The 52,389-nt window shown below is 63.8% G+C and overlaps 6 protein-coding genes across 11 annotated transcripts; 3 read left to right on the top strand and 3 right to left on the bottom strand.

The window, feature by feature from the left end:
- Positions 1 to 6: 6 nt before the first annotated feature.
- Positions 7 to 8,108, bottom strand: PNP (purine nucleoside phosphorylase; the record flags this gene model as incomplete). The annotated part of the gene is given in 10 exon segments (XM_052779305.1): positions 7 to 147; positions 149 to 240; positions 1,705 to 1,738; positions 1,740 to 1,810; positions 1,813 to 1,886; positions 2,026 to 2,202; positions 3,217 to 3,334; positions 3,977 to 4,139; positions 7,488 to 7,921; positions 8,063 to 8,108. Coding segments are annotated over 10 exon segments (1,350 nt in total), but the record flags the coding sequence as incomplete, so codon positions are not given.
- Positions 8,107 to 12,142, top strand: PIP4P1 (phosphatidylinositol-4,5-bisphosphate 4-phosphatase 1). Its single transcript, XM_052779309.1, is given in 10 exon segments — positions 8,107 to 8,154; positions 8,541 to 8,556; positions 8,724 to 8,802; positions 8,804 to 8,909; positions 9,148 to 9,254; positions 10,430 to 10,481; positions 10,483 to 10,536; positions 11,235 to 11,287; positions 11,375 to 11,465; positions 11,957 to 12,142. Coding segments are annotated over 10 exon segments (750 nt in total). The 3' UTR covers positions 12,101 to 12,142.
- Positions 12,143 to 16,445: 4,303 nt separating this feature from the next.
- Positions 16,446 to 27,190, bottom strand: APEX1 (apurinic/apyrimidinic endodeoxyribonuclease 1). Its single transcript, XM_052779307.1, is given in 5 exon segments — positions 16,446 to 17,050; positions 20,710 to 20,851; positions 20,854 to 20,904; positions 22,083 to 22,243; positions 27,039 to 27,190. Coding segments are annotated over 5 exon segments (924 nt in total). The 5' UTR covers positions 27,094 to 27,190; the 3' UTR covers positions 16,446 to 16,535.
- An 838-nt stretch (positions 27,191 to 28,028) lies between these two features.
- OSGEP (O-sialoglycoprotein endopeptidase) lies at positions 28,029 to 35,132 on the top strand. The gene is given in 14 exon segments (XM_052779308.1): positions 28,029 to 28,196; positions 28,741 to 28,857; positions 29,151 to 29,218; positions 29,221 to 29,272; positions 29,275 to 29,333; positions 30,469 to 30,495; positions 30,497 to 30,565; positions 30,671 to 30,720; positions 31,925 to 32,003; positions 32,115 to 32,180; positions 33,384 to 33,474; positions 34,041 to 34,116; positions 34,516 to 34,614; positions 35,034 to 35,132. Coding segments are annotated over 14 exon segments (1,008 nt in total). The 5' UTR covers positions 28,029 to 28,081; the 3' UTR covers positions 35,074 to 35,132.
- Positions 35,133 to 38,700: 3,568 nt separating this feature from the next.
- TTC5 (tetratricopeptide repeat domain 5) lies at positions 38,701 to 46,050 on the top strand. Its single transcript, XM_052779306.1, is given in 13 exon segments — positions 38,701 to 38,811; positions 39,368 to 39,427; positions 39,464 to 39,581; positions 39,655 to 39,818; positions 39,820 to 39,867; positions 41,125 to 41,257; positions 42,082 to 42,173; positions 42,419 to 42,475; positions 43,204 to 43,350; positions 44,027 to 44,208; positions 44,873 to 45,017; positions 45,835 to 45,858; positions 45,860 to 46,050. Coding segments are annotated over 13 exon segments (1,383 nt in total). The 5' UTR covers positions 38,701 to 38,718; the 3' UTR covers positions 45,980 to 46,050.
- A 955-nt stretch (positions 46,051 to 47,005) lies between these two features.
- LOC128138034 (heterogeneous nuclear ribonucleoproteins C1/C2) lies at positions 47,006 to 51,703 on the bottom strand. 6 transcript variants are annotated; one of them, XM_052779312.1, is made up of 7 exons: positions 51,416 to 51,703; positions 49,021 to 49,096; positions 48,809 to 48,856; positions 48,559 to 48,723; positions 48,341 to 48,442; positions 48,048 to 48,200; positions 47,006 to 47,215 (listed from the first exon to the last, which is right to left on the bottom strand). In XM_052779312.1, exons 1-7 carry the CDS (start codon positions 51,654 to 51,656, stop codon positions 47,032 to 47,034), a joined length of 969 nt encoding a protein of 322 aa, XP_052635272.1. In that variant the 5' UTR covers positions 51,657 to 51,703; the 3' UTR covers positions 47,006 to 47,031. The 6 variants fall into 6 exon arrangements, with proteins under 6 accessions (XP_052635272.1, XP_052635270.1, XP_052635274.1 ...); XM_052779310.1 differs by having other exon boundaries at positions 48,982 to 49,096; positions 51,416 to 51,702; XM_052779314.1 differs by having other exon boundaries at positions 48,048 to 48,205; positions 48,563 to 48,723; positions 51,416 to 51,698.
- Positions 51,704 to 52,389: the final 686 nt, after the last annotated feature.

Below are 52,389 nucleotides of genomic sequence, written 5' to 3'. Positions count from 1 at the left end.
AGGGGCCAAAGCCACCAGGAGGGTGCGGAGGTGCCGAGCTCCGGCTTGGGCGGCGGCCAGCACTTCCTCGTGACCGGGGGGCGGGGCCGGGGGGGGCTGCCCCTCCCCCACCCGCCCCTCCCCCCCCTTCTCTTCATCCTCCTCCCTCCTCCTCCACCGCCACGTTGGTGATCAGCGACAGCCCCAGCACACGCAGGCCGCAGTGCCGCGCCGCCACCGCCTCCATCACCGTGCTCATGCCTGCGAAGGGGGGGGGGAGACACGGACACGCTAAGGACACGCTAAGGGCAGGGGGAAGGCGGGGATGAGGGGAGGGGTGGGGCGTCGGGGGGTGGGGTTTGGGGGGGGTTGGGGGGGGGTTTGGGGGGTGGGGGGAGAGGATTGTGAGGGCGTGGCGTGGTGTTGGCGGGGTGTTGGCGTGGCGCTGGCGTGGCGTTGGCGGGGTGTTGGCGTGGCGCTGGCGTGGCGCTGGCGTGGCGTTGGCACGGTCTTGGCGCTCTGTTAGCGTGGGCTCGGTGTTTTCTCCGTGGGATCTTGGCAGGCCCTTAGCGGTGTGCCGGGATGGCCTCGGCGTGTTCTTAATGTGTTCTCAGCATGTTCTTAGCGTGTTTAAGGCATGTTCTTGGTGTGTTGATGCTCTCATAGCCTGTCCTTAGCGCGTCCTTAGCGTGTTCAGCCTTTCGTACCCTGACCTGAGCGTGTCCTTAGCGTGTTCAGCCTTTCATGCTCTGTTCTTAGCATGCCCTTAGTGTGTCCTTAGCATGTTTAGTCTCATACTCTGCCCTTAACACGCCTGTAGCCTGTTGACCCTTTCATACCCTCTCCTTAGCGTGTCTTAGTGTGTCCTTTGCACGTTTAGCCTTTCATAGCCTGTTCTCAGCATGTCCTTAGTGTGCCCTTGGTGTGTTCTTAGCATGTTCAGCCTTTCATACCCTGTCCTTGGCATGTTCAACCTTTCATGCCCTGTTCTTAGCATGTGCTTGACATGTTCTTAGTATGTTGAACCTCCTACCTTGTTGTTAACATGCCCTTAGCCCCTTGACCCTCTCATACCCTGTCCTTAGCGTGCCCTTAGCGTGTCCAGCCTCTGATACACTGTTCTTAGTGTGTCCTTAGCATGTCCTTAGCATGTTTAGCCTCATACCTTGTCCTTAACACACTTTTAGCTCCTTGACTCTCTCATACCCTGTCCTTAGCATGTCCTTAGTATGTTTAGCTTCATGCCTTGTCCTTAATACGCTCTTAGCCCCTTGACCCTCTCATAACCTGTCCTTAGCATGTCCTTAGTGTGTCCAGCCTCTCAGACCCTGTCCTTAGCGTGGTCCTTAGCGTGTTTAGCCTCATACCTTGTCCTTAACACACTCTTAGCCCCTTGACCCTCTCATACCCTGTCCTTACCGTGTCCTTACCGTGTCCTTAGCGTGTCCAACCTCTCATACCCTGTCCTTAGCATGTCCTTAGCATGTTTAGCCTCATACCTTGCTCTTAACACGCTCTTAGCCCCTTGACCTGCTCATACCCTGTCCTTAGCGTGTCCTTAGCGTGTCCTTAGCGTGTCCGCCCCCTTTTGGAGCCATTTTAGGTCCCTTTGGGGCCGTGGGCGTGTCGGGGAGGGGTGTGGGCGTGTCGGGGAGGGGCGTGGGCGTGCCGGGGAGGGGCGTGGCTGTGTCGGGGAGGGGGTCAGGGTTCGGGGCGGCGACTCACCGACGGCGTCCCCCCCCACGCGCTGGAGGAAGCGGGCACTCGGCCCAGGTCTCGTAGCTGGGCCCCCCCACCCCGCAATACACGCCGGGGCGTGCCCGCAGCTGGGCGGGGCCAAGGCCAGGGCCAATCGCCGCAGCCCGGCGTCGTAGGCGCCCACCATGAGCGGGAAGCGGGGGCCGAACCTGGCGGGGCGGGAGGGGAGGAAAAGGAGAGGAAAAAACCCCCCCCAAAAAAAAGAAAAAAGAAGAGGAGGGGGTTAGAACCGGGCGCGTGGGCGTCTCCCCGTTCCCCCCCGCCCCAAAACCCCGCCCGCTGACGAACCTCTCGTCGTTAGGGCCGGCCAATGGGCTGCGCCCGGCCAAGCCGGGCAGGTTGATGTGGTCGGTGAGGACGAGGAGGTGGCCGGGGCGGAGGAAGGGCCGGAGGCTGCCGGCGGCGTTGGTCAGCACCACCGTGTGCGCCCCCAGCAGCGCCAGCACCCGCACCGGCAAGCGCCACCTAAGCCCCGCCCCCCGTTAATGAAGGGTTAATTGGGGCGGTACTTAATGGGGCGGTTAGTGGGGCGGGGAGGGGGGCGGGGAGGGGGAAGGGAGGGCTTGGGGGTGGGGCTTGGGGAAGGGGAGGGGCTTGGGGAGGGGCTTGGGGAAAGGAGAGGGGCTTGGGGAAAGGGGAGGGGCTTGGGGAAAGGGGAGGGGCTTGGGGAGGGGCTTGGGGGTGGGGCTGGGGGAAAGGGGAAGGGCTTGGAGGGGTGGGGAAGGAGGAGGGGAGGGGGAAAAGAGAGGAGGAGGAGGGGGTTGCAGAGAGGGGAGGGCTTAGAGGTGGGAGGGCTTAGGGGAGGGGTTTAGGGGAGGGGTGGGGCTTGGAGGAAGGGGAGGGGCTTAGAGGGAGGGGGAAGGAGGAGGGGAGGGGGAAGAGGAGGGGGAAGGGGAGGGGTTTGGGGAGGGGGGAGGGGCTTGGAGAGAGGAGGAGGAGGGGCTTAGGGGGTTTAGGGGAAGGGGTGGGGCTTGCAGAAGGGGAGGGGCTTAGAGGGGGAAGGAGAAGGAGGGGAGGGGTTTGGGGAGGGTCTTGGGGAGGGGCTTAGAGGGAGTGGGGGAAGGAGGAGGGGAGGGGAAGAGGGAGGAGGGATTTGGGGAGGGGCTTGGAGGGAGGGGAGGGGCTTGGAGAAAATGGGAGGGGCTTGGGGAGAGGGGGGAGGGGCTTGGGGAGAGGGGGGAGGGGGAACCCAGGAGGTTGGGGGGGGGAAGGAGGGGGAACCCAGGCATCCGGGGAGTGGGACCCACATCTCTGGGGCCAGGGCCCACATCTATGGGGCTGGGACCCACATCTATGGGGCGGGACCCACACCTAGGGGGCCGGGGGCCCACATCTCTGGGGCCGGGGCCCACATCTATGGGGCAGGGCCCACACCTACGGGGCCAGGACCACACCCATGGGGCGGGACCCACATCTATGGGGCCGGGACCCACATCTATGGGGTGGGACCCACACCTATGGGGCCGGGACCACACCTACGGGGCGGGACCCACCTGGGCGGGGCTGTAGCCCTCGTAGAGGTGGAAGCGGCCCTGCAGGACGGCGCAGGGGGCGGAGCCCAAGCGCCCCACAACCAGCCGCCCCACATGGCCCTGCACTGGGGGGGGGGGGGGGGGCGGGGAGGAGAAGATGGGGGTCAGCCCCATAAGTCACCCCCCATCCAGCCCCCCCCCAAGTGCCCTCCCAGCCCCCCAAGTGAAGCCCCCAGCCCCCCAAGTGGCCCCTCTGCCCTCCAAGTGAAGGCTGCAGCCCCCCAAATGAAGACCTTAGCCCCCCAAGTGCCCTCCCTAGCCCCCCAAACGAAGCCCTTAGCCCCCCAAGGAGCCCCCCCAGCCCCACTCCAGCCCCCCAAGTGCCCTTCTTAGCCTCCCCAAGTACCCCCTCAGCCCCCCAAGTGGCCTGTCTGCCCCCCAAGTGCCCTCTGTAGCCCCCCAAATGAAGCCCTTAGCCCCCCAAGTGCCCCTCCCCAGTCCCCTAAGTAGCCCTTCTGCCCCCCAAGTGAAGGCCCCAGCCCCCCAAGTGCCCTCCCTAGCCCCCCAAATGAAGCCCTTAGCCCCCCAAGTGCCCCCCAAGTGGCCCCTCTGCCCCCCAAGTGCCCTCCCTAGCCCCCCAGATGAAGCCCTTAGCCCCTCAAGGAGCCCCTCCAGCCCCCCAAGTGCCCCCTCCAGCCCCCCAAGTCCGCCCCCCCGGCCCCCCAAGCGCCCCCCTCCAGCCCCCCAAGCGACGCCGTGGGGCTGACCGGTGCTGCGGGGGAAGTGGGGGATGTCGGCGTAGTCGAAGCTCTGGGCGTCCTCCAGGTCCTGGGCCAGGGCCCCCAACCCCGACCCACAGACCAGGGCCACCCGCGGGGGGGTGGGCACCCGCGCCCGCAGCCACGCGCCGCCTCCGCGCACTCCTCGTAGCTGGGGGGGAAGGGGGGCGAGAGGGGACGCCCGCGTCACCCCACGGCACCTGGCACCCATAGGGTGACCCTCAGGGTCAACCGGGACCCATAGGGGCACCCAGGACCCATAGGGTGACATCCAACATCACCCAGGACCCATAGGGTGACCCTCAGGGTCAACCGGGACCCATAGGGTGACCCCCAACGTCAACCGGGACCCACAGGGTGATGGCCGATGTCAACCAGGACCCATAGGGTGACCCTCAGGGTCAACTGGGACCCCTAGGGGCACCCAGGACCCATAGGGTGACATCCGATGTCGACCAGGACCCATAGAATGACCCATGGAGGCACCCAGGACCCATAGGGTGACCCTCAGGGTCAACTGGGACCCATAAGGTGACGTCCAATGTCAACCGGGACCCATAGGGTGACCCTCAGGGTCAACTGGGACCCATAGGGGCACCCAGGACCCATAGGGTGACATCCGATGTCGACCAGGACCCATAGAATGACCCATGGAGGCACCCAGGACCCATAGGGTGACCCTCAGGGTCAACTGGGACCCATAAGGTGATGTCCAATGTCAACTGGGACCCATAGGGTGACCCATGGGGGCACCCAGGACCCATAGGGTGACATCCAACATCACCCAGGACCCATAAGGTGACCCTCAGGGTCAACCGGGACCCACAGGGTGACCCCTGACGTCAACCGGGACCCATAGGGTGACCCTCAGGGTCAACCAAGACCCATAGGGTGACCCCCAACATCAACCAGGACCCATAGGGTGATGTCCGATGTCAACCGGGACCCATAGAGTGACCCATGAGGGCACCCAGGACCCATAGAGTGACATCCAGCATCAACCAGGACCCATAGGGTGACCCACAGGGTCAACCGGGACCCATAGGGTGACATCCAACATCAGCCAGGACGCATAGAATGACCCATGGGGGCACCCAGGACCCATAGAGTGACGCCCAACGTCAACCGGGACCCATAGGGTGACCCACGGGGGCACCCAGGGCCCACAGGGTGACCCTCAGGGTCAACTGGGACCCACAGGGTGACCCATGGGGACACCCAGGACCCATAGGGTGACCCTCAGGGTCAACTGGGACCCATAGGGTGATGTCCGACGTCAACCAGGACCCATAGGGTGACCCCCAACGTCCACCGGGACCCATAGGGTGACATCGAACATCACCCAGGACCCATAGGGTGACCCATGGGGGCACCCAGGACCCATAGGGTGACGTCCAATGTCAACCAAGACCCACAGGGTGACCCACAGGGTCAACCAGGACCCACAGCGTGACCCACAGGGTGACCCACAGGGTCAACCGGGACCCATAGGGTGACCTATGGGGGCACCCAAGACCCATAGGGTGACCTCCAACATCAGCCAGGACCCATAGGGTGACCCCCAACGTCAACCGGGACCCATAGGGTGACCCATGGGGGCACCCAGGACCCCTAGAGTGACCCCCAACGTCAACCGGGACCCACAGGGTGACCCATGGGGGCACCCAAACCCCACGGCGGGACCCATAGCAGCACCCAAGCCCCATACGATGACCCACGGAGACAGCCCCGCCCCATAACCTGACCCACGGCAGCACCCAAGCCTCCACGGTGGGACCCACGGCGGGACCCAAGCCCCATAGGGAGACTCTAGACCCACGGCGGGGCCCACAGCAGCTCCTGTGCCCCATAGCGTGACCCACGGCAGGACTTGGATGCCCGCCCGCGTCTCGCCGTGGGGCCCAGCTGAGCCCGCCCCCGGGGGCCGGGAGCCAAATGGACTTGGGACGGGGGAGGGGCGGCCCCGCCCCCCCCACTTTGGGGGGGGGTCACAGGGGAGGGGGAGGGGCAGGGCTTCCGGGGGACCCACAGATGGGGGGTGGGACCCACAGGTGGGGGGCTGGGAGGACCCAGGCATCCGGGAGGGGACCCATATATGTGGGGCAGGACCCAGATCTGTGGGGCAGGACCCACATATAGGGCCAGGACCCACATAGAGGGGGCAGGGGGGACCCCAGGCACCCGAAAGAGACCACATATGTGGGGCAGGACCCACATATAGGACTAGGAGCCACATATGTGGGGCAGGGACGACCCAGGCGTCCAGAAAGGGACCCATATATGTAGGGCACGACCCATATATGTGGGGCAGGACCCACATACGTGGGGCAGGGAGGACCCAGACATCTGGAAAGGGCCCACATATGCAGGGCAGGACCCATATAGAGGGGCCAGGCCCAACATCTATGGGGCAGGCCCCACACAGAGGGGGCAGGAAGGACCCAGGCGTCCAGGAAGGGACCCACATCTGTGGGGCAGGACCCCTATATAGGGCCAGGACCCACATAGAGAGGGCAAGACCCACATATGTGGGGCTGGGAGGGCCCAGGCATCTGGGAGGGGACCCCTCTATGTGGGGCAGGACCCAGATCTGTGGGGCAGGACCCAGATAGAGGGGGCAGGAAGGACCCAGGCATCCAGGAAGGGACCCATAGATGTGGGGCAGGACCCCTATATAGGGCCAGGACCCACATATGTGGGGCTGGGAGGGCCTAGGGACCCCTCTATGTGGGGCAGGACCCATATCTGTGGGGCAGGACCCACACAGAGGGGGCAGGGAGGACTCAGGCATCTTGGAGGGGACGCATATATGTGGGGCAGGACCTATATATGCAGGGCAGGACCCATACAGAGGGGCCAGGCCCCACATCTGTGGGGCAGGCCCCACATAGAGGGGGCAGGGAGGGCTCAGGCATCCGGAAAGGACCCACATTTGTGGGGCAGGACCTATATAGAGTGGCCAGGCCCCACATCTATGGGGCAGGACCCACGTATGTGGGGCTGGGAGGACCCAGGCATCCAGGAAGGGACCCACATGTGTGGGGCAGGACCCATATATGCAGGGCAGGACCCATATAGAGGGGGCCAGGCCCCACATCTATGGGGCAGGCCCCACACAGAGGGGGCAGGGAGGACCCAGGCATCCCGGAAGGGACCCACAGATGTGGGGCAGGACCCACATATAGGGCCAGGACCCACATAGAGGGGCCAGGACCCACATATGTGGGGCTGGGAGGGCCCAGGGACCCCTCGATGTGGGGCAGGACCCACACAGAGCGGCCAGGCCCCACATCTATGGGGCTGGGCCCCACATCCGTGGGGCAGGAAGGGCCCACCCGGATACACCCACCCCCCTCCTCCTCTGATTGGCCGCCCGGGGGGGGTGTGAGCCCCGCCGCTGCCCTCCCATTGGCTGAGGTAAAAAAAAAAAAAAAAAAAAAAGGGGGGGGGTCTGAGGCCCACCCCCCGGCTCGCGCCCCCGCGCATGCGCCCCGCCCACCTGCCCTCCATGGCGCCGCCGGCCTCTGCCGCCGCCCCGCCCCGCCCCGCCGCTTATAAAGGGGGCCCCGCGCCGTGACGTCACGCCCAGCCCCGCCCCCTCACGCCGCCCTTTCGGCCAATCCCCGGCCGAGGAGAAGCTGGCCCCCCGGGGGGGGGGGGAGGAAGAGGCGGGTCGCCATGGCAACGGGGCGGGGGGGAAGGGGAAGCGGGTGGTCACGTGAGGCGGGCGGGCCAATGGGAGAGCGCGGCGGGTCGCCCGGCAACGGCGGGGAGGGGAGGGAGGGGTCACGTGAGGCGGGCGGGCCAATGGGAGAGCGCGGCGCGGGGAAGGCGGGTCGCCGGGCAACGGCGCGGAGGGGCGGGAGGGGAGGGAGGGGTCACGTGGGGCGGGAGAGCCAATGGCAGGGCTCGGCGGGTCGCCGGGCAACGGCGCTGAGGGGAGGGAGGGAGGGCGGGCGGGGGGGAGCGGTCACGTGAGGCCGCCGGGCCAATGGGAGCGCGCGGCGCGGGGCGGGCGGGGCGCCCGGCAGCGGGGCTGAGGGGAGGGGCGAGGGGAGGGAGCGGTCACGTGACGGGGGCGGGCCAATGGGCGGCCGAGGGGCGGGGCGGCAGGTGTCATGGCGGACGGGGAGCGCTCGCCGCTGCTGCCGGCCGAGGCGGGGCCGGCCCGGGCCCGGGGGGAGGCGGGGGGGGAACCTCGGCGGGGGGTGAGTGGGGCGGGGCTTGGGAGGGAGGGGCGGGGCTTGGGGTGGGGAGGGGGTGGGGCCTGGGCGGGGGCGGGGCTTGAGGAAGGGGGCGGGGCTTGAGGGAAGGGGCGGGGTTGTAATGGGGCGGGGCTTGAGGAAAGGGGTGGGGTTGTAATGGGGCGGGGCTTGAGGAAAGGGGCGGGGTTATAAGGGGTGGGGGGTGGGGCTTGAGGGGCTGGGAGGGGCTGGGGATGGAGGGGAGGGGCTTAAGGGAAGGGGTGTGGCTAAGGATGGGCGGGGCTAGAGGGATGGGGTGTTTGGGGTGGGGCTTGGGGTGGGTGGAGCTTAAGCGGGTAGGGCTGGAGGGGAGAGGTGGGGCCTGCAGAGGCGGGGTGAAGTGGGCGGGGTTTGAGGCAACAGGGGGCGGGGGCTCTGAGGGAAGGGGAGTGGCTGGGAGGGGGTGGGGCTTGGAGGAAGGGGCGGGGCTGGGAGGAAGGGGCGTGGTCTTGGCCCCGCCCATGCTCCCCCTCCCCTTTCCCGGTTGGCAGGCGCCGCGGGGGCGGGCCCTCCGGCGGTGTTGCCGGGGGAAGCCCCGCCCCCTTACTCCCCATTGGGCAGCCCGGAGGGGGGGGGCGGGGCCGGCGGTCACGTGCCGCGTCTGCCAGCGGCCAATCAGCGTCGAGGGGAAAACCCACCAGCACGTGGTGAAGTGCGGGGGCTGCGGGGAGGCCACGGTGAGGGGCGGGGCTTGCGGGCAGGGGCGTGGCCTCCAGGGGGCGTGGCCCGGTGGGGTGTGGTCTGATGGGGCGGGGTCTGATAGGGTGGGGTCTAAAGGGGGGCGGGGCTGGGAGAGGTAAGAGCCAGCAGGGAGGGTGGGAAGGGGGCGGGGCTTAAAGCAGGAGGGGCCGAAAGGGGGCGGGGTTGGAAGGGGTGTGGGCGGGGCCTGAGGCTCCGCCCCCCTCCCGCCGCCAGCCAATCCGCACGGCCCCCGGGGGGAAGAAGTACGTGCGCTGCCCCTGCAACTGCCTCCTGGTCTGCAAGGCCTCGTCCCAGCGCATCGCCTGCCCTCGGCCTTACTGGTCAGACTGGGGGGCGCTGGGAGGGAGTTACGGGGCTCTGGGATAGGCTGGGAGGGCGCTGGGACAGACTGGAAGGGACTGGGATAGGCTGGGAGGGCACTGGGATATACTGGGAGGGCACTGGGACAGACTGGGAGGGACTGGGATAGACTGGGAGGGACTAGACTAGACTGGGAGGGAGTTATGGGGCTCTGGGATAGACTGGGAGGGAGTTACGGGGCACTGGGGCAGACTGGGAGGGCACTGGGGCAGACTTGGAGGGCACTGGGACAGACTGGGAGGGACTGGGATAGACTGGGAGGGAGTTACGGGGCTCTGGAATAAACTGGGAGGGATTGGGAGGGCACTGGGAGGGACTGGGATAGACTGGGAGGGCACTGGGACAGACTAGGAGAGACTGGGATAGACTGGGAGGGAGTTATGGGGCTCTGGGACGGACTGGGAGGGCACTGGGATAGACTGGGAGGGAGTTATGGGGCACTGGGGTAGATTAAGAGGGACTGGGGGAGCACTGGGACAGACTGGGAGGGGCTGGGATAGACTGGGAGGGAGTTACGGGGCAGTGGGATGGACTGGGAGAGCACTGGGACAGACTGGGAGGGAGTTATGGGGTGCTGGGGGATACTGGGAGGGAGTTGTGGGGCACTGCCATAGACTGGGGAGGCACTGGGGGATACTGGGAGGGAGTTGCAGGCCACTGGGATAGACTGGGAGGGCACTGGGACAGACTGGGAGGGAGTTGTGGGGTGCTGGGGGTTACTGGGAGGGCCCTGGAAGGGACTGGGATATACTGGGTGGGACTGGGAGGGGGTTTGGGGGCACTGGGATGTACTGGGAGGGCACTGGGGGGGCACTGGGGGATCCTGGGAGAGACTGAGATGTACTGGGAGGGGGCGTTGTGTCACTGGTATATAGTGGGAGTGGCTTCCGGGGTACTGGAAGATTACTGGGATATACTGGGAGCACTGGGGGGGTCACTCGGCCATACCGGGAAGAAGTACTGGGAGCTTACTGGTCCATACTGGGAGCGGTCAGTGGGGGGAGGAGGAGGGGCCCAGCGCCCCAAACGCCTGGGTCCCTCGTTGGGGGGGGGAGGGGTGGGGAACGGCACCCTGCACCCCCCCCTTTCCCAGTATAACCCAGTTCCCTCCCAGTATAACCCAGTTCTCTCCCAGTAAGCGCATCATCAACCTGGGCCCCGTCCAGGCGGGGGCCCCCAGCCCCGACCCCCCCCCCCGGGGGCGTCCGTGTGGCCTGCGGGCACTGCGGGGGGCCCTTCCTGGTAAGCCCCGCCCCCTAAGTGTGGGGCCCCGCCCCCTAAGTGTGGGTCCCCGCCCCTAGATGTGGGTCCCCGCCCCCTATATATGAGTCCCCACCCCCTAGATGAAATCTCCGCCCCCTAAGTGTGGGTCCCCGCCCCCTACGTGTGGGTCTCTGCCCCATAGATGTGGGTCCCCGCCCCCTATATATGAGTCCCCACCCCCTAGATGAAATCTCCACCCCCTAAGTGTGGGTCCCCGCCCCCTAAGTGTGGGTCCCCGCCCCCTATATGTGGGTCCCCGCCCCCTATATATGAGTCCCCACCCCCTATATGAAATCTCCGCCCCAAGCGTGGGTCCCCGCCCCCTAAGTGTGGGTCTCTGCCCCATAGATGTGGGTCCCCGCCCCCTATATACGAGTCCCCACCCCTAGATGAAATCTCCGCCCCCTAAGTGTGGGTCCCCGCCCCCTATATGTGGGTCCCCGCCCCCTATATATGAGTCCCCACCCCTAAATGAAATCTCCGCCCCCTAAGTGTGGGTCCCCGCCCCCTATATGTGGGTCCCCGCCCCCTATATATGAGTCCCCACCCCCTAGATGAAATCTCCGCCCCCTAAGTGTGGGTCTCTGCCCCATAGATGTCGGTCCCGCCCCCTGTATGTGGGTCCTCGCCCACTAAGTGTGGGTCCCGCCCCTCTAACCCCGCCCCCTTCCCCACAGTGGGCGGAGTTTACCGACCGCACCCTGGCCCGCTGCCCCCACTGCCGCAAGGTGTAAGTTTTTGGGGTTGGGGGGCAGGGGCGGGGTGGTGGGTGGGGCGGTGGGAGGGGCCTGAGTGACTCCGCCCCCCCGGCCTCCAGGTCCGCCATTGGCCGCCGGTTCCCGCGGCGACGCTGCCTCTGCTGCCTCCTGCTGGCGCTGCTGATGGCCGGGGCGGCGGCCGGGCTGGCGGTGAGGGGGCGGGGCTTCAAGGGGTGGGCGGGGCTTCGGGTGGGTGGGGCGTCAAGGGGGTGGGGCTTGGGGGAACAGCAAAGGGGTGGGGATGGAGGGGAGGGCGGGGCTTCAGGGAGGGCAGGGTTTCGAGGGGTGGGGCTTAGGGGGTGGAGTCCTGAGGGGTGGGGCTTGAAGGGGTGGAGCTTAAAGGGGTGTGACTTCAAGGGGCGGGGCTTGGGGGCAGCAGGCATCTGGTGCAGAGGGTGGAAATGCTAAAGGGGGTGAGGAGGAGATGGGGTGTGGCTTGGGGGCGTGGCTTATAGGGGAGGGGCTTAAGGGGGCGTGGCACCAAGGGGCGGGGCTTGTGGGGGAATCCAGGCATCCGGGAATGGTCCCCCTCCCCCACAGGGAAGGCGCCCATTGGTCGGGAGCAGGGGTGGGGCGGGGGGGCTGGGCAGGGGGCGGGGCTTGTGCCCCTCCCCCTGACTCCGCCCCTCCCTTCCCCCCAGGTGGGGACGTGGGGCCCCGCCCGCCGGTTCCGCTCCCTCCACGCCGGTTGGGCCCTGCTGGGGGCGGGGGCGGGGGCGTGTCTGCTGCGGGCGGCCTATTGGGGCTGCGTCCGCGTCAGCCAGCCCCTCCCCCCCCGCGCCTGACCCCGCCCCCGCGCCCCACCCCTCTCCACGGGAGAGGAGACCCCCAACCCTGCCCCGCCCCAGCCACACCCCGCCCTGCCCCACCCGCCGGCCTGGGGTTGGCTGGGAGGCGGCGGTGTCACCCGACGCGGCTGGGACACGCCTGGGTCACGGGACACGCCGGGGACACGCCTGCATCATGTGACACGCCTGGGACACGCCTGCGTCACGGGACATGCCTGGGATGTGCTTGCATCACATGACACGCTTGGGACATGCCTGCATCACGTGACACGCCTGGGACACGCCTGCACGATGTGACACGCCCGGGACATGCCTGCATCACAGGACATGCCTGGGATGTGCTTGAGTTATGGGACACGCCTGCATCATGTGACACGCCTGGGGCACGCCTGTGTCATGTGACACACCTGGGATATGCCTGTGTCACGTGACACGCCTGGGGCACGCCTGTGTCATGTGACACACCTGGGGCAGCTCAGCGTCATGGCACGCACTTGTGCCACGTGACACGCCTGGGACACGCTCGCATCATGGGGCACGCCTGCGTCACGTGGCACACCTGAGACACGCCTGTTTCACGTGACACGCTTGGGGGCACGCTTGCATCATGGGATACGCCTGGGATGTGCTTGAGTCACGTGACACGCCTGGGACAACTCAGCATCGTGGGACACGCCTGGATCACATGACGTGCCTGCGACACGCTTGTGTCATGTGACATGCTTGCATCATGCCTGCGTCACATGACACGCCTGGGAAACGCCTGCGTCACGTGACACGCCTGGGACGTGCTTGCATCGTGGGACACGCCTGGGATGTGTTTGAGTCACGTGACACGCCTGGGACACACCTGTGTCCCGGGACACGCTTCGGTCACGTGACACGCTTGGGACATGCTTGTATCATGGGACGTGCCTGGGACACACCTGTGTCATGTGACCCACCTGGGACACGCTTGTGTCACATGACATGCCTGGGACAGCTCAGTGCCACCTGCCTCACGTGACACGCCTGAGACACGCTTGCATCATGGGACACGCCTCGGACACGCCTGGCTCACGTGACACGCCTGGGCAACGCTTACATCACGTGACACGCTACGGCCGTGCTTATGTCACGTGATGAGCATCAGACCCACCCGCGTCATGGGACACGCCTGGGACACGCCCGTGTCACGTGAAACGTGAGATCCCTGGGACGTGCCCGCGTCATGTGACATGTGTGGGAGGTGCCCGGGTCATATGACACTCCTGTGCCACACCTGCATGACATCATGGGCTTTGGACATGCCTCGAACATGCTTGCGTCATGTGACGCCCCCCGACACCCCCCCCCCGGTGGGGTGTGTCACGTGACCCAGGGCAGGCATGCCTAGTATGTGACGTCATAATTTCCGGGGCGTGGCATCGTCACGTGACACGTGTCAGGCTTGCCCCGGGTCACGTGACGCGCCCGGGACACGCTTGGATCACGTGACGTGACTCGGGCGCGCCCCTGACATCGCCGCACACGCCTGTGACATCACCGGGCACGCCCCCGACGCGCCTGTGACACGCGTGGAGCGGCCATCTTAGATCTCTGTGATGCGGTGGCCATCTTGGATCAGGCCTTCAGCTCGGCGGCCATCTTGGATCGACCCCTTGGGGCGGCGGCCATCTTGGATCGACTCCTCCGGCCCCTCGGCCATCTTGGTCGCCTCCCCCACCCTCCCCCTTCCCAGCATGCACCTGGCCCCGCCCTCATGCCAACAGGGTACACCCCCCCTTCCTTCCTTCCCAGCATGCACCGGGCTCCCGGACTGATGGGGGGGTGGAAACGGAGCATTTCCCATGATGCCCTGGGCTCGCCCGCCCCGCCCTCTCCCAAGGCTCCGCCCCCGCTGTACATAAGCCCTGCCCCCTTGTATATATCTATTTAATTAACGGCTCCTCCCCTGAATTTGGGGAGGGGGGGCGGGGTCACAACTGTAAATAAAGCCCCGCCCAGACGCCTGGGTCCCGCCCCATCCCGCCCCCTTGACAGCACGTGATTGAACGAGAGTTTTTATTGGCTCCCCGCGGCGGGGGATAAAAATAGAAGCGGGGGAGGGGCTGGGGGGTCTATAGGGGTCAGGGGGATCTATAGGGGAGGGGTGGGGCTGGGGGGCGGGGTCTCTATGGGCCCTGTAGCCCCTCCCATAGCCCTATGGGGGGGGCGGGACCACAGCGGCGACGGCGGTTCCCTATAGGTCGAGCTTCGGGGCGCGTAGGACGGCCACAGGGCGCGCGCCGAGGTCAATGAGGTCACCGCCGGCGGCGGATGACATCACGTAGGGCCACCCTATGGCCGTCGAGGGGAGGGGCTTTCAGGGGCGGGGAGGGAGGGCGGGATCTTCGCGAGGGCGCAGAGAGCGCGGTGACCTCACGGGAAGCCGACCTATGGGGCTGCGGGGGGGCCTGGAGGGTCAACGCGAGGTTGATGGGGCCACCGTGATGTCGTACGGACCACGATGACATCATCTAAAGCGGTTTTACGGGCACGTAGGGCGGAATCGTGGCCGAGTAGAGGTGGATGACGCCAGCGTGACCCGACACGCCCCGTGATGACATCATCGAAACCTTAGTTACGGTCGTTTGGGGGGGATTTTGGCCACGGAGAGGTTGATGGGGCCACCGTGACGCCATATAGACCACGATGACATCATCTAAACCTGATTTAGGGGCATTTAGGGTGGAATCGTGGCCAAGTAGACGTTGATAAAACCATCACGATGCCATACGGACCGTGATGACATCACGTTAACCCAATTTGGGGGCATTTAGGGCGAAATTAGAGGTAAGTAGAGCTCGATGGGTGCGTTATGATGCCATACGGATCACGATGACATCACGTAGACCCAATTTATGGTCCTTTAGAGCGGATATATGGTCAAGGAGAGGTTGATGACGCCATCGCGATGCCGTATAGAACCATGATGACATCATCTAAACCTATTTTCCGGGCATTTAGGGTGGACTTATGGCCAAGTAGACGTTGATGAAACCATCGTGATGCCATAGGGACCATGATGACATCACATTAACCCAATTTGGGGGCGTTTAGACCGGATTTGTGGTTCTTCAGAGCGGCTATATGGCCAAGGAGAGGTTGACGGTACCATCGTGACGCCGTATTGCGCCACGATGACATCATTTAAATCTCCTTAACAGGCATTTAGGGTGGAATCATGGGCAAACAAAGGTTGACGAGGCCGTCGTGACTCCATACGGACCACGATGACATCACCTAAACCCTCGTTATGGTCGTTTAGGGGGGACTTATGGTCAAGGAAAAGTTGATGGGGTCACCATGACGCCATGTAGACGATGATGACATCATCTAAACCTGATTTACGGGCATTTAGGGTGGAATCATGGCCAAGTAGAGCTCGATGGGAGCATTATGATGCCATACGGACCACGATGACATCACGTAGACCCAATTTATGGTCGTTTAGAGCGGATATATGGTCAAGGAGAGGTTGATGAAACCATCGTGACACCGTATAGAACCGCGATGACATCATCTAAATCGATTTTACGGGCATTTAGGGTGGAATCGTGGCCAAGTAGAGGTGGATGATGCCATCATGACCCGATACGCTCTGTGATGACATCATCTAAACCCTAATTATGGTCGTTTAGGGGGAACTTATGGCCAAGAGGAGGTTGATGAGGCCACCGTGACGCCATATAGACCATGATGACATCATCTAAACCTGATTTAGGAGCATTTAGGGTGGAATCATGGCCAAGTAGAGCTCGATGGGAGCATCACGATGCCATACGGACCGTGATGACATCACGTTAACCCAATTTGGGGGCATTCGGGGTGGAATTAGAGGCAAGCAGAGCTCAACGGGTGCGTTATGATGCCATACGGACCACGATGACATCACGTAGACCCAATTTATGGTCCTTTAGAGCGGATATATGGTCAAGGAGAGGTTGATGAAAGCATCGTGATGTCGTATAGAGCCACGATGACATCATCTAAATCGATTTTACGGGCATTTAGGGCGGAATCGTGGCCAAGTAGCGATAGATGACGCCACCGTGACCCGATATGCTCCACGATGACATCACCTAAACCCTAATTATGGTCGTTTAGGGGGGATTTATGGCCAAGAGGAGGTTGATGAGGCCACCGTGATGCCATATAGACCCCGATGACATCATCTAAACCCGATTTACGGGCGTCTAGGGCGGAATCGCGGCCAAGTAGAGCTCGACGGGCCCATCGCGCCCCCCCACGGCCCACGATGACATCACCTCAACCCGCTTTGGGGGCGTTCGGGGTGGTTTCTGGCCAGGCAGAGGACGTCGGGGTCAAGGAAGGGGGGGGGCGGGCTCGGGAAGCGCGCGAGCTGGCGCCATAGGGCGAACTTACGGAGGGGCGGGGCGGGGCGGAGCCGCTATAGGGCGAGGTAGAGGGTGATGGGACAGTGGTCGCTGCCCAAGACGCGGGAGCGGATCTTGCTGTCGCAGAGAGCTCCTTCCAAGCGGCGTGAGATGACGAAATAATCGAGGCGCCAACCCACGTTGCGATCCCGGGCGCCGCCCAAGTAAGTCCAGAAGGTGTAAGCGTGCGGAACGGCGGGATAAAGGTGCCGGAAAGAATCGAGAAATCCGGCTTCTAACAACGCTCCGAAACCTTCGCGTTCTTCGACGGTAAAACCGGCCGAGCGCCGGTTAGCGCGGGGATGACGGAGATCGATTTCGGCGTGAGCGACGTTGAGGTCGCCGCAAAGGGCCACGGGTTTTTGGGCGTCCAAGCGGGCGAGGTAAGAACGGAAAGCGACGTCCCACCGGCGGCGGTATTCCAAACGAACCAATCCTCGCCCGGCGTTGGGGACGTAGGCGGCGACCACGAAGAGGGCGGGGAATTCGGCCGTCACCACTCGGCCCTCGCGGTCGTGCTCCTCCTCGCCTGGACGGGGTGGGAATTGGGGGTCAACTGGGGGAAATTGGGGGCAACTGGGGGGCAACTGGGGTCAACCGGGAGAAATTGGGGGCAACTGGGGTCAACCAGGGGGCAACTGGGGGAAATTGGGGGCAACTGGGGGGCAACTGGGGTCAACTGGGGGAAATTGGGGGCAATTGGGGGGCAGCTGGCGTCAACCGGGGGAAACTGGGGGCAACTGGGGGGCAACTGGGGTCAACCGGGGGAAACTGGGGGCAACTGGGGGGCAACTGGGGTCAACTGGGGTCAACCGGGGGCAATTGGGGGTATCTGGGGGCAATTGGGGGGCAACTGGGGTCAACCAGGGGAAACTGGGGGCAACTGGGGGAAATTGGGGGGCAACTGGGGCAAGTTAAGGGCAATGGGGGGGCAACTGGGGGCAACTGGGGGGCAAAGGGTGAACAATGGGGGTCAAGCAAGTCAACTGGGAATCAACCAGGGGAGACTGGGGGCAACTGGGGCAACTGGGGGGTCAACCGGGGGAATTCGGGGGCAACTGGGGGCAAGTTAGGGGAATCTGGGGCAACAGGGGGGCAACTGGGGGAAATTGGGGGCAACTGGGGTCAACCGGGGGAAATTGGGGGCAACTGGGGGAAACTGGGGGCAATTGGAGGGCAACTGGGGTCAACCGGGGGAAATTGGGGGCAACTGGGGGAAATTGGGGGCAACTGGGGGTCAACTGGTGAGCAATGGGGGTCAACTAAGGCAACTGGAGGTCAACTGGGGGAAACTGGGGGCAACTGGGGCAATCGGGGGCAACTGGGGGCAATGGGGGGTCAATCAGGAGCAATTGGGGGCAAGTGGGGCAATTGGGGGGCAACTGGGGGCAAGTTAGGGGCAACTGGGGCAACTGGGGGGCAACGGGTGAGCAATGGGGGTCAACCAAGGCAACTGGGGGAAATTGGGGTCAACTGGGGCAATCGAGGCATCAACTGGGGCAACTGGGGTCCAGGGGGACATTTTGAGGGTGCTGGGAGGTACTTATGGGTCTGGGGGGGTACTTGGGGGTCCCCAGAGTGGGTTTGGGGGCAAATTAGCTGGAATTTGGGCTCGTTCGTGAAGATTTGACGTTCTTCAAAGAAGAGTTTGAAGAGTGGGGGGGTACTTGGGGGTCGCGGGGGGGTACTTATGGGTCACAGGGGGTACTTATGGGTCATGGGGGGGTCCTTAGGGGTCTGGGGGGGTACTTGTGGGTCCAGGGGGGCATTTGGGGGTCCCTGGAGTAGATTTGGGGGCAATTTAGCTGGAATTTGGGCTCGTTCGTGAAGGTTTGAGGTCCTTCAAAGAATAATTTGAAGACCGGGGGGGGTACTTGGGGGCCGCAGGGGGGTACTTATGGGCCGCGGGGGGGGTACTTATGGGTCTGAGGAGGTACTTGGGGGTCCGGGGGGGTACTTGGGGGTCCCTGGAATAGATTTGGGGGCAATTTAGCTGGAATTTGGGCTCGTTTGTGAAGGTTTGACGTTCTTCAAAGAAGAGTTTGAAGAGTGGGGGGGTACTTGGGGGTCGCGGGGGGGGTACTTATGGGTCACAGGGGGTACTTGGGGGTCCGGGGGGGTACTTGGGGGTCCCCAGAGTGGGTTTGGGGGCAAATTAGCTGGAATTTGGGCTCGTTTGTGAAGGTTTGAGGTCCTTCAAAGAAGAATTTGAAGACCGGGGGGGTACTTGGGGGTCATGGGGGGGTACTTATGGGTCTGAGCAGGTACTTGGGGGTCCGGGGGGGTACTTGGGGGTCCCCAGAGTGGGTTTGGGGGCAATTTAGCTGGAATTTGGTCTCATTTGTGAAGGTTTGAGGTTCTTTGAAAAAGAGTTTGAAGACCGGGGGGGTACTTATGGGTCATGGGGGGGTACTTATGGGTCTGAGAGGCTACTTGTGGGTCCAGGGGGTTATTTGGGGGTCTGGGGGGGTATTTGGGGGTCCCCCGGAGTAGATCTGGGGGCAATTTAGCTGGAATTTGGGCTCGTTCGTGAAGGTTTGAGGTCCTTCAAAGAAGAGTTTGATGACTGGGGGGTACTTGGGGGTCCGGGGGAGTATTTGGGGGTCCCTGGAGTGGATTTGGGGGCAATTTAGCTGGAATTTGGGCTCGTTTGTGAAGATTTGATGTTCTTCAAAGAAGAGTTTGAAGAGTGGGGGGGTACTTGGGGGTCGCGGGGGGGTACTTATGGGTCTGAGGAGGTACTTGGGGGTCCGGCGGGATACTTGGGGGTCCCCAGAGTGGGTTTGGGGGCAAATTAGCTGGAATTTGGGCTCGTTTGTGAAGGTTTGAGATTCTTCAAAGAAGAGTTTGAAGACTGGGGGGGTACTTGGGGGTCGCGGGGGGGTACTTGGGGGTCACAGGGGGTACTTATGGGTCATGGGGGGGTACTTATGGGTCTGAGCAGGTACTTGGGGGTCCGGGGGGGTACTTGGGGGTCCCCAGAATGGGTTTGGGGGCAATTTAGCTGGAATTTGGTCTCATTTGTGAAGGTTTGAGGTTCTTCGAAGAAGAGTTTGAAGACCGGGGGGGTACTTGGGGGTCGCGGGGGGGTACTTATGGGTCTGGGGGGGTACTTGTGGGTCCGGGGGGGCATTTGGGGGTCCCTGGAGTAGATTTGGGGGCAATTTAGCTGGAATTTGGGCTCGTTCGTGAAGGTTTGAGGTCCTTCAAAGAAGAATTTGAAGACCGGGGGGGGTACTTGGGGGCCGCAGGGGGGTACTTATGGGCCGCGGGGGGGTACTTATGGGTCTGAGGAGGTACTTGGGGGTCCGGGGGGGTACTTGGGGGTCCCTGGAATAGATTTGGGGGGCAATTTAGCTGGAATTTGGGCTCGTTTGTGAAGGTTTGACGTTCTTCAAAGAAGAGTTTGAAGAGTGGGGGGGTACTTGGGGGTCGCGGGGGGGGTACTTATGGGTCACAGGGGGTACTTGGGGGTCCGGGGGGGTACTTGGGGGTCCCCAGAGTGGGTTTGGGGGCAATTAGCTGGAATTTGGGCTCGTTTGTGAAGGTTTGAGGTTCTTCAAAGAAGAGTTTGAAGACCGGAGGGGGTACTATGGGGTCTGGGGGGGGTACTTGTGGGTCCGGGGGGGGTACTTGTGGGTCCGGGGGGGCATTTGGGGGTCCCTGGAGTAGATTTGGGGGCAATTTAGCTAGAATTTGGGCTCGTTCGTGAAGGTTTGAGGTCCTTCAAAGAAGAATTTGAAGACCGGGGGGGGTACTTATGGGTCTGAGCATGTACTTGGGGGTCCGGGGGGGTACTTGGGGGTCCCCCAGAGTGGGTTTGGGGGCAATTTAGCTGGAATTTGGTCTCATTTGTGAAGGTTTGAGGTCCTTCAAAGAAGAGTTTGAAGACTGGGGGGGGTACTTGGGGGGTCGCGGGGGGGTACTTATGGGTCGCGGGGGGGTACTTATGGGTCTGAGGGGCTACTTGTAGGTCCGGGGGGTTATTTGGGGGTCCGGGGGAGTATTTGGGGGTCCCCCAGAGTGGATTTGGGGGCAATTTAGCTGGAATTTGGGCTCGTTCATGAAGATTTGACGCTCTTCGAAAAAGAGTTTGAGGACCCGGGGGGGTACTTGGGGGTCGCGGGGGGGTACTTATGGGTCTGGGGGGGCACTTGTGGGTCCGGGGGGGTTACTGGGGGGTCTCACCGATGCCGTAGGTGACGCTGAGGGGCTCGTGCCGGGCCAGTAGCCCCACGCCGCTGTAGCCGGGTCGGCCTTCGGGGCTGGCCCAGAACTGGTGGGGCAGGCCGGGGAGGGCGCGCACCTCGGGGGGCACGGCCCCCCCCCCCCGCATTTGGTCTCCTGAAGGCACAGCACGTCGGGGGCCTCCTCCTGCACCCACTGCGGGGGGGGACACGGGGGGGGGACGACAGCACCCTTGGGTGGCCTCGGCCGGGACGCCCGGGGGTCTGTCGTCCCCCCCCCCCCCCCCAAACCTGGGTGCCCCCCTGGACACTTGGGCCCCCCCCCCAGACCCCTGTGGCAACCCCCCCCCCAGCCCCCTGGGTGCCCCCCCAGACCACTGGGTGCCCCCCGGACACTTGGGTGCCCCCCCCCCAGCCCCCTGGGTGACCCCTGGACCCCTGTGTCCCTCCCCCCCCAACTCCTGGGTGCCCCCCCCGGACCCCTGGGTGCCCCCCAGCCCCCTGTGTCCCCCCCTCCAGCCCCCTGCGTTCCCCCCCCCAGACCACTGGGTGCCCCCCCCCAGACTACTGGGTGCCCCCCAAAACCCTGTGTCCCCCCCCCCCAAACCCCTGGGTGCCCCCCCCAGACCCCTGCGTTCCCCCCCCCGACCACTGGGTGCCCCCCCCAGACTACTGGGTGCCCCCCAAAACCCTGTCGTCCCCCCCCCCAAACCCCTGGGTGCCCCCCCCCAGACCCCTACGTTCCCCCCCCCAGACCACTGGGTGCCCCCCCCCAGACCCTAAGGTGTCCTCCCCAGACCCCAGGGTGCCCCCACAGACCCCAGGGTGCCCCCCCAAAACCCTGCGTTCCCCCCCAGACCACTGGGTGCCCCCCCCCCAGACCCCAGGGTGCCCCCCCAAACCCCTGGGTGCCCCCCCAGACCCCTGCATTCCCCCCCAGACTACTGGGTGCCCCCCCAAAACCCTGTCGCCCCCCCCCCAAACCCCTGGGTGCCCCCCCCAGACCCCAGGGTGCCCCCCCCAGACCCCAGGGTGCCCCCCCAAACCCCTGGGTGCCCCCCCAGACCCCTGCATTCCCCCCCCCAGACTACTGGGTGCCCCCCAAAACCCTGTCGCCCCCCCCCCCCCAAACCCCTGGGTGCCCCCCCCAGACCCCAGGGTGCCCCCCCCAGGACCCCAGGGTGCCCCCGCAGACCCCAGGGTGCCCCCCCAAAACCCTGCATTCCCCCCCCAGACCACTGGGTGCCCCCCCAAAACCCTGTCCCCCCCCCCCCCCAAACCCCTGGGTGCCCCCCCCCAGACCCCTGCGTTCCCCCCCCCCAGACCACTGGGTGCCCCCCCAACACCCTGGGTGCCCCCCCGGGGTGCCCTTACCTGCAGCCCCCCCTTGCGCACCCAGGCGCGCAGCCCGTCCACGTTCCAGGACGTCACCTTGAGGGTGAAGCGCTGCCCCCCCGGCGTCACCTCCCGGGTGGGCGGGTCCTCGTAGAGAGACCCCGCCTCCTCCTCCCGCCCCGCCTTCGGGGGGCGTCGGCCTGTGCGGGGAAGGGGGGAGGCGGGGGGGGGGGGTTACTGGGAGGGCACTGGGAGGCACTGGGAGGGGATGAAAGGGGGGCTAGGAAGGGATTTGAGGGCGCTGGGGGGTTACTGGGAGGCGCTGGGAGGTTACTGGGAGGCACTGGGAGGAAGTGGGAGAGGCTGAAAGGGGACAAGGAAGGGATTTGGGGGGCACTGGGGGGTTACTGGGAGGGACTGGGAGGGGCTGAAAGGGGGCTAGGAAGGGATTTGAGGGCACTGGGAGGTTACTGGGAGGGACTGGGAGGGGCTGAAAGGGGGCTAGGAAGGGATTTGAGGGCACTGGGAGGTACTGGGAGGCACTGGGAGGGACTGGGAAGGGTTGAAAAGGGGGCTAGGAAGGGGATTTGAGGGCACTGGGAGGTTACTGGGAGGCACTGGGAGGGACTGGGGAGGCACTGGGAGGAACTGGGAGAGGCTGAAAGGGGACAAGGAAGGGATTTGGGGGCACTGGGGGGTTACTGGGAGGGACTGGGAGGGGCTGAAAGGGGGCTAGGAAGGGATTTGAGGGCGCTGGGAGGTTACTGGGAGGCACTGGGAGGGACTGGGAAGGGTTGAAAGGGGGCTAGGAAGGGATTTGAGGGCACTGGGAGGTTACTGGGAGGCACTGGGAGGGACTGGGAGGAACTGGGAGAGGCTGAAAGGGGACAAGGAAGGGATTTGGGGGCACTGGGGGGTTACTGGGAGGGACTGGGAGGGGCTGAAAGGGGGCTAGGAAGGGATTTGAGGGCACTGGGAGGTTACTGGGAGGCACTGGGAGGGACTGGGAAGGGTTGTGAAAGGGGGCTAGGAAGAGATTTGAGGGCACTGGGAGGTTTACTGGGAGGCACTGGGAGGGACTGGGAGGCACTGGGAGGAACTGGGAGAGGCTGAAAGGGGACAAGGAAGGGATTTGGGGGCACTGGGGGGTTACTGGGAGGGACTGGGAGGGGGCTGAAAGGGGGCTAGGAAGGGATTTGAGGGCGCTGGGAGGTTACTGGGAGGCACTGGGAGGGACTGGGAAGGGTTGAAAGGGGGCTAGGAAGGGATTTGAGGGCACTGGGAGGTTACTGGGAGGCACTGGGAGGGACTGGGAGGAACTGGGAGAGGCTGAAAGGGGACAAGGAAGGGATTTGGGGGCACTGGGGGGTTACTGGGAGGGACTGGGAGGGGCTGAAAGGGGGCTAGGAAGGGATTTGAGGGCGCTGGGAGGTTACTGGGAGGCACTGGGAGGGACTGGGAAGGGTTGAAAGGGGGCTAGGAAGGGATTTGAGGGCACTGGGAGGTTACTGGGAGGCACTGGGAGGAAGTGGGAGAGGCTGAAAGGGGACAAGGAAGGGATTTGGGGGCACTGGGGGGTTACTGGGAGGGACTGGGAGGGGCTGAAAGGGGGCTAGGAAGGGATTTGAGGGCACTGGGAGGTTACTGGGAGGGACTGGGAAGGTGGCTGAAAGGGGGCTAGGAAGGGATTTGAGGGCACTGGGAGGTACTGGGAGGCACTGGGAGGGACTGGGAAGGGTTGAAAGGGGGCTAGGAAGGGATTTGAGGGCACTGGGAGGTTACTGGGAGGCACTGGGAGGGACTGGGAGGCACTGGGAGGAACTGGGAGAGGCTGAAAGGGGACAAGGAAGGGATTTGGGGGCACTGGGGGGTTACTGGGAGGGACTGGGAGGGGCTGAAAGGGGGCTAGGAAGGGATTTGAGGGCGCTGGGAGGTTACTGGGAGGCACTGGGAGGGACTGGGAAGGGTTTGAAAGGGGGCTAGGAAGGGATTTGAGGGCACTGGGAGGTTACTGGGAGGCACTGGGAGGGACTGGGAGGAACTGGGAGAGGCTGAAAGGGGACAAGGAAGGGATTTGGGGGCACTGGGGGGTTACTGGGAGGGACTGGGAGGGGCTGAAAGGGGGCTAGGAAGGGATTTGAGGGCACTGGGAGGTTACTGGGAGGCACTGGGAGGGACTGGGAAGGGTTGAAAGGGGGCTAGGAAGAGATTTGAGGGCACTGGGAGGTTACTGGGAGGCACTGGGAGGGACTGGGAGGCACTGGGAGGAACTGGGAGAGGCTGAAAGGGGACAAGGAAGGGATTTGGGGGCACTGGGGGGTTACTGGGAGGGACTGGGAGGGGGCTGAAAGGGGGCTAGGAAGGGATTTGAGGGGCGCTGGGAGGTTACTGGGAGGCACTGGGAGGGACTGGGAAGGGTTGAAAGGGGGCTAGGAAGGGATTTGAGGGCACTGGGAGGTTACTGGGAGGCACTGGGAGGGACTGGGAGGAACTGGGAGAGGCTGAAAGGGGACAAGGAAGGGATTTGGGGGCACTGGGGGGTTACTGGGAGGGACTGGGAGGGGCTGAAAGGGGGCTAGGAAGGGATTTGAGGGCGCTGGGAGGTTACTGGGAGGCACTGGGAGGGACTGGGAAGGGTTGAAAGGGGGCTAGGAAGGGATTTGAGGGCACTGGGAGGTTACTGGGAGGCACTGGGGAGGAAGTGGGAGAGGCTGAAAGGGGACAAGGAAGGGATTTGGGGGCACTGGGGGGTTACTGGGAGGGACTGGGAGGGGCTGAAAGGGGGCTAGGAAGGGATTTGAGGGCACTGGGAGGTTACTGGGAGGGACTGGGAAGGGCTGAAAGGGGGCTAGGAAGGGATTTGAGGGCACTGGGAGGTACTGGGAGGCACTGGGAGGGACTGGGAAGGGTTGAAAGGGGGCTAGGAAGGGATTTGAGGGCACTGGGAGGTTACTGGGAGGCACTGGGAGGGGACTGGGAGGCACTGGGAGGAACTGGGAGAGGCTGAAAGGGGACAAGGAAGGGATTTGGGGGCACTGGGGGGTTACTGGGAGGGACTGGGAGGGGCTGAAAGGGGGCTAGGAAGGGATTTGAGGGGCGCTGGGAGGTTACTGGGAGGCACTGGGAGGGACTGGGAAGGGGTTGAAAGGGGGCTAGGAAGGATTTGAGGGCACTGGGAGGTTACTGGGAGGCACTGGGAGGGACTGGGAGGAACTGGGAGAGGCTGAAAGGGGACAAGGAAGGGATTTGGGGGCACTGGGGGGTTACTGGGAGGGACTGGGAGGGGCTGTGAAAGGGGGCTAGGAAGGGATTTGAGGGCACTGGGAGGGTTACTGGGAGGCACTGGGAGGGACTGGGAAGGGTTGAAAGGGGGCTAGGAAGAGATTTGAGGGCACTGGGAGGTTACTGGGAGGCACTGGGAGGGACTGGGAGGCACTGGGAGGAACTGGGAGAGGCTGAAAGGGGACAAGGAAGGGATTTGGGGGCACTGGGGGGGTTACTGGGAGGGACTGGGAGGGGCTGAAAGGGGGCTAGGAAGGGATTTGAGGGCGCTGGGAGGTTACTGGGAGGCACTGGGAGGGACTGGGAAGGGTTGAAAGGGGGCTAGGAAGGGATTTGAGGGCACTGGGAGGTTACTGGGAGGCACTGGGAGGGACTGGGAGGAACTGGGAGAGGCTGAAAGGGGACAAGGAAGGGATTTGGGGGCACTGGGGGGTTACTGGGAGGGACTGGGAGGGGCTGAAAGGGGGCTAGGAAGGGATTTGAGGGCGCTGGGAGGTTACTGGGAGGCACTGGGAGGGACTGGAAGGGTTGAAAGGGGGCTAGGAAGGGATTTGAGGGCACTGGGAGGTTACTGGGAGGCACTGGGAGGGACTGGGAGGAACTGGGAGAGGCTGAAGAGGGGACAAGGAAGGGATTTGGGGGCACTGGGGGGTTACTGGGAGGGACTGGGAGGGGCTGAAAGGGGGCTAGGAAGGGATTTGAGGGCACTGGGAGGTTACTGGGAGGCACTGGGAGGGACTGGGAGGGACTGAAAGGGGGCTAGGAAGGGATTTGAGGGCGCTGGGAGGTTACTGGGAGGCACTGGGAGGGGGGCTTGAAAGGGGGCTAGGAAGGGATTTGAGGGCGCTGGGAGGTTACTGGGAGGCACTGGGAGGGACTGGGAAGGGTTGAAAGGGGGCTAGGAAGGGATTTGAGGGCACTGGGAGGTTACTGGGAGGGACTGGGAGGGACTGAAAGGGGGCTAGGAAGGGATTTGAGGGTACTGGGAAGCACTGGAGGAGCTGGGAGGGCATTAGGAAGGGATTTGAGGGCACTGGGAGGTTACTGGGAGGCACTGGGAGGGGCTGAAAGGGAGCTAGGAAGGGACTTGAGGGCACTGGGGGTTTACTGGGAGGCACTGGGAGGGACTGGGAGAGGCTGAAAGGGGGGCAAGGAAGGGATTTGAGGGCACTGGGGGGTTACTGGGAGGCACTGGGAGGGACTGGGAAGGGTTGAAAGGGTGCTAGGAAGGGATTTGGGGGCACTGGGAGGTTACTGGGAGGCACTGGGAAGGGACTGGGAAGCACTGGGGTCACTGGGAGAGAAGTGACAGGGGGTTTTGGAAGCACTGGAAGGTTACTGGGAGGGGACTAGGAAGCACTGGGAGGGGACTGGGACCAGACTGGGAGGATACTGGGGAGCACTGGGGGGCACTGGAGTCACTGGGAGCAGAGTGAGGAAAGCACTAAGAAGTCCGTACTGGTCTATACTGGTGGAGACACATCTATACTGGTCTGTACCGCTCCACAGCGATCCGTACTGGTCTATACTAGTTTGTACTGGTCTATACGGGTCTGTACTGGCCTGTACTGGTAAATACCGCCTTGTACTGGCCCGTATTGGCTTGAACTGGCCCATACTGGTCTATACCGGCCAGTACAGCTCCGTACTGGCCCCTACTGGTCTGTACTGGTCCATACTGGTCTGTACTGGTCCGTACTGGTGCAGACTCACCCGCCTCCTCCCCGGCGTCGCCCTCGGCCGCCTCCTTCTTGCTGCGCTTCGGCATCGCCCACAGGCCACGCCCCCTCCGCAGCAGGCTCCGCCCCCTCCGCAGCAGACCCCGCCTCCTTCGCTGTCAGGCCCCGCCCCTTCGAACCGCGGCTCCTCCCTCTCGGGGGCTGCGGCTCCTCCCCTCGGGTTGAGGCCCCACCCCTGGGCTCAGGCTCCGCCCCCCCCGCCGGCGTTCTGGTCCCGCCTCCGGGCTCTGACTCCGCCCCTCGGGCACAAGCTCCGCCCCTAGAAAAGGGAGAGAGGCGTCAGCGCGGGCCCCGCCCCCCCCTGCGCAGCCCGCAACCAATCGGAGCGCCCCGCGGAGGGAAACCCGCCTCCCCCGCTAAAGGCTCGGCCAATCACGGAGCGCCTCCCGCGGCCATCAGCCAATCAGCCGGCCGCCTCGCTTGAACCGGCCAATCAGGGCTCGCCGCCTCCAGCCCGCAGCCAATCAGCGCCCGCCGTAGCCACGTGGCGGCCAACGGACGCTCGCCGCTGCCCAAACCGGAGCCAATCAGCGTCCACCGGGCACCGAACCGGAGCCAATCAGCGCCCGCCGTTCCCCCCCCGGCCCCCCCGCAGCCAATCAGCGCCCCCGTTAATCCCCGCGCGCCGCCCCCGCTCCCCCCCGTTCCACCGCCGCCCTCCCCCCCCCCGCGGCCAATCAGCGCCCGCCGTACCTTTAGCCCCGCCCAATCGGCGCTTCCCGGTCTCCGCCCGGGACCAATCAGCGGCGGCGGCGGCGGCGGCGCGCGCCCGGGCGGCTCCGCGTGCGTCCGGCGGGCGGGCAGGGGGGCGGGGCCGGAAGCGGAAGCGTCGTTGCGTCACGGAGGGGGCGGGGGTGGGGTGTGTGGGGTAACCAGACGCTCGCGTCACTTCCGGCGCGCCGGCGGCCGGAAGTGACGCGCTCGGGCGGCGCCGGCGGGAAAAGCGGCGCGTGGCGGCGGCGGCGGCGGGAAAAAGGCGGCGGCGCGGGAGGGCGGCGGTGACGTCACGGTGACGCCATGCCGACGGTGCTGGGGCTGGAGGGCTCCGCCAACAAGGTGGGGGCGGGGGTGGTGCGCGATGGCGTCATCCTCAGCAACCGCCGCGCCACCTACGTCACGCCGCCCGGCCACGGTGAGGGCGCCTGACGTCACTACCCGGTACCCCCCTTTCCCGCGCGGACAGCCCCCGCTGACGTCACTGCCGGCCGGCAGGCTCGCCGGGATGTCGCATCCCCCGCCCCCCCCGTGGACGTCACTTCTCCTCACGACCCCCCCCCCCCCCGCGCGCCGTGATGTCACCCACCGCGGGACCCCCCCCCTCCGTGACGTCACTCCCCCCCCCCTTCCCCCCAGCCCCCCTCCCGTCCTGTGACATCACTGCGGCTCTTGACGCTTCCCGCGATGTCACGCCCTGCCCTCATGACATCACTTCCCCCTGGGAGCCCCGCCCCCTGTGATGTCACTGTTGCCCTGGAGACCCCTCTCTGTGACGTCACTCACCCCGGGAGCTGCCCTGTGACATCACCAGCCAGCTCCCCCGCCCTGTGACATCGCTCTCCCCTGGCACCGCCCCCTGTGACATCACAGCCCCGCATGACATCATCGCTCCGCCCCCTGGGTGACCCCCCGTGACCCCCTGACCCCGCCCCCCTCCCCCTCAACCTCAACCCCCCCAGGCTTCGCCCCCGGCCCGACCGGGCGCCACCACCGGGGGGCACTGTTGGGGCTGGTGGCCGACGCCCTGGCCGACGCCCAGCTCCGCCCTTCCGACCTGGACGCCATCGCCTTCACCAAAGGTGACCCCCTCCCCCCTCCCCCCTCCCCCTCCCGCCGGGGGCCGGGCGAGGCCGGCGGTGGGCGCGGCCTCCCCCCCCAAAGGGGCGGGGCCTCCCTCCCCAAACGGGGCGTGGCCCCGCCCCTGCAGCCCCGCCCCTTCGGCGCCTCTCAGGGCCGGGGCGGGGGGAGGAAACCCCCCCTGTCGTTGCTGTCCTTGTCGCCCGGTTCCCCGCCCCCTTCCTCGGGCCCCGCCCCGGCCGCCGCCCCGGTGGGCGCGGGCGTGGGCGTGGCCTGAGCGGGCGTGTCCGGCAGGGGCCGGGCATGGGTTCGCCGCTGGCGGTGGTGGCGGCGGTGGCGCGGACGCTGGCGCAGCTCTGGCAACCCGCCCCCTCCTGGGCGTCAACCACTGCGTGGGCCACATCGAGATGGGGCGGGCTCCTGGGCCACGCCCCGCGACCCCCTCGTCCTCTACGTCAGCGGCGGCAACACCCAGGTGCGGGCGGGGCGGGGGACGCGCCCAGAGGCGCCGCCCAGCGGGGGGCGGGGTCCCGGGAAGGGGGCGGAGGGGGCGGGGCGGCACGCGGGTCGGGCGAGGCGCGGCGGCACTGGATTGCGTGCGGGTAGGGTGTGGTGGGGCGTGGTGGGGCGCGGTTAAGACGCGATGACGCGTGATAACGTGGAATGACGGGATAGGGCGCGGCAACAACGCGATGACACGTGATAGGGGTGCGGTAACACGCGATGAGACACGATAACACGTGATAACATGTGGCAGCACACAATAGGGCGTGGTAACATGTAATAACACGTGACAGGGCGTGGTAACATGCAGTAGGGCCGTGGTAACATGTAATAACACGTGACAGGGCGTGGTAACGTGCAGTAGGGCGTGGTAACATGTAATAACACGTGACAGGGCGTGGTAACATGCAGTAGGGCGCAGTAACACGCAATGACACGCGGTAACACATAACATGGCACGTGGTGACACGCAATAGGGTGTCATGACATGTGATAGGGCGTGGTAACGCATGATGGGGGTGGTAACGCTTGATGACACGCTATAGGGTGTGGTGACACACAGTAACACGCGATAACACGCAATAACATGTGAAAACACACAAAAGGGTATGATAACAGGTAACGACACACAATAGGGTGTGGTAACACGTGATGACACGCGATATCACGTGATAAGACGTGGCAGCGTGTGACGATATGCAATAGCACGCGATGACGGGCCATAACATGCGTGATTACACGCCGTAACGCACAACATGCAATAACACGCTACAACACGTGGTAGCATGCTGTAACATGACATAACATGCCAGGACGCAACAACACGCCGTAACACACAGTAACGTGCCGTGACACGCGATAATGCACCGTGACACGCCGCGACGTGCAGCAACGCACCGCGACGCACGGTAACACGCCGTGACACGCCACGGCACGTGATAACACGCCGTGACACGCCGTAACGCGTGACTACACGCCACAACACGCGCCGACGCGCCGCGAACCCCGGCTGCGACGTGCCGTCGGGAGGTGCCGCGGGACGCGGCGTGGCGTCACGCGTGACGGGGCGTGGCGTCACGCGTGACGTCACGCGTGGCCCCGCCCAGGTGATCGCCTTCTCCCGCCGCCGGTACCCGGATTTTCGGGGAGACGCTGGACCTGGCCGTCGGCAACTGCCTCGACCGATTCGCTCGGCTCCTGCAGGTGGCCCCGCCCCCTTCCGAGACCCCGCCCGCCCGCCCCCGCCCGGGTTTAACCCCGCCCCCCCTTTTCTAACCCCGCCCCCCTTTTTCTAACCCCGCCCCCCAGATCTCCAACGACCCGAGTCCCGGCTACAACATCGAGCAGCTGGCCAAGAGGTGAGGGGGCGGGGCGACCCCCTTAATAGACCCCAAAACCTCGTTAATAGACCCCAGACCCCCTTAATAGACCCCAAAACCCCTTTAATAGACCCCAAACTCCCTTAATAACCCCCCAAACCCCTTTAGTAGACCCAAAACCCCTTTAATAGACCCCCAAACCCCTTCAATAGACCCAAGACCCCCTTAATAGACCCCAAAACCCCGTTAATAGACCCAAAATCCTTTTAATAGACACCCCAAACCCCTTTAATAGACCCCAAACTCCCTTAATAGCCCCCAAACCCGTTTAGTAGACCCAAAACCCCCTTAATATCCCCCCAAAACCCCTTTAATAGACCCCAGACCCCCTTAATAGACCCCAAATCCTTTTAATAGACCCCAAACTCTCTTAATAACCCCCAAACCCCTTTAATAGACCCAAAATCCTTTTAATAGACCCCCCAAACCCCTTTAATAGACCCCAAACTCCCTTTAGTAGACTCCAAACCCCTTTAATAGACCCCCAAAACCCCTTTAATAGACCCAAAATCCTTTTAATAGACACCCCAAACCCCTTTAATAGACCCCAAACCCCTTTAGTAGACCCCAAACCCCCTTAATATCCCCCCAAAACCCCTTTAATAGACCCCAAGCCCCCTCTATTAGACCCCCCAGACTCCCTTAATAGACTCTAAAGCCCTTTAATACCCCCCAAACCCCTTTAGTAGACCCACAAGACCCCTTTAATACACCCAAAACCCCTTTAATAGTCCCAAAACTCCCTTAATAACCCCCAAAACCCCTTTAATAGATCCAAATCCCCTTTAATAGCCCCCCAAAACCCCTTTAATAGCCTCTAAAACCCCCTTAATAGACCCTGAACCCCCCTTAATATTCCCCCAGCTCCTTTAACAGACCCCCAAAAACCCCTTTAATAGACCCAAACCCCCTTCATTAGACCCCCAAAACCCCTTTAATAGCCCCTAAACCCCCTTAATAGACCCCAAACCCCATAAATCCCCCCCCAAAACCCCCCTTAATACCCCCCCCAAACCCCTTCAAGACCCCTCCAACCCCCTTAATACCCCCCCAAAACCCCCTTATCCCCCCCCCAACCCCCTAAATCCCCCCCAAAGCCCCTTGGGGGATGCAGCGGGGCGTCCCCCCGATCCCCCCCCCATTCCCTCTGACCCCCCCCGTGCCCCCCCCCCCCCGGCCGCAGGGGGTCGCGGTTGGTGGAGCTGCCCTACGTGGTCAAGGGGATGGACGTCTCCTTCTCCGGGCTCCTCTCCCACCTCCAGGTAAGGGACCCCGCGGGTGGGGGGGGGGACACACAGGGACCCCCCCAAACCCCTGTCACCCCTTCCTCCTCCTCCTCCTCTTCTTCCTCCCCCCCCCTCTCCGAACTCCAGGCCGTCACCCCCAAACTTTTGGCGTCTGGGGAAGCGACCGTTGAGGATCTCTGCTTCTCCCTTCAGGTGGGAGCCGGGGGGGGGGGCTGTTAAAGGGGTTTGGGGGGGCTGTTAAAGGGGTTTGGGGGGTTGTTAAAGGGGTATGGGGGGGCTGTTAAAGAGGTTTGGGGGTAATTAAGGGGGTTTAGGGTCCAATGAAGGGGTTTGGGGGGGTCTATTAAGAGGGTTTGGGGGCTATTGGGGGGGGGTTGGGGGGCTATTAAAGGGGTTTGGGGGGGCTGTTAAAGGGGTTTGGGGGTAATTAAGGGGGTTTAGGGTCCAATGAAGGGGTTTGGGGGGTCTATTAAGAGGGTTTGGGGGCTATTGGGGGGGTTGGGGGGCTATTAAAGGGGTTTAGGGGCTATTGGGGGGGTTTGGGGGGCTCTTAAAGGGGTTTGGGGGCAATGATGGGGGTTTAGGGTCCAATAAAGGGGTTTTGGGGGGCTATTAGGGGGGTGGGGGGGGCTATTAAAGGGGTTTGGGGGGTAGTAAGGGTGTTGGGGGCTATTAAAGGGTTTTTTGCAGGGGATTTGTGGCGTTTGGGGTCTATTAAAGGGGTTGGGGGGCTGTTAAAGGGGTTTTGGGGGGTATTAAGGGGGTTTGGGGTCTATTAAAGGGGGATTGGGGGATGGTAAAGGGGTTTGGGGGTAATTAAGGGGGTGTGGGGGGTCTGTTAAGAGGGTTTGGGGGCTATTAAAGGGGGTTTTGGGGGTAGTAAGGGGGTTGGGGGTCTACTAAAGGGGTTTGGGGGGCTATGAAGGGGGTTTGGGGGGCTACAAAGGGGGTTTGGGGGCTATTAACGGGGTTCGGGGGGCTGTGAAGGGGGTTTTGGGTCTATTAAAGGGGTTTTAGGGGGCTCTTAAGGGGTTTGGGGGGCTTCTAAATGGGTTTGGGGGGCTATTAAGGGTGTTTGGGGGCTATTAAGGGGGTTTGGGGTGCAATAAAGGGGTTTTGGGGGGCTAGTGAGAGAGTTTGGGGTCTATTAACGGGGTTTTGGGGTCTACTAAAGGGATTTTGGGTTCATTAAAGGGGCTTGGGGTCTATTAAAGGGGTTTTGGGGAGGGGGTGACCCCAAGGGGTTTTGGGGTGACATGAGGGGGGTTTGGGGGTGATTTTAACAGGGTCAGGTGACGCTGGGGGGGTCATGTGACCCTTGGGGGGTCAGGTGACCCTTGGGGGTGGGCGGGGGTGGTGACACTAACGAGGTCGGTGACACTAACGAGGTGCCAGGAGACGGCCTTCTCCATGCTGACCGAAGTGACCGAGCGGGCGTTGGCCCTGACCCGGGCCCCCCATTTGCTGCTGGTGGGGGGCGTGGCCTGTACGTTGGGGGGGGACACGCCCAAGGGGGCGGGGGCTAGTGGGCCAGAAGGGGCAGGACCTATAGCTCTGGGGGCGGGGCGTAGGGATGTGGGGTGGGACCCACAGCTATGGGGCTGGGGGGGGTGGGGGGCACCCATATATAAAGGGTGGGACCCACATCTATGGGGCTGGGACCCACAGCTATGGGGTTGGGAGACACGTATGTGGGGTGGGAGACACAGCTATGGGGCTGGGGGGGTGGGGGGCACCCGTATATAAAGGGTGGGACCCACATCTATGGGGTGGGACCCTCATCTATGGGGTGGGACCCACAGCTATGGGGTTGGGAGACACGTATGTGGGGTGGGAGACACATATGTGGGAGCGGGACCCACATATGCGTAGCTGAGACCCACATATGTGGGGCCGCATCCTACATATAGAGGGTGAGACCTACGTGTAGGGGGCGGGACCCACATATACAAGGCTGGGACCCACAGATATGGGGCGGGATGCAGGTCTGTGGGGTGGGACCCACATCTATGGGGTGGGGGTGACCCAGGCGTCCAGCTTTCCCCCCCCCAGGTAACCGCCGCCTCCAGCAAATGCTCCAGACCATGTGCCAGGCCCGAGGGGCCCAACTCTGCCCCACTGACGAGAGGTGGGGCCTGGGACCCACACCTGGGGGTTGGGACCCACACCTGGGGGGCTGGACCCGCACCTGGGGGGCTGGGACCCATATTTAGGGGGCTGGGACCCATATTTAGGGGGTCGGAGCCATATAGATGGGGATGAGACTCACATATATGGGGCGGGGACCTGCCTCTCTGGGGTGGGACCCACATCTGGGGGGCTGGGACCCACATCTGGGGGGCCAGGACCCACATTTAGGGAGCTGGACCCGTATATATGGGGATGAGACTCACATATATGGGGTGGGGAGCCACGTCTGTGAGCTAGACCCACATCTATGCGGCTGGACCCACGTCTGTGGGGCTGGACCCACACATATGGGGCAGGGGGACCCAGGACTTTGCTCTGTCTGCCCCCCCCCCCCCAGGTACTGCATCGACAACGGTGCCATGATCGCTCAGGCCGGTTGGGAGATGCTGAGGGTGGGACAAGTGACCGAGCTCGCCCAATCAGGGATCACCCAGAGGTGAGGCGGGGACCCGGGCATCTGGGACCCACATATGTGGGGCTGGGACCCATATACATGGGGCTGGGATCAAGATGCGCGGAGCTGGCATCCATATATATGGGCTGGAACCCACATATGGGGGTGGGGGACGTATATGTGGGCCTGGGACTTCCATATGGGGGTGGGACCCACATCTATGGGAGCCAGGACCCACATATGTGGGGCTGGGGCCTGCGTATAGGATTGGGACCCACATATGTGGGGCTGGGGGACACATCTATGGGGCTGAGACCTACATGGAGGGGGTGGGACCTACATATAGGGGGTGTGTCCCACGTATATGGGGCTAGGACCCACATCTATGGGGTGGGATGCTCGTCTATGGGGCGGGACCCACATCTATGGGGTGTGACCTCTGACCTCTCCCCCCCCCCCAGGTACCGGACAGATGAGGTGGAGGTGACCTGGAGGGACTGAGCTGGCCACGCCCCCGAGCCAAAGCCCCGCCCACTCAATAAAGTCTCCGCCCTCTCCCCCAGCTCTTGGCTCCGCCTCTTTTTTTAGCTCTAAGGGAGGGAGGGGGAGGAGCTCCCGGGTCCCCCGACCCCATAGATGTGGGTCCTGCCCCATAAGTGTGGGTCCCCCATTGCCCCCCCCCCGCGCCCCCCAAGTCCTCCCCCGGGGGCGGGGAACCCAGGCGCAAGCCCCGCCCTTCCACTGCCACTCACCGGCGAGCCACGCCTCCTCCCCCCCTCCCACCCCTTCCTCATTTACATCCCCCCCGCCCCCTCCTCCCGCCGGTGGAGAGCGGGCAGGCGAGGCCACGCCCACCCCCGAGGCAAGCGTCGACCAATGGGAGAGCTGAGGGGCGTGGCGAAGCGGAGGGGGCGATCGCGCAGAGGCGGGAACGTCTCAGTCTCTGGCGGGGCGGCGGAGGGAGCGGAGCGGGCGGTAACGGGGGAAGGGCGGGCGGGCGGGGGGGTCGCTTACCGTTCCCGGTGCTCGGTTCCCGGTGCTCGGTTCCCTGCTCGGTTCCCGGTCGCGGTTCCCGGTGCTCGGTTCCCTGCTCGGTTCCCGGTTCTCGGTTCCCGTCTCGGTCCCCCCGTGGTCCGCGATTCCCGGTTTCCCGATTCCCGACCCGCGTTCCCCCCGTCGCCGCCAGCCTCGGGCGATTCGGGGTTTGAACGGCGTCGCAGAATAAAAAATACCGGATAAAAAAAAAAAAACCCGAAACGGCTCCTTCTTCGCCCGGGGGAGCGGAACGGTTCGTGGCTCCACCGGATTTTGGGGGGTCGTACAAGGGGAACGGGGGGGGGAGCGCGGCTCCCGCCTGAGGGGAGCTCGGTGGCGGGAAGCGGCTCCCCGGGGGGGGTATGTTTGCGCGGTTTCGTTTAAAAAAAACAACATTTTTCCTCATGTTTTATAGTTTTTCATTTAGTTTTCGGGTTTTGAGTGGTTTTATGTGGTTTCTGTAGGGTTTGGGTGTGATTTGGGGGGTTTTTTTACCTCAGTATTGATCCACTCCGCCCCAGTCCATTCTCCGTGTCGTCCCCACCCCCTCCCCCTTAAAGTTTATTTTTTAAACTTTTGTTTAGCGTAATTTTTTTGTAATTTCTCTCTTTTTAAGTCTTTTTTTAACGTCTTTGTCTCTTTTCTGCTGGTTTTTTCAGGCATTTTCCTCTCGGGATGGAGCGGGGAGACACTGGTGATGGAGCCGGCTTTGCTGAGAGATGTTTAATTTCGGGTTTTATACCCTTACAAATGCTCCATTTTGGGTTTTATACCCTTAGAAATGTTTAGTTTTTGGGTTTTATGCCCTTAAAAATGTTTAGTTTTGGGGTTTTATGCCCTTACAAATGTTTAGTTTTGGGGTTTTATGCCCTTACAAATGTTTAGTTTTGGGGTTTTATGCCCTTACAAATGTTTAGTTTTGGGGTTTTATGCCCTTACAAATGTTTAGTTTTGGGGTTTTATGCCCTTACAAATGTTTAGTTTTGGGGTTTTATGCCCTTACAAATGTTTAGTTTTGGGGTTTTATCCCCTTACAAATGTTTAGTTTTGGGTTTTATACCCTTACAAATGTTTAAATTCTGCTCTTATACCCTTATAAATGTTTAATTCTGGGTGGTTTACTCTAATAAATGTTTAATTTCGGGTTGTATGCTTTTACAAGTGTTTAATTTGTGTCTTTATGCCCGTGTAAATGTGTAATTTGCATGTTTATGTGCGTGGGGTTTTATAATTTATTACAATTTCATTAAAGCGTGGGGGTCGCCTCAGGGGAGGTCGAATTGAAACCCTCCTGATAGGAACCATTTAATTGGATAAATTATTGGTTTTTAAAAAGTTATTATTGGTTTATTAATGGGTTTATTTTACCCATTGGCAACCCCCCCCCCCCTTAATCGCCTTTTTGGACCGGTTTGGGGAAGGGTTATGAAAATAAAGGTGATTTATTTTTTTAAATGGGAAAAAATGGGTTGGAAATAATTAGAAAATGGATTTAAGGTAAGAAAAAATAAAGAATATAAAGGGAAAAAGGGTTAAAGGGGGGAATGGGTTAAAAATGGGGAATAAAGGCAAAAGGCATTTAAAATATGGAATATAAAGGGAAAAGGGAATAAAGGAAAGAAGGGTTAAAGCAGGAATAAATGGGAAATTAATTAAAAAGGGAATAGGTATTCTGGAAAGAAAGGGGAAAAGGATTAAAAAAATGGGGGAATTAAGGGAAAAATGGGGTTAAAAATGAGTAGAAAGGGAAAATGGGTTAATGGGGAATGAAAGAAAAGGTTGGGAAAAAGGGTTTAAAAAAGGCGGGAAGAAATGGAAAATTAATTAAAAGGGGGGAAATTATTTTTGTAAGGGAAAGGGAAAATTGATGGGAAATTAAGGGAAAAAGGATTTAAAAAGGGAATGTGGAGAAAATGAATTAAAAAGGGGGGAATAAAGGGAAAATGGGTTAAAAACATGGGGAATAAAGGGAAAATGGGTTAAAAACATGGGGAATAAAGGGAAAATGGGTTAAAAACATGGGGAATAAAGGGAAAAGGGATTTAAAATGAGTATAAAGGGGAAATGGGTTAAAAGGGATTAAAGGGAAGGTGAATTTAAGGAGTATAAAGGGAAATTGGGTTAAAAAGGGAAGTGAAAGGAAAATGGGTTAAAAAGGGTAAATGGGTTTAAAAAAGGGAATGAGGGGAAAGTTTAAAAAAATGGAAAAGGAGAGGGAAAAGGTTAAAAAATCGGAGAATGAGGGGAAAAGTGGGTTTAAAAAAGCGGAGAATGAGGGGAAAAGTGGGTTTAAAAAATCGGAGAATGAGGGGAAAAGTGGGTTTAAAAAATCGGAGAATGAGGGGAAAAGTGGGTTAAAACAGGGAATGAAAGGAAAAAGGCTTAAAATTGGGGAATGAAGGGGAAAATGGGTTTAAAAATTGGGGAAAGAAAGGAAAATGGCTTAAAAAATTGGGGACTGAAGGGGAAAATGGGTTTAAAAATTGGGGAAAGAAGGGAAAATGGCTTAAAAAATTGGGGACTGAAGGGGGAAAATGGGTTTAAAAAGCGGGCAATGAAGGGAAAATGGGTTTAAAAAGCGGGGAATGAAGGGAAAATGGCTTAAAAAATGGGGGGAATGAAGGAGAAAATGGAATAAAAAGCAGGGAATGAAGGGAAAAGGGTTTAAAAAGCGGGGAATGAAGGGAAAATGGGTTTAAGAATGGGGGAATGAAGGGAAAAAGGGTTAAAAGGGGGGGAATTAGGGAAAAAAAACCAGACTAAAGCCTTAACGCATCAGCGAGCACCGACCCGCAGCCGTTCCCGCCGCCGCCTCTGAGGGGAGGCGGGAGGGGGCGTGGCCAGGGGCGAGGGCGGGAACGAGCGGCGCATGCGCCGCCCTCCGCCATCTTGAGTGTGGCGTGACCTGCTGTTGGCCGCCATCTTGTGCGTGGGGAATCCCCTCGCCGCCATCTTAAGTGGTCGGGCGGCGCGGCCGCCATCTTGTGCGTGGCGGAGAGCGTCTCTCCCCCCCCGGCTCTGCGCATGCGCGCACCCTCCAGCCCGCCAGGGGGCGCTGCGGCGGGCCGGCGCTTGGGCGGGAAGAAAGGAGGGGGCGGGGCTTCCGCCATCATGGCGGCACCCGGGGAGGAGGAGGAGGAGGCGGCGGCGGCGGCGGAGGCCGAAGAAGGCGACGGCGACGAGAAAGCGCTCAAAAGGCTGGAGGTGAGGGGGGGGGGAGGGGGATGGGGAGCCCTGGGTCCCTTTTGGGGGGGGGAGGGGACGTTTTGTGAGGGGGAGGAGGCTTTTGGGGGGGGAGGGGCTTTTCTGTGAGGGAGAGAGGCCTCTCTGTGAGGGGGAGGGGGCCTTTTCGTGGGGGGAGGGGCCTTTTCGTGGGGGAGTGGCTTTTAGTGGGGGAGGGGCCTTAATGTGAGGAGGGGGAGGGGCCTTTTTGTGAGGGGGAGGGGCCTTTTGGGTGGGGGGAGGGGCATTTTTGTGAGGAGGAGGGGCCTTTTTATGTGAGGGAGGGGCATTAATGTGAGGAGGAGGGGCCTTTTGGGGTGGGGGAGGGGCCTTTTTGTCAGGGGGAGGAGCATTTATGTGAAGGGGAGGGGCGTTTTGTGAAGGGAAGGAGCCTTTCTGTCAGGGAGGGGCCTTTTTGTGAAGGGGAGGGGCCTTTTTGTCAGGGGGAGGGGCCTTTTTGGGTGGGGGGGAGGGGAGCCGCAGGGGGTTCCCATGAGACCCCAACGCCTCCACCCCCCCCGCCCCGTTTTGCCGTCAGGATTTGGTGACGGAACTTTACCGCTTCCGCGACCGCCTGCCTCAAAAAGAGCGTCCCGCCCCCGCCGCCGACGCCCGCGATGCCCCCGCCCGCGCCGACGCCCGCGAAGCCGACGCCCGCGAAGCCGACGCCCGCGAAGCCGACGCCCGCCCCGCCGCGACCCTTTTGGCGGACGAAATGGAGAAAACGTTACGCCTGATGGACGAAATAGAAGGTACCGGCCCGACCGCGCCCCCCCGCCGCCGCCCCCGCCCCGGGCGCGGCCCTCGTAACCCCGCCTCCTTCAGTCTCCCCGCAGGGGCGGGGCCGGGCGTTGGTTTTACGGGCGCGGGCGCTGGGCGTGAGCCCCGCCGGGCGGGGCCGGGCGGAGGAAGCTTTGAGCCGCGCCGTCAAACTGGCGCCGGGGCTGGGCCCCGCCTGGCTGCGCCTGGGGGAGGCGCGGTGGCAGCGGGGGGGACGTGGAGGGGGCCCGGGCCTGCTTCGCCGGAGCCCTCGCCCACGTGAGTTGGGTGCTGCTTGGGGGGGGTCGGGGTGCTGGGTGGGGGGGGTTGGGGGGGTCAGGGTGCTGGTTGGGGGGGGGCAGGGTGCTGGTTGGGGGGGGCAGGGTGCTGGTTGGGGGGTTTGGGTGCTGTTTCGGGGGGCTCAGGGTGCTGGTTGGGGGGTTTGGGTGCTGGTTGGGGGGGCTTAGGGTGCTGGTTGGGGGGTTTGGGTGCTGGTTGGGGGGTTTGGGTGCTGGTTGGGGGGGCTTAGGGTGCTGGTTGGGGGGTTTGGGTGCTGTTTTGGGGGGCTCAGGGTGCTGGTTGGGGGGTTTGGGTGCTGGTTGGGGGGCAGGGTGCTGGTTGGGGGGTTTGGGTGCTGGTTGGGGGGGCTTAGGGTGGTGGTTGGTGGGTTTGGGTGCTGTTTCGGGGGGCTCAGGGTGCTGGTTGGGGGGGTTTGGGTGCTGGTTGGGGGGCAGGGTGCTGGTTGGTGGGTTTGGGTGCTGGTTGGGGGGGGCAGGGTGCTGGTTGGGGGCTCAGGGTGCTGTTTTGGGGGGCTCAGGGTGCTGGTTGGGGGGGTTTGGGTGCTGTTTCGGGGGGCTCAGGGTGCTGGTTGGGGGGTTTGGGTGCTGGTTGGGGGGCAGGGTGCTGGTTGGGGGGTTTGGGTGCTGTTTCGGGGGGCGTAGGGTGCTGTTTGGGGGGGTCAGGGTGCTGTTTGGGGGGGTTTGGGTGCTGTTTCGGGGGGCTTAGGGTGCTGGTTGGGGGGATCAGGGTGCTGGTTGGGGGGGTGGGGGGGTCAGGGTGCTGGTTGGGGGGGTTTGGGTGCTGTTTGGGGGGTCTTAGGGTGCTATTTGGGGGGGGTCGGGGTGCAGTTTGGGGGGGCTGGGGCTGTCAGGGTGCTGGTTGGGGGGGTCAGGGTGCTGGCTGGGGGCCTAGGGGGGCTTAGGGTGCTGGTTGGGGGGGTTTGGATGCTGGTTGGGGGGCTCAGGGTGCTGTTTTGGGGGGCCAGGGTGCTGGTTGGGGGGGCTTAGGGTGCTGGTTGGGGGGGTCAGGGTGCTGGTTTGGGGGGAGTTGGGGGGTCAGGGTGCTGTTTGGGGGGGCGACGAGCAGTTCGGGTGCTACTGGGGGGGGGTCTGCGGCGCTTTGGGGGGGGCTACGGAGCAACATCGAGGTGCCGGGGGGGGGGGGTCAGCGTGCGGGGGTGGGGGGTCGGGGTGCCACTGGGTGTCTCGCGCCGTGGGTCCAGCCCCACACGCGAGCCGCGCGCCCCCCCCCGGGCAGGGGGAGGACGCGGAGGCGCGCCGGCTGCTCTCCATGGCGTTACGGGCCGGGGGGGCCGGGGGGGCCCTCAGGGAGAGTCTGGCCCAGGCGGAGGCGGCCGTCCGCTGCGCCCCCACCGACGGGCGCTCCTGGTGTGAGTTGGGGGTCGCCGTGGGGCTGGGGGGGGCGGTTGGGGGGCTGGGGGGGGGGAGTTGTGGGGCTGGGGGGTGATCTGGGGGGGTTTTGGGGGGGATTTGGGGGTGTAAGGGGGAGTAAGTGGGGGTTTGGGGGGGTGCTTGTGGGGCTGGCGGGGTACTTGGGGGTCGCCGTGGGGCTGGGGGGGGCGGTTGGGGGGCTGGGGGGGGGAGTTGGGGGGCTGGGGGGGGTTTGGGGGGGGTTGGGGGGGTTTTGGGGGGGATTTGGGGGTCTAAGAGGGCGTAAAGGGGGGTTTGGGGGGGCACTTGGGGGGCTGGAGGAGTACTTGGGGGTCGCCGTGGGGCTGGGGGGGGCAATTGGGGGGCTGGGGGGGGGAGTTGGGGGGCTGGGGGGGGTTGGGGGGGTTTTGGGGGGGATTTGGGGGCGTAAAGGGGGGTTTAGGGGGTACTTGGGGGGCCGGAGGAGTACTTGGGGGTCGCCGTGGGGCTGGGGGGGCGGTTGGTGGGCGGGAGTTGGGGGGCTGGGGGTGGATTTGGGGCGGGTGGGGGGGTTTGGGGGGGATTTGGGGGTCTAAGGGGGCGTAAAGGGGGGTTTGGGGGGGCACTTGTGGGGCTGGCGGGGTACTTGGGGGTCGCCGTGGGGCTGGGGGGTCGCCGTGGGGCTGGGGAGGGGTTTGGGGGCTACTTGGGGGTCTGGGGGGGGTTTTGGGGGGGGAGGGGGCACTTGGGGGGCCGGAGGGAGTCTGGCCGTGGGGCGGCGGCGGGGGGTGGCCGTGGGGCTGAGGACCCCGCCCTCCCCGCCCCGCCCGGCCCCGCCCCATAGACGTGTTGGGCAACGCCTACGTGTCGCTCTTCTTCGCCGGGGGGCAGAGCCCCGACGCCGCCCGCCGCGCCCTGGGGGCCTACGCCCAGGCCGTACGTGGGGCGGCCGTGGGGCGGGGCGGGCACTTGTGGGGCTGGGGGGCTGCCGTGGGGCCGGGAGTTGTGGGGCTGGGGGAAACGGGGGGGGGGGGGGGGCTGGTTGTGGGGCTGGGGGGGGTGTTAAGGGGCGTGGCTTCGCTGTGGGGAGGCGATGGGGTGGGGCGATGGGGCGGGGCTGTGGGGCGGGGCTGTGGAGCGGGGCTGGGGGGTGACCCGATGTCTCCGCCCCCTTCCTGCAGGAGCGGGTGGATCCGGAAGCGGCCAATAATCCCGACCTGCACCTCAACCGTGCCACCGTGAGCCGGCCAATGGGGAGCCGGGGGGTTGGGGCGTGGCTGCTGGGGGCGGGGCGGGGCCGCTGGGGGCGTGGTGGTGCTGCCAGGGGCGGGGCTGTGGGGCTGGGGGATTCAATGGGGCTGAGGGAGGGGGTGGGGCCTGGTGTGGAGGTGTGGTGCATGGAGGGGGCGGAGCTGTGGCAGCAGGGGGAGGTGCTGTGGGCGTGGCCAGCACCACAGTCATCCTATAGGGTTTCAGCTAGGTGTGAGGGGGCGTGGTCACACCGAGGGAGTGTTCCCGTAGGCGTGGCCAGCACCACAACCCACCTATAGGGTCGCTTGGGGAGGTGCAGGGGCGTGGCCACACTCCGTGGGCGTTCCCGTGGGCGTGGCCAGCGCCGCAACCCACCTACAGTGTCTCTGCTAGGTGTGAGGGGGTGTGGCCACCCTGAGGGGGCATTCCCGGGGGCGTGGCCACCATCCCTACTGTCCTATAGGGACATTAAGTGTGGGGGGCGTGGCCGATGCGAGGGGCGTGTCCACCGCCGGGGGGGCGTGTCCAGCACCGCGGGGGCGTGGCCAACACCCCAACCCCGGGTGGGTGGGTGGGTGTTCCGAGGGGCGTGGCCTTGCCCTGCCCCCCCCCGAGAGGGCGTGTCCTCGGGCGGGGCGTCTTTGAGTGGCGGTCGGCGTGGCCGATGAGGCCCCGCCCCCTGCCGGGCCTCTCAGCCAATGGGACGCCCTGACAGCTGCTGCAGTACCAGGAGCGTTTCGGGGCGGCGCTGGAGGGGCTGGGCCGGGCGGCGGCCTTGGCCCCCGGGTGGGAGGAGCCTCGCCGGCGCCACGCCCACCTCCTCGACTTCCTGGGACGGCTCTGCGCCCTGCTGGCCAATCGGGTGAGGGGGGCGGGGTTTCCCGGGGGGGGGGTGGAGGGCTGGGGGGGGCACTTGGGGGGCTGGGGGGGCACTTATGGGTCAGTGGGAGCACTTATGGGGCTGGGGGGCACTTGTGGGGCTGGGGGGTCGCTTATGGGGCTGGGGGGGTCACTTATGGGGCTGGGGGAGCACTTATGGGTCTCGGGGGTCACTTATGGGGCTGGGGGAGCACTTACGGGGGTGGGGGTGTCACTTGTGGGGCTGGGGGTGTCAGTTGTGGGGCTGGGGGGTCGGTTGTGGGGCAGGGGGATCACTTGTGGGTCACTTATGGGGCTGGGGGGTCACTTATGGGTCTGTGGGAGCACTTATGGGGCTGAGGGATCATTTGTGGGGCTGGGGGGGTCACTTGTGGGTCCGGTGGGTCACTTATGGGGCTGAAGGATCACTTGTGGGGCCAGTTATGGGTCTCGGGGTCACTTATGGGGCTGGGGGGTCACTTGTGGGTCTGTGGGAGCACTTATGGGTCTCGGGGGTCACTTATGGGGCTGGGGGGCTCACTTATGGGTCCGGTGGGTTGCTTATGGGGCTGAGGGTGTCACTTATGGGGCTGGGGGGGGTCACTTACGGCTTGGGCCCTCCCCCCCCGCCGCCGTGGGGGCGGCGCCCTGACCCCGCCCCCTTTCCCCTCCCCCCCCAGGGGAAGCTGCGGGGGAAGCGCCGCCGGGGGCTGGAGGGGCCCCTCCCCCCCTCCCTGCTGGGCCCTTTGGGGCGGGGCCTCCGCCCCTCCCCCCTCGCCGCCCTCCAGCCCGGCCCCAACCCCCAGCGGGTGCTGCTGGGGCGGGTCCTCTTCACCCTCACCCCCCCGGAGGGGGTCCCCTAGTCAGTCGCCCCTCCCCCGCCCCTCCCCTGCCCCTCCCCCGCCTTCTCCCTGCCCCTCCCCCACCTTTTCACCACCCCTCCCCCCCTTTTCCCCGCCCTTCCCCCGCTTTTTCCTGCCCCTCCCCCTCTTTTGGGGGATGGGAGGGGATACCCAACCCTTCTCTCCCCTCCCCCACCCTTTGGTCGCCCCTCCCCCACTCTTTTCCCGCCCTTCCCCCCCTTTTTCCCGCCCCTCCCCCCATTTTCCCACCCCTCCCCCGCTTTTCCCCACCCTTCCCCCTCTTTTCCCGCCCCTCCCCCTCCTTTTGGGGGTGGGTGGGGCACCCAACCCTTCTCGCCCCTCCCCCACCCTTCCCTCGCCCCTCCCCCACCCTTTGATCGCCCTTCCCCCCTTCCTCCTCCCACCTCCCCCCCTTTCCCCACCCCTCCCCCTCTTTCCCTGGCCCCTCCCCCTCACTTTCCAACCCCTCCCCCTCTTTCCTGGCCCCTCCCCCTTTTGGGGGGGAGGGCGGGGCACCCAACCCTTCCCGCCCCTCCCCCACCCTTCCTTTGCCCTCCCCCCCCTTCTCGCGCCCCTCCCCCCCTCTCCGGAGGGTGGGGGAGGGGCGCCTCCCCTCGGCCGCCCCTCCCCCCTTGACCCCGCCCCCCTCTTTGTCGCCGACAGCGCGGTGGGCGTGGCCGACGGGGCGGGGTCAGCGGCGGCGCTGACCATTTACAACGCGGCGCCGGGCTGGGGGGTGCTGGTGGGGGATGGGCTGGCCGTGGCCGAACCCCGGCTCTGCCACCACCTGCACCAGTGGCAGGGGAAGGTGAGGCACTGGGAGGCACTGGGAGGGACTGGGAGGGGGGCTGGGGGGATTGGGAGGGGGTTTGGAGGGGACTGGGGGGGGATTGGGAGGGGTTTGGAGGGACTGGGAGGGGATTGGGATGGACTGGGAGGGACTGGGAGGGGGGCTGGGGGGATTGGGAGGGGGTTTGGGGGGACTGGGAGGGGATTGGGATGGACTGGGAGGGACTGGGAGGGGGGCTGGGGGGATTGGGAGGGGGTTTGGGGGGACTGGGAGGGGATTGGGATGGACTGGGAGGGACTGGGAGGGGGGGTTGGGGTGACTGGGAGGGACTGGGAGGGGATTGGGATGGACTGGGAGGGGTTTTGGGGGACTGGGAGGGGACTGGGACGGACTGGGAGGGGGGCTGGGGGGATTGGGAGGGGGTTTGGGGGGGACTGGGAGGGATTGGGAGGGGACTTGGAGGACTGGGAGGGGGTTTGGGGGGACTGGGACATACTGGGAGTGGACTGGGGGGGCTGGGAGGGGGTTTGGGGCAATTGGGAGGGGGTTTGGGGGGGACTGGGATATACTGGGAAGGACTGGGAAGGGGTTTGGGGGGACTGGGAGATACTGGGGGGGGCACTGGGAGGGACTTGGAGGGCTTCTGGGGGTCTGTACCGGTTTGAACTGCTCTGTACTGGTCCATACTGGTCTGTATTACTTTGAACTGGTCCATACTGGTTTAAACCGGTCTATACTGCTTTGAACCGGTCTGAACCGTCCCTACCGGCCAGTACTGGCTTGAACCAGTCTGTACTGGTGCATACTGGTCTGAACTGGTGTGTACTGGGCGCAGACCTTCTCCTTCACGGGGATCCGGGGTGCCGTCGCCGCTGTCGCTGGTCGTCAATGGGCGTCGCCCGCCGGGCCCCGCCCTCGCCCCCGCCCGCCTCGCCCTCGTCAACGACCCCGCCCCCGCCAGCGAAGCCCCGCCCCCTTAGCCCCGCCCCCGCCAGTGCTCCCAGTTCAAGGACTGGGAAGGGGGCGGGGCAATAAAGGGCGGTGCTCGCTCCACTCTAGCTCCTTATTGGGGGGGCGTCTAGCCCCGCCCTCGCGTCGACACCACGCCCCCAGGCCCCGCCCCAATGGCACAGGCCCCGCCTCTCCTGGTAAGGGGGCGGGCGCCCCATGGCGGCGGCCATCTTGAGTGGGTCTGTGCCCCCCCGAGGCCGCCATCTTGAAAGGGGCGGGTGTCTCACTAGTGGCGGCCATCTTGGGTGTGGCCGAACCCGCCCATCCTGCCCCTCAGCTCCCTCCTCTTCCAAGATGGCCGCCAGCTCTTGGGGGGGCCCGGGGGTGGGGCTGGGGAGGGGCTGTGGGGGAATCTATGGGGCTGGAGAGGGACGACAGGGGACATATGGGGCTGGCTATGGGGCACTTGTGGGTCACAAGGCTGTAGGGCTGGCTGTGGGGCACAAGGAGGGCTATGGGGCTGGCTGTGGGGCATGAAGAGGGCTATAGGGCTGGCTATGGGGCACTTGTGGGGCAGGAGAGGTGCTACAAGGCTGGAGAGGCACCATATAGGGCTGACTATAGGGCAGGAGCAGCGCTATAGGGCTGGCTGTGGGGCACTTGTGGGTCGCAAGGAAGGTTGTAGGGCTGGTTATGGGGCACTTGTGGGGCAGGAGGAAGGTTGTAGGGCTGGTTATGGGGCACTTGTGGGGCAGGAGGAGGGCTATAGGGCTGGCCGTGGGGCACTTGTGGGGCAGGAGGAAGACTATAGGGCAGGAACAGCACTACAGGGGTGGCTGTGGGGCACTTGTGGGGCAGGAGGAAGGTTGTAGGGCTGGCGATGGGGCACTTGTGGGGCAGGAGGAGGGCTATAGGGCTGGCCGTGGGGCACTTGTGGGGCGCCCCGGGTCCCGCCAGCACCCGACCACCGTCTACAAACCATCCGTCCTTTAATCGTCAAGTCGTAACGAGGTATCAAAATTAAAAGGGGGGAGGGGGGAGCGAATTACTGGGGGGGGGTGGGGGGAGGGGTGAAGCCGAACTACAGGGCGGGGGGGAGGGGCCACGACACCACGAACACGGCGGGGGAGGGCGGGGGCGCGTTTTTGGGGGGTCCCGGCTCAGTTTGGGGGGGGCGGGGTTTAGGAATCGTCCTCGCCGTTGGCGCTGTCCCGGTCGTCCTCGCCCTCCTCCGCCTCCTTCTCGTCGCCCTTGATGGACTCGAGCTGTGGGGCGGGAGGGGGGCGGAGTTAGGGGGCAGGGAAAGTGTGGGGCTGCCCCATAGATGCCGCGGAGCCGCCCCGTAGATCGTGTGTGGCTGCCGTATGGGTTCGACGGGGCTGCCCTGTATGTCCAACGGGGCTGCCCCATAGATTCCATGGGGCGGGCTCTACAGGTTTGGTGGGGCTGCCCTGTGAATTGTGGCACTGCCCCACAGATTCTATGGGGCAGCCCCACAGAGCCAGTGGGGCTACTCGGGCAATTCGGTGGGGCTGCCCTATAGATTTCAGTGGCACTGACCTATAGATTCAGCGGGGGCCAGCCCTCTAGAGTCAATGGGGCCAGCCCCACACATTCCATGGGTCTGCTCCCCACATTCCATGGATCCACCCCACACATTCTGTGGGTCCTCTCCCCACATTCTGTGGGGCAGCCCCACATAGTCTGCGGGCCCTCTCCCCACATTCCGTGGCTCTGCTCCCACATTCTGTGGGTCCTCTCCCCACGTTCCATGGGTCCGCCCCACACATTCTATGGGGCAGCCCCACACATTCTGCGGGTCCTCTCCCCACATTCCATGGGGCAGCCCTACAGATTCCATGGGTCCGCCCCACACATTCTGCAGGTCCTCTCCCCACATTCCACGGGTCCGCCCCACACATTCTGTGGGTCCGCCCCACACATTCTATGGGTCCACCCCACACATTCCGCGGGTCCTCTCCCCACATTCCACAGGTCCGCCCCACGCATTCCGTGGGTCCGCCCCACGCATTCCGCGGGTCCGCCCCACGCGTTCCGCGGCCCCGCCCCACACCCTCCGCGGCCCCGCCCCCTCACCTGATCGTCCCCCCTCTCCTCGGCCTCCTCGTCATCCAGCAGGTCGCCCTCCTCCGCCGAATCCTCGCCCCCCGCCTCCGCCTTGGCTCCGCCTCCCCCCTCCTCCTTCTTGGCCGAGCTGCCCCCCTGCTCCTCCTCCGCCTTCTCGCTCTTCTGCTCTGCGGGCGACACACGCACAAAAAAAACCCCCCGACCCCGGCGTGAAACGAACCCCAAAACCCTCCGCTTTCGCCCCAAACCCCCCGCCCCGCCCCATGGCGCCCCGCCCCCCGGCGCCCCGCCCCCCAACTTACTCTGCTCCTTCTCGATCTTCTCCAAACTCTCCAGCAGCGCGTCCACCTTCTGCTTGATCTGGCTCAGCTCCTTCTTGATGCTCTGCAGGTCGTCGCCTTTCACTGCCGCCCCCAAAAACCTCGTTAATCGCCCCGAAACGCCGCCCCGCCCCGAGGTTGGGTTGTTTTTTTTTTTTTTTTTTACCGTTTCGGGGGTTTTTTCCCCCCAAAAAAATCACCTACGTTTCCCCGATTTGGAGGAAGAGCCCCGCTGGCCGCTCTTGGAGTTGAAGCCGCTCTTCCCTCGTCGCGACGTGTTGCCCGAAACTCGTTGTCGTTTGGACGGGACGACGGCCCGGGCGATGGGGGGAGGCGGGGGGACGCGGGCGGGGTAACTATACATCCTATCGGAGACGAGAAGGCGGGGCGGGGCTTAGCCCCGCCCTCGAGACCCGTGGGGCGGGACGTGGGGCGGGACGGGGGTTTTACCTGTCGTAATAATCCCGCTGGAAATCGTAATCCAGGTCGAAGGAGGATCTGCGGGGCGCGAGACGGGCGGGGTGAGGCGGGGGGGGGCGGGGCGGGGCGGGGCTCGCCCCGGGGATGTGGGGCAGCCCATAGAATCTGGAGGGGGGGGGGGATAGAAGAAAAAGGGTCCCGACCTGACGAGGGGGGACGGAGAAGGTGGGGCAGCTACTGACCCGTACATCTCGGCCGCCGAGCGCTTCACCCCCGCCTTGCCGCGGTTCACCTTGGGCTCGGCCGCCAGGTTGATATCTATGGGGCAGAGCGTGGGGCAGAGCGTGGGGCGGGGCGCGGGGCGGGGCGCGGGGCGGGGGAGGCCCGCGGGTAGGGGAGGGGCGGGAATGGGGGGGTTTGGGGGGTGTCTGTGAGGCGTCTGTGGGGCTGGGGGTTGAGTTTTGGGGGGATCTATGGGGCATCTGTGGGGCTGGGGGTGGAGTTTGGGGGGATCTATGGGGCATCTGTGGGGCTGGGGAAGGAGTTTGGGGGGATCTATGGGGCATCTGTGGGGCTGGGGGGCATCTGTGGGGCATCTGTGGGGCTGGGGAAGGAGTTTGGGGGGATCTATGGGGCATCTGTGGGGTGTCTGTGGGGCTGGGGACATCTATGGGGCATCTATGGGGCGTCTATGGGGCTGGGGAAGGGGTTTGGGGGATCTATGGGGCACCTGTGGGGCTGGGGGTGGAGTTTGGGGGGATCTATGGGGCTGGGGTGGAGTTTGGGGGATCTATGGGGCATCTGTGTGGCTGGGGAAGGAGTTTGGGGGGATCTATGGGGCATCTGTGGGGTGTCTGTGGGGCTGGGGGCATCTATGGGGCATCTATGGGGCGTCTATGGGGCATCTATGGGGCTGGGGAAGGAGTTTGGGGGGATCTATGGGGCATCCATGGGGCTTGGGGGGATCTATGGGGCGTCTGTGGGGCATCTATGGGGGATCTGTGGGGCTGGGGGTGGAGTTTGGGGGGATCTATGGGGCATCTGTGGGGCATCTATGGGGCTGGGGTGGAGTTTGGGGATCTGTGGGGCATCTGTGGGGCTGGGGGTGGAGTTTGGGGGACCTATGGGGCATCTATGGGGCTTGGGGGGATCTATGGGGCGTCTGTGGGGCATCTATGGGGGATCTGTGGGCTGGGGTGGGGATTTGGGGGGATCTATGGGGCAGCTGTGGGGCTGGGCAGTGGCCGTAGGGCCACTTGGGGGGCGCGGAGCTACACGTGGGGCAGGCGAGCCCCTGTGGGGTCATCTATGGGGCTGGGGGCAACCTGCGGGGCCACTTGTGGGGCTACGGGGCCGGCTCCGAGCCCCGCCCCGTCACTTATGGGGCTGGGGGGGACCTATAGGGCCAGCCGGGGGTCTACGGGACCGCGTGGGGGGTCTGTGGGGCCGCCTGAAGGTCTCTGTGGCCACCCAAAGGGCTACGGGGCCACCCAAAACCCTACTGGGCCACCCAAAGACCTCTCCGGCCCCACCCGAAGACCTACAGGGCCACCCGATGACTTACTGGGCCACCCAAAGAGCTACCTGGCCACCTGAAGACCTACTGGGCCACCCAAAACTCTACCTGGCCACCCAAAGTCCTACTGGGCCACCCAAAGGTCTATGGGACCACCTGAAGACCTACGGGGCCACCCAAAACTCTAGAGGACCACTCAAAGGTCTACAGGGCCACCCAAAACTCTATGGGACCACCCAAAACTCTACATGGCCACCCGAAGATCTACCGGGCACCAAAAGACCTACTGGGCCACCCAAAAACCCACAGGGCCACCCAAAGACCTCTTTGGCCCCACCCAAAGGTCTACGGGGCCACCTGAAAACCTAGAGGACCACCCAAAGACCTACTGGGCCACCCAAAACTCTACGTGGCTACCCAAAGACCTCTCTGGCCCCACGCAAAGACCTATTGGGCCACCCAAAGCTCTGCTGGGCCACCCAAAGACCTCTTTGGCCCCACCCAAAGCTCTACTGGTCCACCCAAAACTCTACGGGGCCACCCAAAGGTCTACCGGACCACCTAAAAACCTCTCTGGCCCCACCCAAAGACCTACTGGGCCACCCAAAGACCTACTGGGCCACCCAAAGACCTCTTTGGCCCCACCCAAAGACCTACTGGGCCACCCAAAGACCTACTGGGCCACCCAAAGACCTCTTTGGCCCCACCCAAAGACCTACTGGGCCACCCAAAGACCTACTGGGCCACCCAAAGACCTCTCTGGCCCCACCCAAAGACCTACTGGGCCACCCAAAGACCTCTTTGGCCCCACCCAAAGACCTACTGGGCCACCCAAAGACCTACTGGGCCACCCAAAGACCTCTCTGGCCCCACCCAAAGACCTACTGGGCCACCCAAAGACCTACTGGGCCACCCAAAGACCTCTCTGGCCCCACCCAAAGACCTACTGGGCCACCCAAAGACCTACAGGGCCACCTAAAAACCTCTTCGGCCCCACCCAAAGACCTATAGGGCCACCCAAAGACCTCGTTGGCCCCACCCAAAGACCTCTCTGGCCCCACCCAAATCTCTACGGGGCCACCCGAAGACCTCTCTGGCCCCTCCCCGCCCGGGGGACTCACCCAGGACCTGCCCGGCGATCATGCGCCCGTCCTCCCCGGCCACGGCGGCGCGGGCGTTGCGCTCGTTAACGTACTGGACGAAAGCGAAACCTTTGTGGACGGAGCAGCCGACGATTTTGCCGTATTTGGAGAAGATGGCTTCCACGTCGCTCTTCTTCACCACCAAGGTGTTGAGGTTGCCGATGAAAACCCGGGAATTCATGGAGCGGGGATCCGTCTTGTTGGTCACGTTGCTGGCCATGGCGGCGGCGGGGGGGCGGGGTGAGAGGGCGGGGCAAAAGGGAGGGAGGGGGGCGGGGCGCGGACCTGTTGGGGGGGGAGGGGAGGAGACACACACACAAAAAAAAAGAGAAAAGGAGGGGGAGGGGATGGGTGGTGACCCCTCCGGAACCACCCGGTTGAGGGTGGGCGGGGTTTAAAGCGGGAGGGGGCGGGGCTCGTTAGCGGGAGGAGCCTCATGAGCGACGCCCCCCCCGCCCCACCCCACCCAAAGGGGTTTTGGGGGACCCAAGGTGGGTGGGACCTCAAGGTGTCCATCGTCTCCCATCAGCCAACCGCCACCCCGGGACGTTTGCTCGTTAGCGGCAAGCATCGTTAGCAACGCTCGTTAGGGGAGGAGCCTCGGGTCATGAGTGACGGCCCCCCGCCCCACCCAAAGGGGGTCTGGGGGGACCCAAGGTGGGCGGGACCTCAAGGTGTCCATCACGGCCATCGCTCAACCGCCATCTCCACGCTACTTGCTCATTAATGACAAGCATCGTTAGCGATGCTCGTTAGTGGGAGGAGCCTCAGGTCGTTAGTGACACCCCTAAAAAGGGGTTTTAGGGAGCCCAAAGGTGGGCGGGACCTCGAGGCGTCCATCATCTCCACGACGGCCATCGTGTCCATCACTCAACCGCCATCTCTACGCTACTTGCTCGTTAACAGCAAGTGTCGTTAGCGATGCTCGTTAGTGGGAGGAGCCTCGAGTCTTG

Source organism: Harpia harpyja, assembly GCF_026419915.1.
Source record: "Harpia harpyja isolate bHarHar1 chromosome 26 unlocalized genomic scaffold, bHarHar1 primary haplotype SUPER_26_unloc_6, whole genome shotgun sequence".
Taxonomy (NCBI): domain Eukaryota; kingdom Metazoa; phylum Chordata; class Aves; order Accipitriformes; family Accipitridae; genus Harpia; species Harpia harpyja.
Note: the sequence above shows the minus strand (reverse complement) of the source record. Positions and strands in the feature narration are given on the sequence as shown.

Excerpts from the sequence above, each read along its gene's own strand:
- LOC128138034 (XM_052779310.1), bottom strand. The coding sequence starts at position 51,656 with ATGGCCAGCAACGTGACCAACAAGACGGATCCCCGCTCCATGAATTCC. Across the intron at positions 48,724-48,808 it reads CAGCGGGATTATTACGACAG|GATGTATAGTTACCCCGCCC; the intron begins GTAAAACCCCCG and ends CGTCTCCGATAG. Across the intron at positions 48,443-48,558 it reads TCCAAATCGGGGAAACGTAG|TGAAAGGCGACGACCTGCAG; the intron begins GTGATTTTTTTG and ends TGGGGGCGGCAG.